Below are 72,089 nucleotides of genomic sequence, written 5' to 3' on the forward strand. Positions count from 1 at the left end.
CAATGATAGTAATGGTATCTGGGGAAATGGTCATCTTGCCTGAGATCCCGCTTGGAAGAAGAACAACTCTGAGAAGTGGGCGAACCCACGTAGTCGAACGGGTCCTCACATTCCGACACGCTTGCGGAACTCTATCGAGACGGAACAAACCGGAAACAAACATCAACACAGATATTCACCCCACGATGCACAACATGATGCACAACCTAATATGATGCATGATCAGTTCAATGATGCAAGGGATGGCATGCCAATTCACCTCACGCAAACTCTACACATTAAGTGAAACTCGATATGCAACGAGTTACATATCGACGAAACTCCACGATTAATTCTTAGTTCACTCCCGTTAATTTAACACGCAATATTAAATGTTGTTAACATGGCAAGGGTGTAGCGAGTGATTCTACCTGACATCCTAGTCGGTCAACACGCGGAGCATAGATCGGAGCTACGGCACAAGAACATGCAACACAAGATTATATGCCATGAATGCGTCATGCATGCTAGTTACAACATCACGGCAAGAAGAGAAAGAAACAGGTGTCGCCACGCGAGCGAGAGGGAACCATGGCGGCAAATCCGAAACGAAGCCACGACACGTTCCTATCCCAATAACTCGTCAATATATCGTGCCAACGAATAGGGAGCGTGTGCGGGAACGCTAAATAAAGAATGGGGGTGATCCCGTATATCGGGTTCCCATGTGTCGGGGCACAACAAAAGTGATACAACGTGCTATGGCAACATACGACGCAAAACATACTTTCATCCCATACAACACAAGCATTCGTTACACGACACGTCTCATCGGTATACCTTCGAAGCGTGCGAATCGAAGGGGTTCGGTCGAAGGGGACGCCGTGGAGGTCGAGGTACTCGGGTCTCGTCGACGGTAGTCGTTCGCTCGGCGTCGTGGTTCACGGTCTTCGGCGACGGTAGTCGAACTCGTACCGGGGGTCGTCGAGGACGTCGTGGAAGTCGTGAACTCGTCGAATCCACAACGGCGGGGATGGTGCATGCGGCGACGACAAGCGGCAGCACAAGCAAGCGACACGGCAAGCAGGGAAAGCAAGCAACTAAATCTATCTGGCGGCTACAGATAGCAAGCGCAACAAAAATCTACCTAGCAACAGCAACCTACAGCAGCGGCTACCATCTAGCTAGCAACAAACAACTACGACAGCTACTAACAACAACTAACAACCTAGCCTAATCAGCTATAGTTAGCAGCAAGCAAACGGCAACAACTCTATGCATCCTAGCAGCAAGCAGCAATAAACAACAACTAGCATTTGCAGGCAACAGGCAAGGCAGCAGCAAAACAACATCTACAACAACTAGCAACATCATGCAGCAACCTACATCTAGCTGGCAGCTACAGTTAGCAAGCTAGCAACAGCAAACGCAAGCAAGCAAGCAAGCAGCAAGCACGCAACGCAAGCAATCGGCAACGGCTAGCGGGCCACAGCAACAGCAAGCACGCAACAACAACAACAAGCAACCTAGCAGCAGCAGCAACACATGCAGGCAAGCATGAGCAGCGAGACAACAACAGCAAGCTAGCATGGCACAACAATAGCTACAGCAAGCATCGACAGCAACTAGCTAGCAGCAAGTAACGCAGGCACAACAGCTAGCAGGACAGCGGCAAGCAACTAGCAGGCCACGCAAGCAGCATGCACCTGCGACATGGCAACAACAGCAACAAACCGCATGGCCGTAGCAGACAGCAGCAACACACAGCAACGGCAGCATGCAACCCGTAGCATCGGCGGCAAGATGGCAGCAAGATGAAGAGGCCCCGGCGGCTGGGCAGCTACTGGTCCCACGGGCGGCGGCCGGCGGAGGCCTCGGGCCGGTCGGGAACGAGACGGCGGCGAGCGAGCATCCGGCGATAGGGGAACGAGGTCGAGGGCCCTGGCACGGGAGCTTGGCAGCAGGCGACCATGGCGGCGGCCGCGCGGGGGCGGTGTGGGAGGCGAGCACGACGGGGCGGTGCGGGAGGCGAGCACGGCGGGCAGGGGAACTGCGGCGGGGCAGCGCGGGCACGGGCTCCGGCAGGGATCGAGGGCGAGGGAGAACAGGGAGAGGGGAGATGGCGCAGTCGGCGAGGGCCTGGCGAGCGGCGACTGGATGCGAGGGATCGAGCCTAGGGAGGTTGCACGCGCGGGCCATTGGGGAGGAGGCGGCGCTGCAGGAGTAGAGGGAGGAGGGATCGAGGCTGGGGATGAGGCAGAGGGATTGGGCTAGGGCTAGCGGGGGTTCTTGGACCGGCTGGAGGCCCAAGTGGCCGGTTGGGCTGCACTCTGCTAACAGGCCTGCAACGACAGCTGGTTTTTTAAAAGAATAAAATTCCACAACCAAAAGAAAAGAAATTTTTTAGCTAAAACAAAATACTTTTGGGCTCCTTAAAACATGCTCCAACTATAAGAAATAGATTGGGCCTTTTTTAACGAATAAAAACTAAAACCTTTTAAAGAATTAAAAATTAAAACCCTTTTGAAGAATAAAACAAAACCTCTTTTACTTAGAGAATAAAATATAAGCCTTTAAAAGAGAAAAGAAAATGAGACGGTTTTAAAATAAACAAAAGGAGAAAATAAAGAAAGCCCAAGGGGTTGCCCCCACATTTAATAAAAGGACCTTTTTAAAAGAAGACGCTTTTTTAAAAGGGGATAAAACAGAAACTTTAGCAAAACCACAAAAATGAAAAGAGAGGGGAGAGAAAGTTTTAGATCCGCGATGCAACAGGGTTTGAAGCGGCTCTGTTGCACCCACTCTCATCACGCCAACGAACAACGCCACACTCACAAAGCACTCACAAGCATTAACATCCAACAGCACGGAGCAACAAGCAACACCGACAAAACAGAGTTGACATGATGCCATGCTGCAATCTACATGATGATGCCACAAAATAAAATAACCACACGACGAAAACAAAAATAAAGGGAAATCTTCTGGGGCGTCAGCATCAGGCTGTCACATTACGGGTGCGTCTTAGGGTTCCTCTATCAGCTGGGAGGAAGAGGAGAGGGAGAAAAGTAGAGCATCTTTTCTCTTTTTGTGTTCAGCCGATCCTATCTCTTATTTGTTCTTTTTTTTATGAGAGGAGAGATAGTTGTCCACAACCCAAAAGAGCCCACAAACTAGGACAAACAACCAGAAAAGCCCACAACCCAAAAAGTCCAACAACCCAGAAGACAAACAAAAGGGAACAAAAAATTAGGCTGCGAAACATTGTCCCAGAAAAGCCCACACAGTTTTTTTTGCTTCTATCTGACAGGGTGATCGGGGTTGGGAAACATTGTCCACGTTAGCTGCCACCTCATCCGACTGAGACCAATTGTTTTCTCAGTCGAATGAGGCCCACGCGCTCCCAAATGTTATTGACATCAAATCCATAACTTTACCCCCCTAAGAAAACAATACTTTTTAAATCTCTTTTTACCTAAATAATTGTAGTTGAAAAGACCAGTCTAGTTCTTTCTAATTACAATTATTTAGATTCAGATGGAGTACATTTTATGACAAAAACAATTAATGCAAGTTTTCAAACAAATATGCACATGTTACCAAAGGCATCCTAAATCATCCAACCTTTTCCCGCGGGGAAAGACATATCCTATCTAAAAAACCAATTAATCGTGCATGCATTAATCGAGAGTTCTCTTATAAAAAAATGCACGTCCTCAAAATTGTATGGTATGCATTAATTGTGCTTCTAGCTAGGAACACAATTGTATAGTACTGTATGCATTAATTGTGCTCCTAACTTGGAGTAACCCACTAGATAGGCACGGCCGCACGGGCGGGCCCTCGGCCGAGTATAAAATCCGCCCTCGTAATCCCGCTGGAGAAGAACAAGTCCCCCGCTCCTGCAACCGAAACCCCATCCCATCCGCAGACGCCGAAAACAAATCACGAGCCTCCACGACGCGCAGCGCAGAGCGCACGCACTCGTCGCTCCCTAGTCACCAAGGCTGCGCGGGCCCTCGGCCCATCAGGGCTCGCGGGCTTTTAAAGGCGTGCTGTACGGGCGGAGCAAAACCGCAGGGGCAGGGGTTTCGAGTCGACTGGAGCAGCCAATTTCCGTTCGCTTTCCGGGGTTTTCCTCTGCTCCGCCGTCTCCGCCACCGCCGGCCGCCGCGACCTTCATCTCCTCCGCCACCGCCGGCCGCGCGCGCCGAGGTCGATCCGACGCCCAGCTCCCCGTCAGGCGGGGGAGGGGCCCACTACTTCCGCGGATCTTTCCCCCCCTACCGGTCCGCCCCCCGATGGTCGTCTCCCCCGGCGCCCGCCGATCCGCGGCCGGGGCGCGCCGCTGAGGCCGTCGGGACCGATCCGCGCGGCCCCTGCAATGCCCTCGTCGACGCCCGGCGCCAGAACCCCCTCCCCTGATCGTCGTCCCTCCCCCTGCCTCCATGGGTGATCACCGCGAGTTCCCCGTCCAGGCGCCGGGCCACTGCCTGCCCAAGACGTCGTCGATGAGCGTGACGGACTCGGTCACGGCCGCCCACGACTTCCGGGTCACGGGCTACTCGCTGCTCGACGGCATGGGCGTCGGCAGGTTCGTCAGCTCCAGCACCTTCACCGTCGGCGGCCTCGACTGGGCCGTCAGGTTCTACCCGGACGGCTCCACCGCCAACTGCATCGGCAACGCCTCCGCCTTCCTCTACTACTGCAGCCGCGACAAGGACGTCCGGGCCAGGTTCACCCTCAACCTCATGGAGAAGGACGGCCGCCTCTCCCAGGTAACCAACTCCTACATGAAGCACACATTCTCTCCGGCCAGCGACAATTGGGGCTTCATCAAATTCATCGAAAAATCCAAGATTCAGGGCTCGCCCTTCCTCGACAACGACTGCCTCACCATCAGGTGCCTCATCACCGTCGCCAAAGAGTCTCGCACCCAGGATGTCGAGACCAATTCGATCCTTGTCCCGCCGTCCAATCTGCACCAGGATTTCGGGAACATGCTGCGTGATGGTGAAGGTGCGGATGTGACATTCACCGTGTGCGGCCAATTGTTCCCTGCTCACAGGTGCGTTTTGGCCTTCCGCTCCCCGGTCTTCAGAGCAGAGCTCTTTGGCCCGCTGAGAGAAGATGCCACGGAGTGCATCAAGATAGACGACATGGAGCCTATGATATTCGAGGCGCTCCTTCACTTCATCTACACAGACACCCTGCCTGACAACTGCAAAGATGGAAAGGCTGCGGCTATGCAGCACATGCTCGTTGCCGCGGATCGGTACGGCGTCGACAGGCTAAGGTTGCTCTGCGAAAGGAAGTTGAGCGAAGCAATTGATGTGGAAACGGTCGCCACCACCCTTGCTTTGGCAGAGCAGCACCACTGCTCGCAGCTGCGAGGAGCCTGCGTCAGATTCATGGCCTCGCCTGACATGCTTGGCCCTGTCATGTTAACCGATGGGTTCAAGCATCTTGTAGCTAGCTGCCCACTGATTTTGAAGGATGTATTGGACGAGGTGTCCCGCATTTGGCGTGACAAGCCTTCTGAGAAGTAGAATAAGATGACACCTTATGGACTGATCGACAGTACTGAGTTTTACTCAGGTTCAGATACCATACATCTGTATGTCACCGTTATATCTCTTTGGTGTAAGCCTTAAATCTTTTTGCATTTTTGTATATACACATTACATGACAGAATGACCCATTGGCAACATGTAGTGCAAAGTGTTAATTACAAGTCTGTAGGTTTGGGCATTCTTCTCCTTTTTTACTTCTCAACGTTTTGGAATTGCAATTTATTTGTATGTATTTTCTGATTCTTGATTACATACATATACTAATCGCTGATATGAAGCTACAAATCAACACCTTATCAGATCTAACAGAACAATGACGAAACTGTAAACCACATTCTTTGGCCTATACTACCCATGCCTCAGCCCTGGACCATCTTTGCCCTTCTCCAGGAGCTGGCGAGTTTTGCCCATTGTCAGGGATTGTGCAGGGCAGCATGACTGTAAATGTTGACCCTTCATTCTCTTTGCTAAGCACAGTGAGAGTACCACCCATCAAGTCCACCTGAATCATTGTGAAAAATCAAATAGCTGTTACACAATTTTACAAAAACACCTTAATATCCTAATGTTGTCTTTCTGATGAACCAAGGATTCAAACTGAACAAATTCATACCAACTGCTTGCAGACAGCAAGGCCAAGCCCTGTCCCACCATATTTTGTTGTATGTTCCTCATTGGCATGCATATACCTCTTGAACAGAAATGGCAATGACTTCTCTGCAGATGATCATAAGCCGAAAGAACCAACAAATACGAATCAGAAGCATATTCCAGAAACTATAAAATGTTTACCCATCAAGAAGTATGCAAATTATGATCATGAAGATGGCATAACCAAAGTTGCAGCGAAAACCTGGTATTCCTATTCCAGTGTCATAAACATTGAAGCGAAGCCAAACAGCTTCCCCCGTAGAATTTTCATTCGATGGAATGCCATTCTGATGAGCATCTTCACGGTTTGAGCAACGCAGGGTATCTTTATCAGAATTTTCTGGCCAGGCAGGGTAATATTCTGTCTCAGTGTTAATTGGGCTTGCAAAATGAGGTCTTATATGTTCTATTTGGCATTCCAGTTGCTGCTTATCTACAACATTAAGGTTTATCCCAACCTTCCCGTCTTGTGTAAACTTCACCGCGTTGCTGAAACTATTTCAAATATTAAATATTATCAAATATACATTTCATACTACCTCCATTTCACTTTACAAGGCCACTTCATATATATATATGTCTAACTTTGAGCACCAATTATTTATATGCCACAAAAAAGTATTGTCTTTGGATGCACATTTCAAAGAACTTTCCGATGATATATTTTTGATGACATATACTAAGATATAACCCATATTTTGTTGACCAAAATTATAAGTCAAAGAATGGAGTGGCATTGTATACAGAGATGGAGGGAGTATTATATTTAACAGACCTCTTAAGAAGGCCAGTATGCCTTAGAAATAAATGAAACCGAAGCTTACCTGATCAAGTTTGTCAGAATTTCCTGAATCTTTCGCGCATCACCGATGACCTATACAGACGTTGAAAAAAAACCAGCTGAACTTGAAGATATCATTTGTAAATTGTAAGTCAGTTGGATACCTGAACCTCGAAAGAGCTCTCCTACTTAACTGTTCATAAATATTATATTTGAAGGCAATTGAAGTCAAGTTGCATATACGTTAACAGACCTGAACAATACAAACAATTTCAAACAAAAAGTATGGAACAAAAGATGGATTATTCTCAGTACCTCCGATGGAACATCATCACCTACGCACCCTTCAAGAGTTAGTTCCTTCTTCATAAATGAAGAAGCAGTTTGGAGTACATGTTCAACTACTTCCCTTGGCCTAAATATCGCAGATTGTAGTTTCATAACTCCTGAAATAATAAAGGTAGGAAAAATCTACTTCAGATCTCAAGCGTGTTCAACACATATAAGTTACATAGATAATTAGAGAAACAAATAATAATGCACATGCCGACTTTTGAGATTATTTCCGAAACAGTACCTAAGACTCATCTCCATTCGGAAACATCGTTCTTGACTTATTTGCTAAACATAACTAATATATATGTGGCCCTATGCCGAATTAAAATAGTCAAAAATATTACTCGCTCCATCCGAAATTACTTGTCACAGAAATAGATGTATATAGATGTATTTTTAGTTTTAGATACATTCATTTCTATCATTTATACGACAAGTAATTCGGGACGAAAGGAGTACTACATACTATATGTATATATGCATGAATCAACCAGTGTTGTCGTGGCTTTGCATTATAAGAACTGAATCAATACTAATTATCAACCAATGGCCAAGTTAGTTATGCGCTCAGCCAGTCGGAGCTATCTAGGAAACACAACAATGTAACTAATCAAAGGATCAACGCATCATTAAGCACCTTCCAAAGTACAAAAATGCTCGGGATCCCTACCCGCAGGCCTGCATAGATAGCCTAATAGTCCATTTCCTAGTAAGGATTTCTCTTAAATACCATATTCTTTGAAATACCTGATTCCACTTTGGAGAAACCAAGGATGCCATCGATCGATTGTAACACAACATTTCCAAAGGATAACATAAGCTCTAGCAACTGATGTTGTTCTTGATCCAGTTTGGTAGTTGCAAGAAGCTCGGCTATCCTAAGGACTTCTGAAAGGGGAGATCCGATCTCATGTGACATTGTGGCTAACGTTTGCTTTGCTTGTGGTGTGTCCTCTGCATTGTTCGACAAGTGGAAGTACACCATGCGGTGTGTAATTCTGAATCAAAATGCAATAAGTCTATGCTAGAGTAAAATGTACACCATGCAAACCTGTAATATTAAGTGATCTGCTATGCTCTGTTTCCTTGGCTTTTTGAACAGCTTCCCTCACCCTTATGTCTGTCATTTTCTCTCTTGTTTTGACCTGAAGTTCAAGGAAGTAGACGCAGTTCAGAAGCGTGGAATAAAATGTAATTCAATGTAGAACAACATGAAATGAGATTCAGTTCCAAGAATTTTATTTTCAAATGAAAATGGTATCTTAGCTCATGCGGAAAATATACCCTCAAACTCAAATAACAGTTTGTGAGATCACTGCACAATGCTTTTCATGCGCACTATCAAAGATGAAATCATGGAGACCAACAAGGATGGGACTATTTTATTCATGGAGACCAACATGGATGGCGATGCTATTTTATTCATGAAGACCAGCAAGGATGACGACGTTATTCTATTAACGGAGACCAACAAGGATGACGATGCTATTTTCACTAAAGAAAAAGGTGTACAATTGTGCACAAGAAACAAGGGAAACAAAAAGCACATAATCAGTCTCAAAGTAATACTGTGACCATAATAATATCTTATTATTCTCTAGATTTTGAAGGAATGGAAATTGAAGAAACATGAATATGATAGAATTGAATATAACAAATCACCTGGTCTGTTATGTCCAGTCCAACATAATTCACACCGATTGTTTCCCCTATTTTGCTGAAAACCGGTTCGATGTATACCACAAAGGTCTTTGCTCCGAACAATGGAGTGTTAAATACAAACTCTCTCTTAGTCGGTATACCCTTGGCCATAACCTCTCTCTTGACCTTATTCATCTCATCTATACCCTCTCCTGACAATATCTCATGGTCTGTTTTACCAATAACATCCTGAAAACAAATTGTGATCCAGACAAAAATACAGCTTAAGTTCATGATCAAAGAGCAGTGCACTATATGGAGCGGACAAATCAATGGCAAAGGCATTCACCTCATCCGCAAGTGTCGGAAAGTGATTAAATATGTAGCGGTACCGTAACTCAACATCCTGAGAAGAAGAAATAAATTGTTATTATTATTACCATATATATCATCAAATTTCAGGGAAAGTTGTAAAAGATGTGGAAAAGCACTAACAGCACACCTGATGAGCAATCACAATGGGGGCACTTTGGAGAATCAGGTGCAAGAAATAATCGGCCCGTTTTAACATGGCAGAGAACTCCCCCGCCAGTGTTTCTGGCTGAAATTTCTTGAGATATTCCCCCAGCTTCTCCTCCAACGAACGCTCCCTTTGCAGGCTTGCCTCATGCGCTTTCTCCGACCGCAGCGCTCGCCGTTTCCAGTAGGGGGTACTGTCATGCTCTGCATCTTCTTCAAGATCCTCGTCATGAGAAAGATCACTACTCTCCTGGCTCGAACACTTGAGGGCATTGTGACGTTGGTCCTCCTCCATGATCTGCTGCTTCTTTTGCTCAATCTCTTCTCGCTGTTGGGAGAGATGACCGAGCTCTTCACTCAGGAGCCGGGCATTGTTGGCCCTCCTGTATTCCGAGTGCTTCACGAAGTATTGCATTTGAGAAGCAGCTTTCTCGGTATCTGCGATTTCCGCTAGCCGGCTGAGATCCACACGAGCGGGCTGCTCTCTGAATTCAACATCCTTGAGCGCATCTTCGTGGTCCTTGCCGTAATTCTCCATTTTGTACCGTCTTCTTTCTCGATAGTTAGCACTGTCGTTACCTGGTCCAAACAGGATAAAATATGTTTAATCAAATGACGTCAGCGATTGTTGCACATGAGGGGTGTTGATTACTGACGAATGCAGCTGATAAACACTAGTACTGCTAATTTAGTTTCAATGTCGCCGGTCTCTACTGAAGGCACCTTCACCTTCACGTTGTCCAAGGCACTACTAGACAGAGCATATTCATTCTATACGCAAAAAGAGAGAGAAAGAGAGAGAGAGAGCGCATATTTATTCAGATGAAGGGAAGACGGCCAGAAAAAACGGATCTAAGCTTGTGTTTGGTTGAACTGCAGATTCTAAAAAAGCTACTGTAGAAAACCTGTTGTGGAGAAGCTGCTGTGGAAAAGTTGGAAGTTGAGAAGTTGAGATACCTAGCTTTGAAATTTACACTAGGAAGAAGCTACAAATTCTTAAAAATTGCTTTTAACATTTACCTTTTTGTTAGCTTTTAACTTTTCAAAGCAAAAGTTAATAAAAAAAAGCTAAAGCAAACACAGCCTAAGATTCTGGTACCTTGTGCGTGCCTACTCCAGAGAAACCAAAATAATCAAACAAACAAACACAAAAGTAATGAGAAAGATGAGATGTGCAAATCTCCAAGACTAACATCCAGGCCATCTGAACTGAACTTGCTGAGGCTTCCTCGGCCGACTAATCTAGCTCACGGCACAGCCAAATGAAGATCGCGCGCACTCATTACTCACTCACATGAAAGCTATACTGAGGACGGGAAAAGTACCTCCGGATCTGCAGGCGCAGGGACAACGAGCGGAGCGAGGGAGAGGGACTGACGGGGAGCGGGGGAGGAGGTGTGGTGGGTCAACCGGTCAATGCGTTGCGCAGCGCTGGGACTGGGAGAGTGGTAGGCTACTAGAGGTGGAGTTTGCGGAGCAAGGAAGATGGATGGTGGTGCGGCCATGTGACGGGAAAACAATATAAAACGCTGAGGCGCCAACGGGCGTGCAACTTGAGAAAGAAACATGCGCGCTTCCGCGAGGGACAGGGAAATGGAACGATATTTCTACATAAGGCTTCATTCGGTTCTCTAATGGTAGAATCCACCTGTGGTTTCTAACCTTTCAAGGAATTGGTGATCCTGGTCTGTCATCCAATCCCCATCATTCCTCATTCATATAAAATCCCTGTGTATATAACCTGTTCGGTTTCTTTCCTGTTAATTAATACACAAAGACCACACAGCCGCTTCCGCGGCGCAGGAGGCAGCGGCGGGGAGCGCGGCCATGCGGCGCGCGCGGGGAAGGAGTGGGAGCGGGGCGGCGGCGGCGAGGAGAGGCCTCTGCGCCGGACCGGGGGACGGGCGGAAGCGGGGCGGCGGCGGAGGGGGAGGAGGCGGGAGGTGGCGCAGGAGGAGCAGTCAGAGAAGATGGAGGACGCCATCGCCCCGGAGCCGCGCGGGGAGCGGGGTTGGCGGCGGCGGCGGGGAGAGGACAGACGCTTTCTGTTTTTTGGGAGGAGAGGCGAGGGTTGATTCCACGGGAGGAGAGGTGGGGGTTGATTCCCCGCTGAAACCCGACGGTTTTGGAAGGGATCGGACGGGATATAATCCGGGTCGGGTTTAATTGAAGACAGTTAACTAGTTCATAGGGATTTAACCCCGGTCGGAGCAAAACCCCGGGGATTGACTAGGTTTCGGCTTCGATCCCGGCGGGGGAAAGCGTAACCGAACGAAGCGTAAGGCTTTGTTCGGTTCCACTGGAACCAAACCTCTAGGGGATTAGACCCACCCAGGGATTTGGTGTTTCCCACCTCGTCATCCAATCCCCTAACCAACAAACCCTGCTAATCCCTGTACAACATAGTATGTTCGGTTAGTCCCCAGCAACCTTCCATTGATGGCCTTACACTGCAGCATCAAATCAACCATACCGAGGGAGTAAACCTTTCCGGCGTGAAACCTTGGGGAGGGACACCGGAGTAGGCCGCCTTGGCCGCTGAGCTCACGCCGGGATGGAAAAATAAGGTCGCAAATCGTCGGCTAACTTGGGGAGAGGCGAGGGGGAGGTAGAAGGATGGTGCATCAGGTGGTCTTCAGTCGCCTAGTTCTTCCACGCCGGTGCCACTCTCGCCCTCCTGTCCTTTTTCTTTCGAGCGAGAAGACGAGATGAGAGGTTTTCTTCCACGTGTGGGGAGGCTTGTGTCAAAATTCGGCAAAATCCCTGCGGTCTGGGGTGGATTTAGATGGGATGTAAACCCGGTCGGGTTTAACCGAATACGCATCTAAGCTACACATGGATCCAACCCCCACGAGGGTAAAAAACACGGGGTTCGAGCCAAAACCCCTCCTATCCCAGCGGGGGTGGGGATTAAACGAATGAAGCCTAAACGATAAGTGCCATACGTGGCACGAAGCAATCCGATCCGAATGTTTTTATCATTAAAATTACCATCTGAAAAGAAAAACGCAACAGAAAAAATGAAACTTACCATTCAAAAAGGACGCTGACATGCTTGATAACTAAAGTTGTGTTCCTGTAACGACTAAGATGCGGTCCTTTCCTATTTATGGGGCGATGCCCCAAAATGGAAAGAAGCGCATCTATGCGTTTCGCAAGCAAGATAAACATAGCACATACATAATTAAAGAATGACAAATAGGGAATCGTTTGCCATCTCACATAGATAATATCAGAGTTTACATCCACACATTTATTCAGACAAGGTAGTTCCGCTACGGACTACATAACATAAGAAAAGGCTATGCTATCCTGCATGCTTGCCCACGATCACGACCACGGCCTCAGTCTTCTCGATAGTTCACGTACAGGCGATCGTTCTCCTCATCGTACTGCCACACCAGCTGCGTGCCATCTGGATCACCTGTGTCGGGCATACCTGTACCTGTTGGGTGTTGAAGTAATCTGTGAGCCACGGGGACTCACCAATCTATGACCTCGGTACCGAAACTAGTCAAGTTATTAGGTGAGGAAGGTTCAGTGTTTAGGTTGCAGCATCCTAAGCATTATGGTGGCTAACTTACGTAGAACAGAGTTATAAATGTGGTGGTCTATGCGAGCGGTCGAAGACTAGATGATCACTAAGTGATCCTGAACACCTACTTCCGTCAAACATAACCCCACCGTGTTCCCGATCGAAGAGAGGTCTTCGAAGGGGACCGTCACGGTTACGCACACGGTTGGCAGTTTTATTAGAATTAGTTCAAGTTATCTATTACCAGATGTTAACAAATAATCCATGTTGCCACATAACCGCGGACACGGCTTTCTGAAAGATTAAACCCTTCAGGGGTACTCCAACTAGTCCATCACAAACGGTCACGGGCCGCAAAGTAATCCTCTATCACGAATCTCGTGATCTCGTCGGATTCCTTAGAGGAAAACCTCGACTATGGGGAGAACCAAAGCTTCACCGGGATTCCTATACCCAAGATATATCGCTAAGGTAAGATAAGACTAGCAGGACCTCCCGTCGTGTCGACGACCCCGATAAGAGCCGCGTATCTCAGTCTCAGGACACGACGGATGAGCGATGGTTACCACGCCAAAACACCGAGTTTCCCCAGGGAGCGTAATAAGCTGCTCTGGGTTGGACCAACACTCATGAGGAGCACTGGCCCGGGTTGTTGATTAATTCCTCGGGGTAGCTATTCCCTATGAAAATTATTATTAAGTGATTAGCAAATTAAAACCAATGTTAGGTCCTGCCGGACAAGTCTTAACACTACACGATTTATCAAGGGGGTCCCCATAACAACCCCGAACGTGTTAGGAGCGATCAGTTATGGAATCAAACACCGGTAGCCGGAAACTAATGCGGCAATAACAGAACAAATCACTCGGCAAAAGGCTAGGCCTTCCGTCATTTACCAAGTATATAGGTGCATTAATTATATAGCAGATTAAAACATAATGATATCAAATTTTCATGTTAACACATGAGGCAGCTGGCACCTGCAACTAGCAATGCTAACATTAGAAGCTGAGCAAGCCTACTTAGCCATTCAATATTAGCTAGGAGGGGAAAGTGTTTGGGTTTCATGGCATTATTAGGAGGCAATTATATCAGTGGTAGGTAGCGAGCATATGATGAAGGAAACGTGAATCTAAGCATAACAAAGCTAGACACGATATCAAGGTCATGTCATCTTGCCTGTGATGTCTTCAGCTTGGAACTGCTCTTGTTCGTCCTGCACGTACTCTCCCGAATCCACGTACTCGCTCTCCGATCCCGGTGCTACCCAAGATAAAAATAACATCCAATGAACAACACCACAACATGATGCAACATACACATGATGCATGAGATGAGAATGAACATGCATCTCTATTCTAGTCACTTGCATATGCATGAGAAGAAAAGACAAACTTCTGGACAGAACTTTACTATAATCTATCTTGACATGCATGAAGATGACATGAACAGGTGCATCACGAGAAAACGATGCAAAAACATATAAAGAACGTTGAGAACGGAGCTACGGATCAACCGGAAACTACGAAACAAAATATGGAGTGCTACGGATCAAATCCACCACAAGCACACTCCAATGGCACACTTCTGGTAAGGTTGCCACATGACCAAAAAAACAAGTATAGGTGGGGTGGTGCAAAGAAACTCACCACACCACCAACTATGCACTCACAGCATCAAAACAACAAAACTATGCAAGCTGTCCTAAACATCATCATAGCAGTTTGAGAGCAACATGCAAAGCACCTACAGCCACCCAAATGTGCCAAACAAGATATGTGGCAAAAGCTATTCAAAAGCTCTACAAGCATGAGCAAGAATATAATTCAAAGTAGTTACACACAGAAATATCTACAGATGCTAACTTGGACAAAAATAACAGATTTCAGGGACTTAGTGAAAATTTCAGTTTCTCACCAGCTATTTATGCTCTGAAGCATTTTGACAGCCCCCAAAACAATATCTACAGGAAGTGAAAGTGCATGAAAATTGACAAAGAGCTAGACAAACACAAAAGCTCCAACTCTCTAGTTGATTGCAAGGGATGATTACCAACACATGAACTTTTGCAACCACAACTACAAGTGAAGAAAATAACAACAGTTTCTCACACTTAGTGAAAATCACAGATTTTCACTAAGCTGATAATTTCAGCCACATGCCTACTTTGACAAGGCACAACTTGCACATACAAACTCCTAAGCATAAAACAAAACCACCATGCTGTAGAGGGGTTCACCCACTACTGCCACATCAAGGAATCATCCTCTTAGGCTCATTACACCACATGACACCAAGCTCTAAACAAAGCATCAAAACAGAAAAAATGACATTTCCAGAATGTGTTCCAAAGGGAAATCTGATTCCACCAATGGATTCCTGGGATGATTCTACCCCAAAAACATGTATAATACCTAGGTACTTGCATACAACATGTAGGCACAAAGTTGAAAGGAAAAACAACATGGAATCACAAAGTCTCAAATAGTACCATATCATATGGGGTACTCACTAGATCATCACCTACACATGCACTTGCACACACTCACAACTCCAATGGTGACATGAGGGTTTAGACCTCATGTATGTGTGCCATAACACATCACCATACACACACAAATACCTCAAGCATACACACACTAGGACCTACACATGCTTATGAGCTCACACTCACACACATCAAGCATACACACACTCACACATGGGTGTGCTTGAAACCACAACAACACTCTACTCCTACACATGCACTAGTGCACATATGCACAAGCACACACATACACACACACATGGTTACATACACCTACACAAGCACTTGGGTGCTTGCACCACACAAGCATACCCCTACACATGGAAGCTTGCACACACATTGCACATACACTAAATCCCCACACATGCACACTAACTAAACAAGGGGAAAACCTACTGGTTTAGATACCCTAGGCAACAAATATTCCTGCCCAAGCAAATAACAAGCAAACTAACTATAAACAACAAATAAGAATAAAACAAAAATAAAAAGGGGAGGCTTGGGGGGTCGAACCCAAGACCTACCGCCTCAACACACAACACCAAACCACTGCACTACCTTCTCTGGCTCGACAGAACAAAGGAAGGGAACATGGTATGCTCTCCCTCTGATGTTACTGTGCCACAAAAAGAAATAAGCAAAAGGGGTGTGCTGCGGGGGCTCGAACCCACTACTACTACCACTGTGCTGCTTGGTCGACACTTAACAGAGAGGGGGGCCTTGCTCTTTTGAGCAACCCCCTCTGGATCTACTACAACCCGATAGTGGCCGGAACAAGGGAGGTCACCGCCGGTGATCCACTACAAATTGAGCAACGGCTCGTTGCTGGGAGGAAGATGGATCACCCACTACTCCATTCCACACCTAAACGCGTCGAGAGATCCCCTACAGCTACTGCTTCATGAGCACGTGGCGGCACCAGCGACAGAGAGAAACACGACGGCGCTGCTACGGCTCTACGCGCGATCTGCCGACAGGGGAAGGGGGAGGAGTGCTTCTGCTCACCCACTGGCCGAGGAGGTCACGCCTGTCGGAGAGGAAGCATGGGATGTCGAGATAGAAGTTGTTGCGGTGGTGGCCGTCGGAGCGGAAGGGGTGGACGAGGAAGTAGTGGAAGCAGGGGCGTTCGTCTTCGATCAGCTACGGAAACGGACTCCCTTGAGGTCCCGCATGCTCCTGGACTGCTTGGAGAGGACGAAGGAGCACGACAACGAGCTCATCACGGATCGGCCGTGTCGGAGGTGGAGCTCGCCTACCTACTGTCGACGAGGGAGAGGGACGAGGAAGATGGGAAATGAGGTGGCGGCGGCTTGGAGGAAACCTAGCCAGGGAACGCACACCAAGGATTAAATAGAGGGCGAGGGAGGCCGCCTCGACGTGCATGAGCCACGGCGTCGGCTCTCTGTCTCGCTCTCTCTCTAAAGAACTGACGGAAAGGAGGGGGAAGAAGAAGACGACGTCAAGAGGAGAGGGCTGCCGCGCGAGGGGGTTACTGGGCCAGCGAGGAGGAGGAGGCCCACTCGGAGGCACCAGGTAAGAAAGAAAAACCCACTTGGGTTTTTCTATTTAAGAACAAAATAGAGACAAATAAAAACACACAACCAACACTATTGACCCTAAAATAAAACAAAAATGCCCCTGGTCATAAGGGAATTATGACCCAATAAAATAAAATGAAAAGAGGATTTTTGGAGCACTCAAATATTTACAAAACAGAATTAAATAACCTGTTTTGTGAATATTTACCCCTCTCAAACATAGTTTCAAAACACATTAGACCTAGCACCACACCCACCACAAATCACTCTAAATGATCTACATTTTTGAACCAGGGTTAGAGCAAGTAAAACTTGAGCTTGAGAAATAGAGAAGGGGGGTTTGAAACCTAGTTGAAAAACTACCATAGATGAAACCCCACTTTCAAATACACCACTTCATCATCACATAACACATCACAACACATACCACATCCATGGATCCACAACAACAACAAACACAAAGAAGGCAAGAATGATATGGATGCATGAATGCAAAGGGAGACAAGGTAAGATCACATGAAATAACACATGGCATAAATCTCACAAGGCAATGACATCATGGACCCACACATGAAGGTTCCAAATATGGCAAGTTACACTCTGGGGCATTACAAACTCTCCCACACTACAAAAAGATCTCGCCCTGAGATCTAGGACTGAAAGAACTTTGGGAATTCGGAACGGAGGTGATCCTCGCGTTCCCAAGTGGCCTCTTTATCGGAATGGTGTGACCACTGCATCTTGAGAAACTCGATAGACTTGTTGCGTGTCTTGCGCTCAGTCGCCTCGAGAACCGCAACCGGATGCTCACGGTAGGATAGGTCGGGTTGAAGGTCGATATCTTGAAGATGAACTGTGCGCTCGGGAGTCTTGAAGCATCTCCGGAGCTGAGAGACATGGAACACGTCATGCACATTTGCAAAGTTGGAAGGGAGCTCAAGTTGATACGCAAGGTCGCCTCTCTTGCCAACAACTCTGAAAGGACCAACGAAACAAGGAGCAAGATTGCCTTTGATACCAAAACGTTGTGTGCCCTTCATAGGAGACACTTTGAGATAGACGAAGTGATCGAGCTCATAAGACATGTCACGATGCTTGCTATCATAGTAGCTCTTCTGACGGGACTGCGCTGCTATGAGATTATCCCGAATGACCCGACACATCTCTTCAACTTCCTCTATAAAGTCATTCCCAAGAATCTGACGCTCGCTGGTCTCGGACCACTTGAGCGGGGTACGACACTTCCTGCCATAGAGAATCTCAAACGGAGCTTTGCCTGAACTAGCTTGATAACTGTTGTTATACGAGAACTCAGCGAAAGGCAGGCAGTCTTCCCACTTTATGCCAAAAGAAATGACACAGGCTCTCAGCATATCCTCAAGGACCTGATTGACTCTCTCCACTTGCCCACTAGTCTAAGGATGAAAAGTTGTGCTGAATCGTATCTTCGTACCCATCGCACACTGAAAAGAGTCCCAGAACTTGGAAGTGAAGATACTTCCGTGATCCGAAGAAATCAACATAGGCACGTCGTGCAAAGACACTATCCTCGAAGTGTACAGCTCTGCAAGCTGAGCTACCGAGATGGATTCCTTGACTGGAAGAAAATGAGCCACTTTACTCAACTTGTCGATGACGACGAAGATGGCATCGTTACCCTTCTTGGACTTCGGAAACCCGGTGACGAAATCCATCTCAATATGGTCGAACTTCCACTCGGGAATGGGCAATGGATGCAAAAGACCTGCTGGACGTTGATGCTCTGCTTTCACCCTTTGACATACATCACATTCATTTACGATCTGAGCAATCTCACGCTTCATGCGAGTCCACCAGAAGGTATGTTTCAAGTCCTGATACATCTTGGAGCTTCCTGGATGTATTGAGAGCAGAGAGTTATGAGCTTCTTCCATGATAACCTTTCTGAGATCACCTTTAGGAACGACAAGTCGATCCTCAAAGAATAATGTGTCCCTGGCATCAACACTGAAGCACTTATATTTGGGCACTCCCTTTGCCAAGCCAATCTTAACTTTATTCACCATTGCATCAAGAAGTTGCGCTGCTCGGACCTGATCTTCCATGGTAGGAGAGATCTGAAGATTTGCAAGAAATCCCTGAGGTACTAACTGAAGGTTGAGCTTTCTGAAAGATTGACAAAGGTCAGGCTGGAGAGGCTCCAGAATGAGATTGTTGCAGTAAGCCTTCCTCCTCAAAGCATCTGCCACGACATTAGCTTTGCCTGGAGTATACTCAACGCTCGGATTAAAAACTTGGAGAATTTCCACCCAACGAGTTTGCCGAAGATTGAGGTTAGGCTGAGTGAAGATGTACTTGAGACTGTTGTGATCGGTGAACACTTCAACCTTTCGTTCCAACAAGAGGTGCCTCCAAGTCATCAAAGCATGTACCACTGCCGCCAACTCAAGATCATGCACAGGATAATTCTTCTCACTTGGCTTCAACTGCCTCGAGGTATAAGCTACCACTTTCTTCTCTTGCATCAACACAACACCAAGACCTTGAAGAGAGGCGTCGCAGAACACTTGGTAAGGTTTGGAGTCATCAGGAGGAACCAAGACTGGAGTAGAGGTGAGCTTCTCTTTGAGTGTGTCGAAGGCCAACTGACACTCTGGAGACCAGACATACTTCACACCTTTCTGAAGAAGACTTGAGAGAGGTTTAGCAATCTTGGAGAAGTTCTCAACGAATCTTCTACAATAGCTTGCAAGCCCGAGAAAGCTTCGAAGTTGCTTCACATTTTGCGGAGGCTCCCACTCAACAATGGCCTGCACCTTCGACGGATCAACTTTGATGCCCTCGGCACAGATGATGTGCCCAAGGTAGACAACTTCTTTCAACCAGAACTCACATTTGGAAAACTTGGCATTGAACTTATGCTCTCTCAGCTTATCAAGCACCAGCCCGAGATGTTCTTCATGCTCTTCCCCAGTTTTCGAAAAGACCAGAATATCATCGAGATACAGCAAGACGAATTCATTCTTGAACGGGGAGAAGATATAGTTCATCATTCGACAAAATGTCGGTGGAGCATTTGCTAGATCAAAAGACATGACCGTATACTCATACGAGCCAAAACTTGTCCTGAAAGCAGTCTTTGGAATATCCTCTTCACGAATGCGAATTTGATGATAGCACATCCTGAGATCGAGCTTGGAGAAGACTTTAGCCCCTTTCAATTGCTCGAACAACTCATTAATGTTAGGAAGTGGATACTTGTTTCTGATTGTCTTCTTGTTCAATGGACGGTAATCGACACACAATCGGTCTGTGCCATCCTTCTTCTTGACAAACAACACTCCACAGGCCCAAGGAGAAGAGCTTGGTCTAATCAGACCCAGACGCTCCTGTTCCTTCAGCTCTTCTGGACCCAATTTGTACGGCCATTTGCACATAGACGCAGTACCCGGTTCAAGCTCAATAACGAATTCAACTTCTCGGTGCGGGGGCATTCCTGACAGTTCTTCTGGAAACACATCTTCATATTCGCAGACCACTCGGACTTGCGAAATTGGATTAATCTCACCCTTCTCATTTAAGGAAAATAGACGAATTGTGTCATCGCGTGTCACGAAGATAATCACATCCTCCGAAGAGTGAGTTAGCTTCACTTCTTTAGCTTCACAATCAATAGATGCCTTGTTCATGGCCAACCAGTCCATACCAAGGATCAAATCAATGTCAGAATTGCCCAAGACAATAGGAGACGCCAGAAAAGCATAATTACCCATCTTGACAGAAACATCCGGAACCAACATGTGAGAACTCATATGTATTCCCGGAGAAACCACGCGGAAAGGACTATCCAAGTGAATTGCGGGAATGTCATTCTTAGCAATGAAAGGCTTGGAGATGAAGCAATGCGATGCACCAGAATCAAATAAAACCTTAGCAGGAATATCATTAACGAGGAGGTTACCCATAATCACATCTGACAAGTTTTCTGCTTCAGCCACATTCACCATATTGACTCTAGCAGACCCGGGGTTGAACTTCATGATAGCATTTCTTGGAGGTTTGCCTGGAGGAGGAGGCGGAAGACGTAGCTGAGAAGTGCACTTGTTGGCATAGTGACCCTTCTACCCACACTTGTGACAAGTAACATCTGCCGGCTGACGGTACTATGTCTGAGCAGGCCCTTGCTTCTGCTGCTGAAACCTCTGCTGGAAAGCTGGGTTGGGTGGGTGGGAAGAACCACGGCCACCTGAATGCTTGAACTACTGCAAGTGCCGAGGAGGAGGAGGAGACACCCAATACTTCTGTTGCTTCTGAGCCACCTGAGTTGAGGAAGACGAGCTGGAATCTCTGAAGCGCTTCTTTGAATTCTCCACCCTGAGCAAAGCTGCCTCAGCCCTGAGAGCCAAGTTGTAGAACTTATCAAACTCCTCAGGATCGTGCAAAGCGAGGGCTAACTGCAAATCCTCTTTCAAACCACCTCTGAACTGATAAATCTTGCTCTTATGATCTGGAATGTTGTACACGGCATATTGGGCTAGCTCGTGGTACTCGACGTTGTACTTGTAGACGGAGTTACCACCTTGCTTCAAGCGCCTGAACTTATCACACATCTCCTCCACAAAGCTAGACGGGATGTAGTGGGACCTGAAGTCTATGCAGAACTCATCCCAAGTGATCACTTTGGCACCCTTGGAATCCTTCATCTCCTGCCACCAGATTTATGCTTGCCCCTTCAGCTGGAATGTTGCAAACTTGACGAAATCCTCTGGACGAACATTGCTACACTCAAAGTGCTTGTTCATGTCGCGAATCCAATCCTCAACATCAAATGGTTGGTCACACGACGTGAAGGTCTTCGGCTGATTTGACAAGAACTGACTCAGATTAGCAAACCGATTGCCACCATGGTTGAAGTTGCCTTGCTGCTGATTAGTCCTCTCTTGCAACAACTGTATCAGCATCTGAGCATTTGCATTTGTACGAGCCATCACCGCTTGCCAAGCCTCTGCAGGAGGAGGCGGCGGCGGAGGATTTTCTGGTGGAGGGGGTGGTGGCGGCATCTCAGCACCCTCACGACGTAGATTCTGACGAGTTGGTGGAGCCATCCTGAAGACGGACAACACATTAGCCCACAGAATAAATTGAAGGTATAGTTGAATCAAAAAGGCAGGAATATCTGAACAGGAATATTAGCAATTGCACTCGAACAAAATAGTAAGAATGCTTCCTCAAAGTGACTATCGACAAAATTCTGATTAAGACCACTTGCAAACAAGTATGAGCTAGAACTGCTCGGAACAAACATATGATCGAGATTTCATCCGATATCTTCGTGGATAAGATCGCACGGGCTCGAATTTACAGTAGCCATCCTGTGCAAGGTAGTGCACACGACTTACGAAGTATCCCTGAGTCGTAGCAAGCTACAGGGATTCTTTAAGACACAACGAGAACCGCTGTAAGACGACCGTGAACAAACGTACCCACTGAATGTCGAATCCCGACCTCACATCATGCATCTGTAGGAAGATTTTCCTATAAGTCACTACTTGATATCCCTCCTATGAATTCCCAAAATATCTGATCATGCAATCTGGTACACGGATACAAGGAGTAATATTCACATAACTCCTATACTAACCCGTCCAATGTATCACATCCGTCAACACATAACCAGAATCTCAGACCTTCATCTAACATAGACCCTCGTGATCACAACGATACAAAGTATGGCAGTACTCCCGAACAATCTGCACCAGTACTGGGGACATCGGGGTTATCTCGCCAGTACTAGTATTGAAGCAATTACGAACATCCTTCGTTCTGAGATACTCAGAAATCTGAATGATGGCGATGTGCGCAAGAATCCCTTGGAGCTCAACTCCCCAGAAGAAATCAAGGCAGACACGAGGCACCAAGACAGAACTCCGTCACATCGATATCATATAGATTTCAAGATACCCGCGTGATCCTAAATTTTTTTTGAGCGAGAAGAGGAGTAGAATTAAGATTTCCTAAGACGAGAACCTCACCAGAGCATGGAAGAGGAGAAAAAAGAAACCTACTCTCCGATATAACTAAGACTCCAAACATTTTACTAGACTTGACTCGGCCAAGTACGATCACACAAAGGCTCCTATGGTCGTAAGGCTCTGATTACCAACTTGTAACGACTAACATGCGGTCATTTCCTATTTATGGGGCGATGCCCCAAAATGGAAAGAAGCGCATCTATGCTTTTCACAAGCAAGATAAACATAGCACATACATAATTAAAGAATGACAAATAGGGAATCATTTGCCATCTCACATAGATAATATCAGAGTTTACATCCATGCATTTATTCAGACAAGGTAGTTGCGCTAGAGACTACATAACATAAGAAAAGGCTATGCTATCCCGCATGCTGTTGGGTAACGTAGCATAAATTCAAAATTTTCCTACGCATATTCAGATCTTCCTATGGAGAGACCAGCAACGAGAGAGGGGTGAGTGCATCTTCATACCGTTGAAGATCGCTAAGCGGAAGCGTTGCTAGAACGCGGTTGATGGAGTCGTACTCACGGCGATTCAGATCGCGGTGTGATTCCGATCTAGTGCCGAACTACGACACCTCCGCGTTCAACACACGTGCAGCCCGGTGACGTCTCCCGCACCTTGATCCAGCAAGGAGGAGGGAGAGGTTGGGGAAGATCTCCGGCAGCATGACGGCGTGGTGTCGATGGAGAGACAAGGTCTCCCGGCAGGGCTGCACCAAGCACCGTGGGAGAGGAGGAAGAAGGGCGGCAGGGCTGCGCCGAGGGAGATGGAAAACTGTGTGTCAAGCAGCCCCAAAAAACCCACTATATATAGGAGGAGGGGAGGGGGTGTCACCCCTAGGGTTCCCACCCTAGGTGGTGCGGCAGTCCCCACAGATGGGAGGTGCGGCGGCCAGGGCAGGGGGAGGGGGTGGCGCACCCCTAGGTGGGCCTTAGGCCCACCAGCGCCTAGAGTTCCCCCCCTCTCCACCTCCTGCGCCTTGGGCCTCCTTCTGGGAGGCGCACCAGCCCACTTTGGGCTGGTTGTCCTCCCTCTTTTGTCCCATGCTACCTCTTGGGGCTGATGGCCCCTCCCGGTGGACCCCCGGGACCATTACCGGTGGTCCCGGTGGTCCCGGTACGTTATCGATGACGCCCGAAACATTTCCGGTGTCCAAAACCATCCATCCTATATATCAATCTTTACCTCCGGACCATTCCGGAGCTCCTCGTGACGTCCGGGATCTCATCCGGGACTCCGAACAACTTTCGTTAACCTCGTATAGCAATTCCCTATAACCCTAGTGTCATCGAACCTTAAGTGTGTAGACCCTACGGGTTCGGGAGACAGGCAGACATGACCGAGACACCTCTCCGGCCAATAACCATCAGCGGGGTCTGGATACCCATGGTGGCTCCCACTTGCTCCACGATGATCTCATCGGATGAACCACGATGTCAAGGATTCAATCAATCCCGTATACAATTCCCTTTTGTCTGTCGGTATAGAACTTGCCCGAGATTCGATCGTCGGTATACCTATACCTTGTTCAATCTCGTTACCGGTAAGTCTCTTTACTCGTTTCGTAGCACGTCATCGTGTGACTAACTCCTTAGTCACATTGAGCTCATGATGATGTTCTACCGAGTGGGCCCAGAGATACATCTCCGTCACGCGGAGTGACAAATCCCGATCTCGATTCGTACCAACCCAACAGACACTTTCAGAGGTACCCATAGTGCACCTTTATAGTCACCCAGTTACGTTGTGACGTTTGATACACCCAAAGCACTCCTACGATATCCGGGAGTTGCACAATCTCACGGTCGAAGGAAAAGACACTTGACATTGGAAAAGCTTTAGCATACGAACAATACGATCTAGTGCTATGCTTAGGATTGGGTCTTGTCCATCACATCATTCTCCCAATGATGTGATCCCATTATCAATGACATCTAATGCCCATGACCAGGAAACCATGATCATCTATTAACTAACGAGCTAGCCAACAAGAGGCTTGTTAGGGACACATTGTGATCTATTTATTCACAAATGCATTATTGTTCCCTGTTAATACAAATATAGCATGAACAATAGACGATTATCATGAACAAGGAAATATGACAATAACCATTTTATTATTGCCTCTAGGGCATATTTCGAACAGTCTCCTACTTGCACTAGAGTCAATAATCTAGTTACATTGTGATGTATCGAACACGCATAGCATTATGGTGTTGGTCATGTTTTGCTCGTGGAAGAGGTTTAGTCAACGGTTCTGCAACATTCAGATCCGTATGTACTTTACAAATCTCTATTACTCCACTTCGGACATGGTCCTAGATGGAGTTGTACCGGCATTTGATGTGCTTCGTCTTTCGGTGAAGCCTGGGCTCCTTGGCAATGGCAATGGCCCCAGTGTTATCATAGAAGAGTGTCATTGGACCCGACGCGCTTGGAACCACTCCAAGGTCGGTGATGAGCTCCTTCATCCAAATTCCTTCATGAGCTGCTTCTGAAGCAGCTATGTACTCCGCTTCACATGTAGATGCTGCCACGACTTCTTGTTTGCTGCTGCACCAGCTCACTGCCCCACCATTCAAAACATATACGTATCCGGTCTGTGACTTAGAGTCATCCGGATCTGTGTTGAAGCTAGCGTCGACGTAACCCTTTACAACGAGCTCTTCATCACCTCCATAAACGAGAAACGTTTCCTTAGTCCTCTTCAGGTACTTAAGGATATTCTTGACTGCTGTCCAGTGTTCCATACCGGGATCACCTTGGTACCTCCCTACCAAACTTATGGCAAGGATTATATCAGGTGTGGTACACAGCATGGCATACATAAGAGAGCCTACGGCTGAAGCGTAGGGGACAATACTCATCTTCTCTCTATCTACTGCCGTGGCCGGTGACTGAGTCTTACTCAATCTCATACCTTGCAAAACTGGTAAGAACCCTTTCTTTGAGTTTTCCATATTGAACTTCTTCAATATCTTGTCAAGGTATGTACTTTGCGAAAGACCTATGAGGCGTCTCGATCTATCTCTATAGATCTTGATGCCTAATATGTATGCAGCTTCTCCAAGGTCCTTCATTGAAAAACTCTTGTTCAAATAGGCCTTTATGCTCTCCAACATCTCTATATTATTCCCCATCAATAATATGTCATCCACATACAGTATGAGGAAAGCTACAGAGCTACCACTCACTTTCTTGTACAGACATGCTTCTCCGTAAACCTGTATGAACCCAAACGCTTTAATCACCTCATTAAAGCGAATGTTCCAACTCCGAGATGCTTGCACCAGCCCATAGATGGAGCGCTGGAGCTTGCACACTTTGTTAGCACCCTTAGGGTCGACAAAACCTTCTGGTTGCATCATATACAACTCTTCCTTAAGGTTCCCGTTAAGGAACGCTGTTTTGACGTCCATTTGCCAAATTTCATAATCATAAAAGGCGGCAATTGCTAACATGATTCGGACTGATTTCAGCTTCGCTACGGGAGAGAAAGTCTCTTCGTAGTCAATTCCTCGAATTTGTCGAAAACCCTTTGCGACAAGTCATGCTTTATAAACGGTTACATTACCGTTTGCATCAGTCTTCTTTTTGAAGATCCATTTATTTTCTATGGCTCGTCGGTCATCGGACAAGTCCACCAAAGTCCATACTTTGTTCTCATACATGGATCCTATCTCGGATTTCATAGCTTCAAGCCATTTGTTGGAATCCGGGCCCGCCATCGCTTCTTCATAGTTCGAAGGTTCACCGTTGTCTAACAACATGATTTCCATCACACGGTTGCCGTACAACTCTGGTGCGGAGCGTGCCCTTGTGGACCTTCGCGGTTTAGTAGTAACTTGATCCCAAGCTTCATGATCATTATCATTAACTTCCTCTTCAGTTGGTGCAGGCGCCACAGGAACAATTTCACGCGATGCACTACTATCCTGTTCGAGAGGGGGTGTAATTACCTCATCAAGTTCTACCTTCGTCCCACTTACTTCTATCGAGAGAAACTCTTTCTCTAGAAAGGATCCGTTCTTGGCAACAAAGGTTTTACCTTCAGATCTAAGATAGAAGGTATACCCAATAGTTTCCTTAGGGTATCCTATTGTAATGCCCCAAGTGTAGGACTTTCCCTTTTTGTAACCTTCCATGTGGGACCACCTTGACTTTGTCATGAGAGTTTCTATGCATGTATGATTTCATGTGTCACCTTCTATTTTGCTTTTGCATGTACCTTATGATTCTATGTCATGTTATGATTGCATGTGATCTTGCTAGGTGTGATGTTGTGGTATTGTATTATCTTGTGTGATGCATGTGATGTTGGTGTGTGATGGGTAGAAGTGAGAGCTAGGTAATTTCAAAGCTCTTTGCTATTTCAATCCCTTTTCCTTTCCTTTTATCTCATGTTCAAAATTCCATCTTCCCAAAAGTGGTTCAAAAATGTCTTGTGTTTAGGGATTAAGGTGAGTGTGTAGTTATGCTAGTTTGGTGATTTTTGAGAGTGATTTATACAGGTGGCAATGACACAAAATAGCAAACTTAATGCTGTTTTGTAAAATATTTGCCTACTCTAAAAATCTTGTTCTTATTTTTTTAATTTAGGCCATATTTTTCTATGACCAGGGGATTTTTCCTTTTAAGTTTATTCCCACCAGATTATCTGTTTTATTTCTTTTCCTTCTTGGTGTTTCTTTTATTTGGGAAAGGCCACTGGGACCTTTCTTATAGTGGTCGCCTGTGGGCTCCCTCCTACTTGCTGGCCCATTTATCTTCCTCCCGGCGCTAGGAGCCCATGCGAGCGAGCCCTCTCCTCCTTCCTGACGCCGTCACTTCTCCCCCCGCGTGTCTCCTTTCCGTCAGTACGAGAGAGAGAGAGAGAGAGGGGAGTTGACGGTGCCGTGGCACAAACGTCGAGGGCCCCTATTTAGCTGGGCGTCCGAGCCCTCCCCTCGCCTAGGGTTCCCTCCTGCCGCCGCCATCTCCTTCCTCCCCCTCCATCTCTTCCTTTCTTCCCAAGGTAAGCTTTCTGTAGGGATAGCAGAGAGAACAGAGCAGTGCCTCGTCGCGTCTACCCCTCACTACTGAAATTCAGAAATTTGCCGTCTGCCAAGGCGGACGACAAAGGGGGCAACCACGGACGGCAAAGGCTTTGCCGTCTGCCCCCTCATGGCAAAGTAGACGGTAAAAAAAAAATCCGGTGAAGAGGCTCTTTGCCGTCTGCTTTCACAAAGCGGACGGCAAAGTATCTTTGCCATGAGGGGGCAGACGGCAAAATAAATGGGACGGCATTTATTGCAACGTCCCCGTTAAGTGTTAACGGCAGGCCTCCTCTCTTTGCCGTCTGCCTTCCCCCCTTTGCCATGTGGGGGCTGACGGCAAAGAGGGGAGAGAGAGGGGGCAGATTCCCCCTTTGCCGTCTGCCTTCCCCACTTTGCCATGTGGGGGCAGACGACAAAGAGGGGAGACAGAGGGGGCAGATTCCCCCTTTGCCATGTGCCTCCCCCCTTTGCCATGTGGGGGCAGACGGCAAAGAGGGGAGAGAGAGGGGGCAGATTCCCCCTTTGCCATGTGCCTTCCCCCCTTTGCCATGCGGGGGCTGACGGCAAACAGGGGAGAGAGAGGGGGCAGATTCCCCCTTTGCCATGTGCCTTCCCCCCTTTGCCATGTGTTGGCAGACGGCAAAGAGGGGAGAGAGAGGGGGCAGATTCCCCCTTTGCCATGTGTTGGCAGACGGCAAAGAGGGGAACCATCCCCTTTTTTATTTATTTTTTGTTATATCCAACATTTTTAATAATAATCAGGATATATATATATATATTTGACATAAATAAATTTCTTTCCGTACTCATAACCATATTAAAATAACTCTCATCCATAGTGCATACATATTATGGAAGTTACATCCGTACCAAACCATATATTACACCAGTTTCATCCACGTGCATACAAAGTTTCATATATTCATATACTACAATAGTTTCAATACAACCCATGGTACAAGAAATCATCTTCAAGCATTCCATCAACCAAGCTTCCCGTGAAGTGAAGGTAATCTGCAAAATGACAAATAAGAAAGTTAGAAAAATAATACTAGATGAAGTAGTGTATATATAGGTTATTTTGGAGAGAAATTAGCTAAGTATAGACCATTTAGGAGCTAACTAAGCTAATTATGTCATTTAGGTGGAACCCTAGCTAACTATAGGAGAAGAGAAAGAGAAGAAGAAGTAAAAGAAGGAGGAGGAGGAGGAGAAGGAGAAGGAAGAGGAGAAGAAGAAGAAAAAGGAGGAGGAGGAGGAGGAGGAGAAGGAGAAGGAAGAGGAGAAGAAGAAGAAGGAGAAGAAGGAGAAGAAGAAGGAGAAGAAGGAGAAGGAGCGGGAGCTCCTTCTCCTTCTTCTTCTCCTTCTTCTCCTTCTTCTCCTTCTTCTTATCCTTTTATCCCCTTCTTCTCATTTTTCCTCTTTCTTCTCCTTTTTCCTCTTCCTTCCTTTCATTTTCCTCTTTTTCTCTTCTTGTCCCCTTCTTCGGGCTAAATTGGCTAAGAATGCCTTTTTGGAGCTAATTATGTCATTTCGAGGATAATTAGCTAAGTATAGGTCATTTTTTTATTAAATAGGCCATTTTGGAGCTAACTAAGCTAATTATGTCATTACGTAGGATAATTAGCCAATTTAGCCTTTCTTGGATGAGTCTAAGCTACGTAGAAGAAGAGATAGAGAAGAAGAATTAAAATAAGGAGGAGGAGGAGGAGGAGGAGGAGAAGAAGGAAGAGGAGTTGAAGAAGAAAAGAAGAAGGAGAAGGAGAAGAAGAAGGAGAAGGAGAAGGAGGAAGAAGGAGGAAGAAGAAGGAGAAGAAGCTCCTCCTTCTCCTTCTTCTTCCTCCTGCTTCCTCCTTCTCCTTCTCCTCCTCCCTCTCCTCCTTCTTCTTCTCCTCATTTTTCCTATTCCTTCCTTTCATTTTCCTCTTTTTCTCCTCTTGTCCCCTTCTTCGGGCTAAATTGGCTAAGAATGCCTTTTTGGAGCTAATTATGTCATTTCGAGGATAATTAGCTAAGTATAGGTCATTTTTTATTAAATAGGCCATTTTGGAGCTAACTAAGCTAATTATGTCATTTCGTAGGATAATTAGCCAATTTAGCCTTTCTTGGATGAGTCTAAGCTACGTAGAAGAAGAGATAGAGAAGAAGAAGTAAAATAAGGAGGAGGAGGAGGAGGAGGAGAAGAAGAAGGAAGAGGAGAAGAAGAAGAAAAGAAGAAGGAGAAGAAGAAGGAGAAGGAGGAAGAAGGAGGAAGAAGAAGGAGAAGGAGGAGCTCCTTCTCCTTCTCCTCCTTCTTCTCCTTCTTCTCCTTCTTCTTCTCCTCCTCCCTCTCCTCCTTCTTCTTCTCCTCATTTTTCCTCTTCCTTCCTTTCATTTTTCCTCTTTTTCTCTTCTTGTCCCCTTCTTCGGGCTAAATTGGCTAAGAATGCCTTTTTGGAGCTAATTATGTCATTTCGAGGATGATTAGCTAAGTATAGGTCATTTTTCATTAAATAGGCCATTTTGGAGCTAACTAAGCTAATTATGTCATTTCGTAGGATAATTAGCCAATTTAGCCTTTCTTGGATGAGTCTAAGCTACGTAGAAGAAGAGATAGAGAAGAAGAAGTAAAATAAGGAGGAGGAGGAGGAGAAGGAAGAGGAGAAGAAGAAGAAAAGAAGAAGGAGAAGAAGAAGGAGAAGGAGGAAGAAGGAGGAAGAAGAAGGAGAAGGAGGAGCTCCTTCTCCTTCTCCTCCTTCTTCTCCTTCTTCTCCTTCTTCTTCTCCTTCTTCTCCTTCTTCTTCTCCTCCTCCCTCTCCTCCTTCTTCTTCTCCTCATTTTTCCTCTTCCTTCCTTTCATTTTCCTCTTTTTCTCTTCTTGTCCCCTTCTTCGGGCTAAATTGGATAAGAATGCCTTTTTGGAGCTAATTATGTTATTTCGAGGATAATTAGCTAAGTATAGGTCATTTTTTATTAAATAGGCCATTTTGGAGCTAACTAAGCTAATTATGTCATTTCGTAGGATAATTAGCCAATTTAGCCTTTCTTGGATGAGTCTAAGCTACGTAGAAGAAGAGATAGAGAAGAAGAAGTAAAATAAGGAGGAGGAGGAGGAGGAGAAGATGGAAGAGGAGAAGAAGAAGAAAAGAAGAAGGAGAAGAAGAAGGAGAAGGAGGAAGAAGGAGGAAGAAGAAGGAGAAGGAGGAGCTCCTTCTCCTTCTCCTCCTTCTTCTCCTTCTTCTCCTTCTTCTTCTCCTCCTCCCTCTCCTCCTTCTTCTTCTCCTCATTTTTCCTCTTCCTTCCTTTCATTTTCCTCTTTTTCTCTTCTTGTCCCCTTCTTCGGGCTAAGTTGGCTAAGAATGCCTTTTTGGAGCTAATTATGTTATTTCGAGGATAATTAGCTAAGTATAGGTCATTTTTTATGAAATAGGCCATTTTGGAGCTAACTAAGCTAATTATGTCATTTCGTAGGATAATTAGCCAATTTAGCCTTTCTTGGATGAGTCTAAGCTACGTAGAAGAATAGATAGAGAAGAAGAAGTAAAATAAGGAGGAGGAGGAGGAGGAGGAGAAGAAGAAGGAAGAGGAGAAGAAGAAGAAAAGAAGAAGGAGAAGGAGAAGAAGAAGGAGAAGGAGAAGGAGGAAGAAGGAGGAAGAAGAAGGAGAAGGAGGAGCTCCTTCTCCTTCTCCTCCTTCTTCTCCTTCTTCTCCTTCTTCTTCTCCTCCTCCCTCTCCTCCTTCTTCTTCTCCTCATTTTTCCTCTTCCTTCCTTTCATTTTCCTCTTTTTCTCTTCTTGTCCCCTTCTTCGGGCTGAATTGGCTAAGAATGCCTTTTTGGAGCTAATTATGTCATTTCGAGGATAATTAGCTAAGTATAGGTCATTTTTTATTAAATAGGCCATTTTGGAGCTAACTAAGCTAATTATGTCATTTCGTAGGATAATTAGCCAATTTAGCCTTTCTTGGATGAGTCTAAGCTACGTAGAAGAAGAGATAGAGAAGAAGAAGTAAAATAAGGAGGAGGAGGAAGAGGAGGAGGAGAAGAAGAAGGAAGAGGAGAAGAAGAAGAAAAGAAGAAGGAGAAGAAGAAGGAGAAGGAGGAAGAAGGAGGAACAAGAAGGAGAAGGAGGAGCTCCTTCTCCTTCTTCTCCTTCTTCTCCTTCTTCTTCTCCTCCTCCCTCTCCTCCTTCTTCTTCTCCTCATTTTTCCTCTTCATTCCTTTCATTTTTCCTCCTTTTCTCTTCTTGTCCCCTTCTTCGGTCTAAATTGGCTAAGAACGCCTTTTTGGAGCTAATTATGTCATTTCGAGGATAATTAGCTAAGTATAGGTCATTTTTTATTAAATAGGCCATTTTGGAGCTAACTAAGCTAATTATGTCATTAGATGGAAGTCTAGCTATTTTGGAGCTAACTAAGCTAATTATGTCATTAGATGGAAGTCTAGCTATTTTTTATTAAAACACTAGAAATAACATACCTAAGTTAGGGTGAAGCACGGTGGCTCTGGCTTGTTTCACCTGGAGAAGGCTGCCCTGGAGAAGGCTCGACTGTAGAAGGGTCGTGCGATGCGTTTCGGGACATATTCTGCACCAAACATCGTTTGCAGTGTGTAGTTAGCATGAGGACACTCTTAAGATCACTCCACTGAAATGAAACTCACCGTCCCCGCCACGTTAATGACTTGCATCGGCGGAGGGACTTGGCCATTCTTCTCGCACATAGACTGTACATTTGGTTTCGACAGGTCAAACTTTTTATTTATTAATGAAACGGACATTCAAATGCAAGATTTGAAATAACATGAAGAAGAAACTTACCACGAAGAGCTTGTATATGGCCCTGGTAGACGCTTCATTCCGTGCCCTCTCCGCCTCCACCAATGCAGTCGTCCTCTCCTCCAGCTCCCTAATTTCCTTATCCTTCTCCGCCATAGCCGCCTGCATTGCCGCTCTCTCTTTCTGAATAGCATCCTGCAACACAACTCATTGTTAGCAATGTAATCATATTGGTTCCAACGCACAACATAATGCGGAAAGATAGTTGAGTCCATTAAACTAACCTCGATGGCGAGCTCGAATGGCCGTGGACGACGTGTTATCTCCGGACAAGAGCTCGTTTGGCGTGCCTTTATCTGCTAGAGAGTGCTAGGACAACGCATAAGGCCGTCTCCAATGGCGATCGAGCCATGGGGCCTCCCGTTGCCAGCTATCATCACCAGCTCTGGATCAATAGGCCCCTCGCTCGGGTTAAAGTCCTCCCCTTTCCTCGCCTTCCCGTGATCTCTGTACTTCACGAGCTTGTCGTGGGAGGAGATGTTGGTGAAGTTTTCTGGATGCTCGAGGTCAGACTCAGAGAATGCCTTGACCTTCTTGTACGAGGCAGTATGGGCCATCGCATACAGGTCGTACATCTGTGGCGCCTCCGTCTTATTGTGACGCGCCTAAAAGAGAGAGAGCAGAAAATTGTATTGGTAAAGGGCTCAAGATAGCATTAAGAATGAATTGCATGAGGCATGAAGCAAACCACATACCCAGTTCTCGCCAAATTGGATTAAGTTGACACTCCCTTGATGGTGTGGCACGCCAACCATTTTGCCACGCCTCTCCTTGGCGTTGTTGTGGCTGGTCTCCCACGTTTCGGAGCACCACTGATCCACCAAGGCCTCCCAACAATCCATCTTATCCACACACCATCTCGGGGGCACCTAAGTTAATAAAGAGAAATTTGAGTGCGTAAGAACCAAATCAAGGAAACTAACTACAAAGCCTTAATAATATGTAATTACCTTCATGTAATGCTCCTTCTCCATCTTAGCATCACGACACTTCGCCTTATCAATCCTAATACGCCGCGTGGCATAGTAGTCTCGAACAGCCTGCACCCGAGCCTCGTGCCGAAAGTTTTGAAGTAGGCAGCGACATTCGGTTTCGATAACCTTTGCCGCGTCGTCCTCGTATCCCTCCTCACACCTGTAGAAGGTCTGCAAACGAGACAACACCGATTAGTAGAATAAATAGCTATGGTTAATTTATAATTGTGTGAAAGAGAAATTACCCAGAACTTTCGGATCACCATGTCCGCCCTCGTGTCACACAAAACACCGTCGATCTCCACCTTCGGCGGGGCCGGGGCACCCAAGTAGTGCTCCCAGGTCATCCCTACCTCTCGCTCCCGACCGGGCAACGTAACAAACCCTAGGAAGTTTTGACGGCAAAGAACACCAAGGACACTGTTGGGCTTGCGGACACCCTTGGCAACAATCCAACCCCTACAGTATGACAAATTGAAGCCAAAACATTAGATATTTGAGAAAACGCGAAGGCAAAAGGTTAAATAAGAGTAAATTAACTTACTTGTCCCCATTTGGCCTAATCGACCACCTCTGCTCGGGGGTCGCTGGCACGAGCGGGAGCCCCGAACTACCACGCTGGTAGACGGTATCCCCCTCACCTAGCTCCTCGTCGCTACGAGCATGGCCAGTTGGCTCTGGCCAGGTATCCCACTGGGTCTCTTGGGACGTACCCTCATCCCTGCTGTGCTCTGCAGTCGTCTGGAAGGAAGCCTCTGGGACACGAGTCTCGTGGGTCGAAGGCTCCTCGACCCGAGGCTCGTGAACCGGAGACCGTGTAGCCTCCACCTCAGACGAATCCACCCTAGAAGTCCTCCTGTGCTCAGGTGAATCAGCTTGGGGTGGTGGCGGAGACCGTGTAGCCCTACCTCTCCCGCGGCCACGTGTACCTTTAGTACAACATAAATACCAACATGAGTAATAAAATGTATATAAATACCAATATGCATACAACATGAGTACAACATAAATACCAACATGAATACAACGTGTACCTTTAGTGCCTCTCGGCTTCGCGGGTGGTCGACCTCCTCTCACGGGGGGCGCTCCTTGCATAGTAGAGAGCAACACTCTCCGAAGAGGCGAGGCAGGAATGGAAGTACCCATCCCATCACCCGCCGACGAAGAAGCAGCCGCGGCGTGCTTTCGACCCTTTCCCACCATCTTTCAACACCTGTCATGACAAAGAGTAAATGAAATTAGTACAACATAAATACCAACATGACTAATAAAAATTGAATACCTAACATGAACTCAAAATTTATATATAGTATAATAGTTGAATACCTGACATGAACTAATAACAATCGTCCTCGTCTATATATGCTTCGGGGTCAATAAATGCATCATGATCATCACTATCATCAATAAATGCATCATCATCATCACTATCTAGAAGAACATGTGGAAGGCCACCATTATGTAATCGGTCAAGAAGTGACAGGTCATCCGCAGCAGTAACCTCTTCTTCTTCCAGCTCTTCCTGTTCGGGCTCAGGGGTTAAGACGGATTCACTGTCGCTGTCTACTTCAATGTTCTGGGGTGAAGTAGAGCGGTTCTTGAAATGTTTCTTGGACATACGTGTTTCTTGGAAGAATTCTCCTTCATATGTGTCTGGGTTAATGTGAGGTTCGTAATCCTCTTCATTGAGGGTAGGTGGTCTAAAATGTGGTGGTACTTCATAAACGACATCCCAACCTTTGAGATTTGGATCAGTTTGGCAGGCCCACGGTAGATAGAAAACTTGTGTCGCATGTTGAGCCGTAATATAGACATCGGGAACATCTAAGTGGGTGTTTTGGTTGATTTCGACTAGTCCTATATGTTCATGAGTCCTTCTAGTCTCCCTCGGCTCAAACCAATAACATTTGAAGACTACGACGGTCGGTGGGTTTTCACCATAGAATAGAAGTTCATAAATTGCTTCAACCCTTCCATAATACTCGGTGTCTCCTTCGCCGATAGCAGAGACAGAACAATTTGTAGTCTTTAGGTCGGGCATAGATAGCTCTTTGCCAAAGGTACGGAAGTGATACCCGTTGATGTTGTATTTGTCAAATGAACGGACCTTATAGTCAAAACCATTAGCGACTTGTCTCAACTCGGCGTCCATAGACTCTGCATCAGCCTACAAGTTTAATACGAAAGAATGGATGCATTAGCCGCAAATTAGAACAATAAATCAAATGGGCCCTTAATGGTAATTAATTACCCTTTGTTTGAACCAAGAGATGAAACCAGGATAGTCGCCTCCATGCTTTGCGAGAAGCTCATACTCTTCGACGGAATCCTTTTCGATGACCGCTCCATCCAAGAATTCGGCGACGTATCGACTATATCAAATATCCGGGAATAAGAGTAGTTCAAAGCAATTAGAAGTTGCGGAACAATAAATTACCGAGAACTTACTCGATGTAGGGCCGCACTTCTGTTAGGTTGGTGAAGATATACAATGAAATGGTCCGCCATTCTTCGACATCCAACGATTTCCCTTTCGAAGCACCGGATGGTGCGAGCTTACCTTTGAATAGGCTGAGGTTGGATCGAACTTTTTCTCGATCGCCATCATTGTACCGAGGCTTCGGGTTATGCAAATGATGATTTTTGGCTTCGTAGTGTGCTGTCACGAAGTTTGCCGCCTCCTCAGTAATGAATGCCTCGGCCATCGATGCTTCAATTCTACGTTTATTTTTACACTTAGCTCGAAGCGTCTTCTGCATCCTCTCAGTTGAGTAGCACCATCGATTTTGAACGGGCCCCCCCATTCTTGGCTCGGTCGGGAGATGCAAAATCAAATGTTGCATTGGATTAAAGAAGCCCGGTGGAAAGATCTTTTCTAATTTGCAGACCAACTCCGGCGCCAACTCTTCCATTTCATTTAGCACGTCAGGCGATAGTTCTTTCGCACAAAGAGAACGGAAGAAATAGCTCAGCTCTGCCAGTACTAGCCATTCATCCTCAGGGATAAAGCCACGCAACATCACCGGCATTACCCGCTCAATCCATATGTGCCAATCATGACTCTTGAGCCCAAATATTTTCAATTTCTCAAGACTCGCTCCCCTCTTTAGATTCGCAGCATACCCATCGGGGAACATCAACCGCATTTTCACCCACAATAGCATTTCCCTCATAGCTGGCCTTTCAAGATTGAACCATGCCTTTGGCTTCGCTATGCTTTGCTTTCCTTTCCGTTGTCGCAAGTTTTGCAACGGTCTATCACATAGAGCCTCCAGGTCGATTCTAGCCTTAGGATTATCTTTTGACTTCCCCTCTATGCCGAACAATGTACCAAAAATGGCCTCCGCAATATTCTTTTCAGTGTGCATCACGTCAATGTTGTGTGGGCAAAGGAGGTCTTTGAAGTAAGGGAGATCCCATAAGCATGACTTGTGAGTCCAGGCGTGTTCCGTATTATACCCTTTGAAGTATCCTGGACGCAAAGGATCAGGCTCAAGAGCGTTTAACTGATCAAGGGTCTGTTGGCCTGTCAACGCAGCTGGTGCAGTGTTTTTGACAACTCTACCTTTGATGAAATTCTTCTTGTCTTTTCTGAACTTATGGTCAGGATCCAGGAATTGTCTATGCATGTCGAAGCAAGAATACTTGCGACCAGCCTGCAGCCAACGGAACTGAAGAGTTGCCTTGCATGTGGTGCACGGGAACCTTCCATGCACACACCAGCCAGCGAATAGCGCAAACACCGGATAATGATGCGTCGAGTACATGTACCACACATGCATTTTGAAATTTGTTTTGGTAGCCGCGTCGTAGGTCTTGATCCCATTATCCCAGGCTTCTTGCAACTCATCCTTAAGCGGCTGCATGTACACATTCATATTCTTCCCCGGATAGTTGGGCCCTGGAATTATCAACGCTAAGAAAATGTTCTTTCTTTTCATAATCTCTCCGGGTGGCAAATTTAGTGGAATGACAAATACAGGCCAACAACTGTATTGTGCTGCCGTCATACCATACACATTGAACCCATCCGTGCTGATGGCAACTCTAGGTTGCCTTGGATCTTCCGATTTATCCTTATGTAATGCATCGAAGTGCCTCCACGCAAAACCATCTGAAGTGTGTACCAGCATCTTGTTCCCATCCGCATCTAGTTCGGTTCTTTTGCCCAATTTGTGCCATGTCATCTGTCTGGCCGTCTCTTCGACCATGAAAAGACGTTGAAGTCTTGGTACGATTGGCAGATATCGAAGAACACTAATGGGGATTTTGGTCTGATTCTTCTCACCCATGCCGTTGTCTACCACAATATACCTGGAAGAATTGCAAATGTGGCAATAGTTCAAGGCCGCATACTCAAGCCTAAATAAGGCACATCCATTCTCACAGGCATGTATCTTCTCATAGGGCATCTTAAGTACACGGAGGATTTTCTCTGACTGGTACAGGTTTGCAGGCAGTACATGGCCTTTGGGTAGAAAGCGTCCAAATATCGTCATCATCGCATCGTAGCATTCTCTGCCTAGGTTGAATTGAGCCTTCAGAGCCATTACTTGCGCGATGGCATCCAGCTGACAAAGCTCAGTCTGCTCGTGGAGAGGACGTTTTGAAGACTCCAGCATTTCATAGAAGGCCTTTGCAGATTCCTCCATCTCATCGTCCGAATCACGAGCATCATCAAAGTCTTGCACCATGTCTTCAATCCCGGTACCATGCTCGTCGGTGCGACGACGAATCACCTCAGCTCTGGCACGTTGGTCAGACTCACCATGAAAAGTCCACACCGTATAATTAGGCGTAAAACCCCACTTCTGCAGGTGTTTACCCATTTCAAACTCTGTCTGCTTTTTCTAGTTGTCGTAGTTGGGACAGGGGCACCATGTTTTATGCTGGCCATTTGCAAATGCGGCTCTCACAAACCCCCTGGTTTTTGTTAACCATTCATGGGTCATGTCTTTCTGACTAGGGTGACCAGTGTACATCCAAGCACGATCACTCATGTTGCCTAGCTACCTATGGGGGCACAAGAAATAAATATATAATTCATCATCTATATTCATACGCTAATTAAGTTTGTCAGTTTTATTACGTCCATGCAACCTACACGCTAATAGGTAAAGATAGGTCCTAATCCCACCCGAGTATGTGTAGACTGGGTTCGTTTTCCCATGCTCTGCTCCAGATGCGACACAGAATTTAGACAGCACCTCCCCGCTGTTCTCCTGATACACGTCTCGGCAATAAGCAGAGAGGATGTGTATCCGGAGAACAACAGGGGAGGCACTGACGAAATTCCGCATCGGATCCGGAGCACAGCATACGGGAAAACAAACCCAATCTACACATACTCGGGCTGTCCATGGATAATGTTGGACAATTCGAAAGGATGGCGGTTATAAATATGCAAAGAAATGCATATTTATAGATGTCGCCCTTTCGAATGGGAGACGCATACTGGTCACGCATACTCTTGATTGAAGAAACCTATAGCTAGCAAGTTTCATCGGCACGAAGACCGGGACAGAGCAAATTAAGGGGGTAGGAGGAGAAGTCATTTGTGCTCACCAACAACGCAAGGGCGGAGCTCGTCCAACGCACGTGGAGGTCGTCGAACAACTGCACATTGAAATTCACCCGATCAACACAAATATGATGTTTTTATAATTAACATAACTATATGACCTAACTCATAACTATGTGGGTCAGTGTCATCGGGGGTCGAAGGTCACTGGCGTCGGGAATTGGGGTCTTTTCGGTCAACAAGAGGCCGAAGAGGTGTCGGGGCTCGGGGGTTGGGGGTCAGTGGCGTCGGGGGTCGGGGTAGGGGGTCGGGGGTCGAGGGTGAGTGTTGTCGGGGGTCGGGGGTCGGGGGTCGAGGGTCAGTGGCGTCGGGGGTCGGGGGTCGAGGGTGAGTGTTGTCGGGGGTCGGGGGTCGGGGGTCGAGGGTCAGTGGCGTCAGGCGTCGGGGATCGGGGGTCAGTGGCGTCGGGGGTCGGGGTCGGGGGTCGGGGGTCGAGGGTGAGTGTTGTCGGAGGTCGTCGAACAACTGCACATTGAAATTCACACGATCAACACAAATTTGATGTTTTTATAATTAACATAACTATCTGACCTAACTCATAACTATGTGGCTCAGTGTCGTCGGGGGTTGAGGGTCACTAGCGTCGGGGGTTGGGGTCTTTTCGGTCAACAAGAGGCCAAAGAGGTGTCCGGGCTCGGGAGTTGGGGGTCAGTGGCGTCACGGTCGGGGTCGGGGGTCGGGGGTCGAGGGTGAGTGGCGTCGGGGGTCGGGGGGTCGGGGGTTCGCGTACTACGGCATCTCCTCCAACTTCATCAGCTACCTGACCGGCCCGCTCGGGGAGAGCACGGCCGCCGCCTCCGTCGTCAACGCCTGGTCCGGCGCCGCGTCCATGTTTCAAAATTTCATTGTTTTGTCCGGTGGAAGCACACACACCACAACATAGTGCTTCCCACGTCGCTGTGCTCATGAATCAGCTGGACCGGGTCGATCTTTTTTTTTGGGAGGGTACCGGGTCGATCTTCGAAGATAGAATAATGTGCTCAACCCTAAACCTTTTTCTTTTCTAATGACACCACTTTTTTCTTGAAACACATCATCAGTACTCCCGAGTCAAAAAAATATATTGTTTTTTAGCCATTCCGATGAAGAGGTACTATGAGAAAAAAATATTTTTTGTACATAATAAGTGTCACATGTGTGACACAGAACACATCGGCGTTTTCAAACTACAAATACCATTAAATAGAAACAAAACCAAAAAAACACATCATGCTTGACAACTAATGTTATCATCCTCGTGTCATTAATTTTACCATAAACAATTAGCATATATAGTATAACCTAACAAACTAATTACCACAAACTAATTACCATGAACCTAAAAATGACAAAAGAGAAAAAAACAAAAAAAACAGAAATAAATTTACCTAGGGAGGAAGGGCGGTGCAGGGAGGAGGGGCGGCGCAGGGAGGAGGCGCAGGGAGGAGGGGTGCCGTACGGAGGAGGGGCGGCGCAGGAGGGGCGGTGTAGGAGGGGCGGTGCACGGTGGGGGAGGCGCCGGGAGGGGCAGGCGCCAGGGGAGTGGGCGGCGCAGGGAGGAGGGGCGACGCGGGGCAGCAGCGCAGGGCAGGTGGCGGCGCGGGGCAGGGAGGAGGGGCGACGCGGGGCAGCGGGGCAGGGCAGGCTGCGGCGCGGGGCAGGGAGGAGGGGCGACGCGGGGCAGCGGCGGAGGGCAGGCGGCGGCGCGTGGCAGGGAGGAGGGGCGACGCGGGGCAGTGGCGCAGGGCAGGCGGCGGCGCGGGACGTCGGCAGGCGGCGGCGCGGTGAGGGATTCGAGCAACGGGTGGGCTACGTGGGAAGGGTTGGAGGGGGGCGGGCGTGCAGTGTACGTGGCAAGGCTGCCGCGCCTTTGCCGTCCGCCGCGCTCCTAGGCGGACGGCAAAGGCCCCCAAGGCCGACGGCAAAGGTCCCGGGGGGGGGAGGCACCGGGTGGGGGGTTGGGTTGGTGGGCCGCCGTCCCCTTTGCCGTCCGCCACGCTCCCAGGCGGACGGCAAAGGCCCCCAAGCAGACGGCGAAGGGGAGGGGTGGGTGGGGTGGTTTTTCGGCCGTTGGGGGGGGGGCTTTGCCGTCCGCATAGGGCTTCTTTGCCATCGGCCAGCGGACGGCAAAGAGGTGGCCGACGGCAAAATAAACTTTTTCCATCTACCACCTCTTTGTCGTCAGCACTGTGACAGCTGACGGCAAAGAGTACCTTTGCCATGTGTCAGCTGATGGCAAAGGCCAAGCAGACGGCAAATTTCTGAATTCCAGTAGTGCCTGTGTGCCCCGTCGAGCGGCAAGGCCGCCATGTCCGAGGGCTCGGGGTGGTTCCCCGTGACCCATTCCTGACGCTAGAAGCCCCGGGGAGCGACCCCTCCGTCGAGCTCGTCCTCGTCAACGGCGCGAACCTGGTGTACTGCTACCTCTACTTCGGTCTACGACAGAACTACCTCGGCTCGCCTTCTTCCCTCCGGTCCGGCTTCCTCTCCGTCAGATCGGAACCCCCCTTCCTTCCCAAGGTGAGGCTGCACCTCCCCCTTCCTTCCTCCTCCGTAGCTCGGCTCGGATCCGCCCGTGGTGCGTCCTTACCTCTGTTCGAGTAGCAGCTGTAGTAGGGTGCAGTAGTAGAGGTAGGATCCGCAGGAGGCAGTGCGTGGGGGCGTGTTTACGCAGAGGGGCTTCCTCCCCCTCGTGGTAGCCGCGCCGTGGCTAGGCTGGCCCCCTCGTTGATGTTGAGCCGTAGTAGGCTACCCCGACAGCTTCTCTGTCTCAGGCGTGCATGGTTGATCAGGGCAGCAGGTTAGCGAGGAGATTCCACTTCTGTTTCGCTGCGCGTTAACGTACATATGCCGTGCTGTAGACAAAGTGGTAGGGGTGTTGTGTGTCTGTTGGTTAGGACGTGGTTTCGATTCCCACCTCGGGCTGTTTGTTTTACTGTTTTCCTGCGCAAGAGCATCAGGGAGATGATACCCTGTTCTCTTCACTTAACCTGTCGACTTGGTGAGAGTGGTGTAGTGGCTAGGTGGTGCTCCTGGGTACCAGGAGGTACTAGGTTCGATTCCCAGGACCCTGATGCATGTTTTTTTTGCTATTTTTGCTGTCTTTTATTTTGCTCTTCCTCTTCCTTATGCTTGGGCAGCAAGGTGGCATTTTAATCCTTTTTCCTGCTAGTGTAGTTAGGCGCAGAATTCTTTGTGTGGTGTGTGTTGCACACTAGAGAGTGATAGATGATGTTTGCTAGCCTTGTGAACCTATGATGATTGTACCTTTGTGGTGTGAAATTAACCTTGATAGGAGATGGTGCTAGTTGTTTTGCTACTTGGAAGTGGGTGTGCATTAAGGTGTGTGGATTGCACTAGTTGAGCATGTGTAGCCTTATCTTATGAGTTTAGATGGGCTATGATGTGTTTGTAGATTATTTGCATGTTCATATTAGTGGAGTGTTATTTTGGGTGTGGATGCCTCCCCCTCACCTCATGTATTTGGTGTGTATGTGATGCACTAGGTGGCTAGCTAGGATAAGCATGTGAAGGTGGAGCTTACTAGTTAAGCATGGGTAGATTCTTGTGGGGGTTGCACCTTGAGGGTGACATGATTCCTAGGGTGTTCCTTGTGGTGCATGTGAGAGTGTGTACCATCACATTCCCATATGTGAGGGTGTGCAAACTCTCTTGTAGTATAGGAGTTATATTTTGTTGTGCTTGATGCTAGTGATAGTGTGGTATATGTGTTGGTGTTGTTGATGTGCATGACACAAACATGGGGTTCAAACCCCCATGTCACTTTGTCATTGTGCACATGAAACTCAACCTATGTAATTGTCATCTTAGAAGAATACCTTATGGAGTTGCATTTGCAGTTTTGTTGAGAGTTTGGTCCTTGATTCCGTGGTATAGATGGAGCCCAAGGGCATGGGATTTTGTGTGTTAATAGTAGGGGTTTGTGCTCAACACCATAGTGGTGTCAACTACCTCTTGGTGACATGTGTGTGCAAACTGTGCCTAGACAAAGTGGGCATGTGGCTGGAAAATTCCAGATTTTTGAACTCTGAAAATTCCACTAAGTCTGGGATGCTGGAAACATTTTCTTCCCCTGTAGATGAGGATCTGCTGGTCATTCTGTTGACAACTGGCCTTAGTTCAGTGCTAGTATTTTGAACCTGATATGTTTGTAAAGCTGCCTGTCAATTTTCATATCATTTGGAGTCCAGTAGCTTGTTTTTTCAATGCTGTCAAAAAGCTTCAGAACAGAAACAGAAACTCAGGTGCAGGAATTTTCACCAAGTCCCTGAGATCTGATGGTTTCTGGAAAGTTTGTGGCCTTGTATCTTCTAGAGTTTAATTCCTTTTGCTGTGATTCTTGCTGGTGCTTGTAGTGTTCTTGGTTGGAAACAGCCACATATATTATTTGTCATGTTTGGAGACCTGCAGCTATGTTGCATGTTGCTCCCAAACAGCTAAGATGCAGATTCTGGCAGATTATGTACTTTTGCCATTTTGTTCAAAGTTTGTGCTTAATTGTTGTTGTGGTGTTCTAACTTGCTCCATTTAATTCATGTTGGGTTATTACATGTCTTGGCAACCTGGGAATACCAGATTTGTGCCAATTGTGTGTGTGGTGTTGAATCTTTCACGTAGAGCTTCATATCTTGTTTCGTTGATTCCCGTTGATCCGTAGCTCCGTTTGCAATATTCTTTATATGGTTTTGCACCGTTTTTACGAGCTGAATCTGTTAAAATCATTCTCAGGCATGTCAAAATAGTTTAGTGCAAAGTTCTGTCCAGAAACTTGCTGTAGTTGATTTTGCTTGTGCTAGCGATAGAAATAGTGATGCATGATCAACTTTCATCCCATGCATCATGCGTTTGTTGCATCATGTGGTGCTTCTGTTCATTGGCTGTTATTATTATGTTGGGTAGCACCGGGAGCGGAGAACGAATACGTGGAGTCAGGAGAGTACGTGCAGAACAATCCAGAAGCATTCCAAGCTGAGGATATCACAGGCAAGATGATATGACCTTGATTCCATCTCTAGACATGTTATGTTAGTTTCGATTCCATGTCATATTGCTCGCTGCCTACCACTGAAATTAAATTGCCTCTTCATATGCCATGAGCCTAATCACCGTTCTCCTTCCTAGCAAACTTGTATGGCTAGGTAGGCTTGCTCAGCTACTAATGTTAGCATTGTTAGTTGCAGGTGTTTTAAACTCATGTGATGACATGAGATTGATATCATTATATTAAATTCTGTTATTTTTTTAATGCACCTATATACTTGGTAAATGACGGGAGGCCTAGCCTTTTGCCGGGTGTCTTGTTCCGCTATTGCCGCCTTAGTTACCGGTTACCGGTGTTTGATTCCATAATGATCGCTCCTAACACGTTCGGGGTTGTTATGGGGACCCCCTTGATAAATCGCGTAGTGTTAAGGCTTGTCCGGCAGGACCCAACTTTGGTGTTAATTTGTTAATCACTTAATAATAATCTGCATAGGGAGTAGCTACCCCGAGGTTTCTTAATCAACAACCCGGGCCAGTGCTCCTCATGAGTGTTGGTCCAAACTGGTCTGCCTGCGGGGCCACCACAAGGAAACTTGAGGTTTGGTACCTGTAGCTAGTTCCATCCGGCGTGTCCTGAGACTGAGATACGCGGCTCTTATCGGGGTCGTCGACACGTCGGGAGGTCCTGCTAGTCTTGTCTTACCTTGGCGGTATATCTTGCGTATAGGAATCCCGGTGAAGCTTTGGTTTTCCCCAGAGTTGAGGTTTTCCTCTAAGGAATCCGACGAGATCACGAGATTCATGATAGAGGATGCCTTTGCGGCCTGTGTTCGTTTGTGATGGACTAGTTGGAGCACCCGTGCAGGGTTTAATCTTTCGGAAAGCCGTGCCCGCGGTTATGTGGCAACTTGGAATATTTTGTTAACATCCGGTATTAGAGAACTTAAATATAAACTAATAAAAACTGCCAACTGTGTGCGTAACCGTGACTGTCCCTTCGAAGATCTCTCTTCGATCGGGAACACGGTGGGGTTATGAATGCCGTAGGTAGGTGTTCAGGATCACTTTCTGATCAAGTAATCCCGACCGTTAGCGTAGACCACCTTCCCTTCTCTTTTGCGTAAGTTAGCCACTTATTCTATCATAGGATGCAGCAGCGTGAAACACTTCATCCCTTCCTTACCCAATAACATGACTAGTTCTGGCACCAAGGTCTTAGATTGCTGAGTCCCCGTGTGTTGGGGATATTGCTTATTAAGTGACCCGCCCAATATGGGCCGGGTTACTAGTAAGGCGGTTCATCCTTTGACTTATTTGGGCCTCATCCTGGGCGGTTTAAGGCCGCAAGATGGTTGTAATTTGGGGAAGGTCTCTGGGTTTTGCAAGACGGCGACTCAGAGGCCACGGTGGTCACGATTTGTAAAGAGGAAGGGACTCTTGTAAACCCTAAAGCCTCGACCTCTATATAAAGGCGAGTTTGAAGGGGGATAGGCAGGTTAGAAATCATCGAGTGCTAGGTAAGGTGAGTTACGCCTTTCTTGTAATCGAATCCACATCAATACACGCCAAGCAGGACGTAGGCTATTACCTCCACGCGAGGGGCCGAACCTGGGTAACCCGCCGCGTTCCTCCTGTTCAACCCCTTTGAGTCGCCACCAAAGTGCGATGGTTCCCATACTAAGTCCTTTCACGAGGACATCTGCCGTGACAAAACCACGACAGTTGGCGCCCACCGTGGGGCCTGCACACGGTGGAGTTGAGTTCTCAAAGGGAGCCCTACCAGGGTTTGGGAGTTATGCGACGGCGCTCATGACTTGGAGCCGACGCGGCATAGCCTACATCGACAACCAGCGATGGGGACCTGAAGCGAATTCTCTCGAATAAGGCTACAGGGTCCCCTTCGGCAAGATCAACGTCTTCATCGGCATGATCGGGTCATCTGTTCCTGAGACGGACATCTCCTCCGACATCGTCGAGCCGGCCAGGTACGTTCATCTAGTCATAACACGGAATCTGACCCACCCGGTCTTTGTGGGTTTCACGCAGGGGTCGGAGGAGCCAGAGCACGCGGCGGCTCAGGAGGTTACCCCCATCAACTCTGACGACGAATCATCCATGGGCGATTCAGATTCCATCTAGTCCCTCCATGGAGACGGTCTCGGAGGCTTCTCATTGGCCATGGATCCGGAAATCCTCGATCGAACCCGCCGCCAGATCGCCATCTACATGGCCGGGGCGACTCAACCCGCACATAACCCCGCTGGAGGCGATAGGACCGGCGGGACATCCAGAAGTGCGTCAGCAGTCCTGGTGGATTTAGCGGCGGAAATCACAAGACTAATGTCAACCCCCCTCACGCCAGAGAACCAAGAAGAGATAAACGCGGAGTTAGCAAAGCTGAGGGAGTCGGTGGCAAAGGCCCATCAGGATGCTGAGACGGAGTCCGCCAGGATGGAAACTCGACAAGTCCAGATTGCGGCCGAAAGGATGCGATTGAACACCGACAACTGGCGGCTTGAAAGACAGCAGCGCGCGTCCGACGCCGTCCATCAGCGGAGACACCAGGGTCGCCTGCCCCATGATCTCAATCCGACTCGCCTGTTCGACACTCCCCAAACACCCGGGATGGGAGCCGCCCCAGCAGGAGGACTGGGCCGCCCTCCTAACCCGCCGATTCAGCCGACTGAGGGTCAAATTCCTCGTTTCCGTACCCCTCGAGGCCACTTCTCTAACCCGGTGGATAACGTGCTTGCCGCAACTCGCCATCTGGAGTCTCTTCCGATCCACGGCAACACCCCAGCTGAGATCGAAGCAAGGAACGCCATCGAGATGTTGAAAACGGCGGTGGTCCAAAACGCGCAGTTCTCACACAGCCCCGAGCGATTGCACTCCACCCCCCAGGCGAGCTATACCAGGAGTAGGCCGGAGGATCAGCCAGCCTTAAACAGTGCCCCGCGACACTTCCCGCAGGACAACCCGCCCGAGCGGAACCCGCCGGGCAGAGGTCCACCCAACATTCAAGAGGCTCAGACTCCTCCCGCGGGGACCGGAGGGCAAGTTGGGGTGCCCTGCTTGTCCCTGGCCCTTCAAAACGAAAGAATGCCCAAGGATTTCAAAGGACCAAGAAAGGTGCCTAATTACACACCAGATCTCGAACCAACATCTTGGATCGAGGGCTATGAGATCGCCATGGACATGCTCGACGTAAACGAGGCGGTTTGCGCCAGATATTTCACCATGATGCTCGAGGGATCGGCGCGCACTTGGTTGAAAAACTTACCCCCAATTCTATCCAGTCCTGGGCCGAGCTGAAGGAGCGCTTCATCAAAAACTTCCGGGGAACCTGTAAACGGCCGATGACGATCGTCGACTTGCAACACTGTGTACAACGCCCGGATGAGTCGGCACACCATTGGTCGCGGCGAGTCGCGGAAATTATCCATTCATCGGATGGCATCACGGCAGCGCAAGCTGTGCTTATCCTCGAGCACAACTGCCACTATGAACCGCTGGTCCAGAAATTGGGGCGACTCAAACGGAAAGTTCAGGATATGGGCGAGCTGATGGATACCCTCACTAGGTACGCCGAGGCCGATGATACCAAGGATCCCGGCGAGGATGGTAAGGGTAACTCGCCCAAGAAGGGCGATTCGACCAAAAAGCACACCCGCCTCCAAGGCCGCAATCGTCACAGCCAGGGGACCAACGGCAAGCGTAGGCCACAGGAGGAGCCCTCGGATCTGGTTGCCAACACCAACGCCAATGACGGCAAAAAGAAGAATCGAGGCTTAAGTGGGAAAAGGCCACGTAATTACGAAGAGCTACTCAAAGGCCCTTGCCCGCACCACGCCACGGCCGACGGCCCGGCGGGCCACTCTTGGGAGAACTGTTTCGTGATGCGAGAATTTCGGGCCGAGGCAATCAAGAAGAGCCAAAGCGAAGATCCGAACCGTCGCCAGGACCAACTCGCCGCGCCCAATCAAAGGCACAACCCCTTCGGCGGTTTTCTCGAACAAGAGGCACAGGGGGGCCCGCAGCCAGGCGGCGGCCAGTACCCGGTGCACCACCAACGGCGGTACAACCCGCCGGGAGTTTTCCAGCAGCCGCCTCCACAGGGGGCTCCGCAGGACCAGGATGGCCATGGGGGCTTCCGCAACAATCCTAAACAGCTAAGTAATGGGCAGTACCATGTTTTCACCACTAATGCTTGCAAGCGTGATAAAAAGGTAAATCACCGGGCGTACAGCGTAATTGAGCCGGCAGTTCCCAGATATCTCCACTGGTCCGAACAGACCATAACATGGCGCAGAGAGGATCACCCGCCGAGAATAGATAACCCGGGCGACCTGGCATTAGTCGTGGCTCCCCAAGTGGGGGGCTACACTCTATCGAAAGTACTAATGGATGGCGGCAGCAGCATTAATATCCTATACTTCGACACCTTCCGGAGGATGAATCTATTAGAGAAAGACTTGATGCCTTCAACCACGGTCTTCCACGACATCGTCCCGGGCAAATCGGCTTATCCCATAGGCCGGGTCAGGCTCTCAGTAGCGTTTGGAACTGCGCAGAATTACAGGTCGGAGTCTCTGGTCTTCGAGGTGGTCAAACTAAAAAGCCCGTACCATGCGCTGTTTGGGCGACCGGCTTACGCTCGCTTCATGGCCCGCCCGTGCTACGTCTACCTCAAGCTCAAAATGCCTGGTCCTAAAGGGCCCATCACGATTGACGGAGATAGAAGAATTGCAAAGGAGTGTGAGGAAGGAGACGCGGCCTATGCGGAAGTCGCCTGCGCGGCGGAAGAGCTCAAAAACCATCGGGCCAATGTTGACCCGGCAGACATGTCACCGCTCAAGAAGCCGACTACAGATTCCGAGTCGCCCCTCAAGTTCAAACCAATGGATGACACGAAGACAGTCGACTTCGTCCCTGGCGATTCATCCAAGCAGTTTACCATTGGAACGGGTCTGGACCCCAAATAGGAAAGCGCGCTCATCGAATTCATCTGTGAGAATCGGGACATCTTCGCATGGAAGCCCTCTGACATGCCGGGTGTACCGAGAGAATTCGCTGAGCACCATCTTAATATTGACCCAAAATGCAAACCTGTCCAACAATACCTTCGCAGGTTTAACGAGGAGCGACGGAAGGCGATTGGAGAGGAAGTCGCCCGTCTTTTAGCCGCCGGGTTCATCGTGGAAGTCTTTCACCCCAAATGGCTAGCTAACCCGGTGTTAGTACTCAAGAAGAATGGCACGTTCCGTATGTGTATTGACTATACGGACCTCAACAGAGCTTGTCCCAAGGATCCTTTCGCTCTTCCCCGCATCGACCAAATCATTGACTCGGTGGCGGGGTGCGAACGATTGTGCTTTTTGGACGCCTATTCAGGTTATCATCAGATCAAAATGGCTGTGGAAGATCAAGAGAAGACCGCCTTCATAACCCCCTTCGGGGCCTTTTGCTATGTGTCCATGCCGTTCGGGCTCAAGAGCGCAGGGGCGACTTACCAATGCTGCATCCAGAATTGTCTTCATAACCAAATTGGCCGCAACGTCCATGCTTATGTTGACGACATTGTGATCAAGACCCGCCGGGAGGAGACACTTCTGGAAGACCTTAAGGAAACCTTTGATAATTTACGGGTATATCAGATGAAGCTAAATCCTACCAAGTGCGTTTTCGGCGTACCTGCGGGAAAACTACTAGGTTTCTTGGTATCGGAGCGCGGCATCGAGGCTAACCCGGACAAAATTGAAGCGGTTACTTCCCTCGGCAAGCCGACGAATGTTAATCAAGTTCAGCGATTGGCGGGTCGTATTGCGGCTCTCAGTCGTTTCGTGAGCCGCCTCGGAGAAAAGGCGATTCCTCTTTATCAATTGTTGAGAAAGTCCGACCGATTCGTATGGACAGAGGAGGCTGACGAGGCATTTCAGGCCTTGAAACATCAATTGGTTAACCCGCCGGTCCTGGCGGCCCCGACTGAAAAAGAGCCTATGCTCCTGTATATCGCCGCGAATTCCAAAGCGGTCAGCGTGGCTGTGGTCGTCGAAAGAAAGGAGGAAGGAAAGGAATACCCGGTGCAACGCCCGGTGTACTTTATCAGTGACGTGTTAACTCTTTCCAAACAGCGATACCCACATTGGCAGAAACTGGTCTATGGGGTGTTCATGGCGAGTCGAAAGCTTAAACATTATTTCCAGGAACACCCGATCACCGTGGTCAGTTCTGCGCCCCTCGGTGATGTCATCCAAAACCGCGAGGCAACAGGGCGAATCGCCAAATGGGCAATAGAACTTGGGTCGCATCACATACAATATACCCCCCGCACGGCCATCAAGTCCCAGGCACTAGTTGATTTCGTCAACGATTGGACGGAGCTTCAGGCTCCGGAAGATCGGCCTGACCTTACCTATTGGACTATTTATTTTGATGGATCCAGGCAGTTGGAGGGCTCGGGGGCGGGTGTGGTGTTGATATCCCCTCAAGGAGATAAGTTCTGCTACGTTCTCCGGCTCATGTTCCCTTGCACAAATAATGCGGCAGAATATGAAGATCTGCTTCACGGTTTGCGACTGGCAAAAGAGATGAACCTAACCCGAGTCAGATGCTTTGGGGATTCAGATTTGGTGGCGCAACAGGTTTCGGGCACCTGGGACTCTCGAGATCCTATGATGGCGGCTTACAGGCGAGCTGTATTTGACGTGGCGGGCTATTTTCATGGGTACCAGGTTGATCATGTTGATCGGCGACTCAACGAAGCAGCTGATGCCCTCTCGCGACTCGGCTCACAGAGAAAACCGGTCCCCCCTAATGTTTTCTTGGATGTCTTGCATAAACCGTCTGTGACTGTACCCACGGAGGAGGAATTGGCGATACCAGATCCCGAGTCTCAGCTTGTGGCGGCTCTCCATGTCACTCCGGATTGGGCTCTTCCTTATCTGGCTTATCTCGCTCGAGGCGAGTTACCCACTAATGAAGTTTTGGCTCGCCAGATTGTTCGGCGTAGCAAGTCCATGGTCATCATTAATGGCGAGCTATATAAACGAAGTGCTTCAGGGGTCTTTCAGCGGTGCGTCTCTTCCGAGGAAGGATGCATAATCCTAAATGACATCCATTCTGGAGATTGCGGGCATCACGCCGGGTCACGTTCTTTGGTATCAAAAGCCTTTCGACATGGTTTCTTCTGGTTGACGGCTCACGCAGATGCAGAAGATATAGTACGGCGGTGTGAGGGGTGCCAACAATATGGGAGACAGGCTCATGTGCCGGCTCAAGAATTGAGGATGATTCCCATTACTTGGCCTTTCGCGGTCTGGGGGCTGGACATGGTCGGTCCCTTTAAGATGTCCTCCAACAAGAAAACTCACTTATTGGTGGCGGTTGATAAGTTCACTAAATGGATTGAGGCGGAACCTGTTGGGGCTTGCGATGCGGAGACTGCGGTCAAATTTCTGAAAAAGCTGATTTTCCGTTTTGGATATCCACACAGTATTATCACGGACAATGGTACTAACTTGTCCCAAGGAGCGATGCTGCATTTTTGTCGCCGTGAACATATCCGGCTTGATATTTCTGCAGTTGCTCACCCGCAGTCAAACAGGCAAGCAGAGCGGGCGAATCAGGAAGTCCTACGAGGGATTAAACCTCGCCTCATGGTTCCCCTGGAAAGAACTCTAGGGTGTTGGGTTGAGGAACTACCTTCGGTATTATGGAGCATCCGGACCACCCCGAATCGATCCACGGGGTTCACGCCTTTCTTTTTGGTCTATGGAGCAGAAGTTGTCCTTCCTACCGACATAAGACATGATTCTCTTAGATTCGCCGCATATGTGGAGCAAGATAATGAGTTGGCACGTCAGGATTCCTTGGATGCCTTGGAAGAGGCGTGTGACTTAGCGGCGGCTCGTTCAGCTATCTATCAGCAAGATCTGCGGCGTTATCATAGTCGCCGGGTTAAGAGTCGGGCTTTCCAGGAGGGCGACTTGGTACTTCGTCTGATACAAGATCGGGCAGGCATGCACAAGCTCTCGCCCCCTTGGGAAGGGCCTTTCATCGTCAGCAAGAACCTCCGCAATGGCTCTTACTACTTGATGGATCTTCGGCCTGATCGACCGACTACGGAGGCTGAGTCAACTCGCCCTTGGAATATTGCCCATTTGCGGCCTTACTACACTTGAGTTCTTAAAAACTCCATGCTTTGTAAGTTTTTCAGTTTCATTACGAAGTAATAAAATGTTCCCCGACTTGGGGGCTTCTTCCTTAAAAAAGAGCAATTTGTGTCATTCTGTTGCGACCTTATGAGCCGACAGAACATGCATTTAGGGTGGGTGCACGAGCTTTTTGACTCGCCTCCCCCTGTCGCGACCGTATGAGCCGACGAAACCTGCATTTAGGGTGGGTGCACGAGCTTTTTGACTCGCCTCCCCCTGTCGCGACCGTATGAGCCGACGAAACCTGCATTTAGGGTGGGTGCACGAGCTTTCTGACTCGCCTCCCCCTATCGCGACCGTATGAGCCGACGAAACCTGCATTAAGGGTGGGTGCACGAGCTTTCTGACTCGCCTCCCCCTGTCGCGACCGTATGAGCCGACGAAACCTGCATTTAGGGTGGGTGCACGAGCTTTTTGACTCGCCTCCCCCTGTAGCGACCGTATGAGCCGACGAAACCTGCATTAAGGGTGGGTGCACGAGCTTTCTGACTCGCCTCCCCCTGTCGCGACCGTATGAGCCGACGAAACCTGCATTAAGGGTGGGTGCACGAGCTTTCTGACTCGCCTCCCCCTGTCGCGACCGTATGAGCCGACGAAACCTGCATTAAGGGTGGGTGCACGAGCTTTCTGACTCGCCTCCCCCTGTCGCGACCGTATGAGCCGACGAAACCTGCATTTAGGGTGGGTGCACGAGCTTTTTGACTCGCCTCCCCCTGTCGCGGCCGTATGAGCCGACGAAACCTGCATTAAGGGTGGGTGCACGAGCTTTCTGACTCGCCTCCCCCTGTCGCGACCGTATGAGCCGACGAAACCTGCATTAAGGGTGGGTGCACGAGCTTTCTGACTCGCCTCCCCCTGTCGCGACCGTATGAGCCGACGAAACCTGCATTAAGGGTGGGTGCACGAGCTTTCTAACTCGCCTCCCCCTGTCGCGACCGTATGAGCCGACGAAACCTGCATTAAGGGTGGGTGCACGAGCTTTCTGACTCGCCTCCCCCTGTCGCGACCGTATGAGCCGACGAAACCTGCATTAAGGGTGGGTGCACGAGCTTTCTGACTCGCCTCCCCCTGTTGCGACCGTATGAGCCGACGAAACCTGCATTAGGGGTGGGTGCACGAGCTTTCTGACTCGCCTCCCCCTGTCACGACCGTATGAGCCGACGAAACCTGCATTACTGGTGTTAAGGTTTGAACTTGGAGGTTTTTTCTATCCTCTGCATGTTTTTTGAAACTACTTGCAGTGTCTTTTATGTTCCCAGATGATATGTTCAGAGGTCTGTCCTTGGCGGATTAAGCATTGCAGAAGATTTTTATAAAGGCGGATCAAATATTTCTAACCGCTTCAAAAGCAGTATGAGGTTGTCTTTTTTGGCAGAAGGGGTCAACAAAAGATAGTATTAACTATTACATGGTTCATGGGCCAAATTCGAGAAAGGTCTACTTCCCTAAATCCTGGCGCGAGCTTTGACCGGCTTCGATTTGTAAATCGCCCAAGACCCAATTGCACTTGGACAAAGAAGCAAAATCATCTTCATCGGTCAAGATGGATGCCAGGTCCGCTTCCCAGTCGAAGGGGTTCTTGGGTCGCCGAGGGATTAGGTTGGTCACCACGAAGGTTGGCGGGCTGATTTTCTTATTCTTACCATCGTAAGCCGCCTGATATTTTGTTAAGTCAAGGCTGGCGGCGAGTTGAGTTGCGGCCAGCCGAGAATCTTTGACAACCTTCTGGTAGTCTTCTTCCACGAACTCCGAGCCGTCATCTTTAAGCTGAGGGAAGCCGGCAGCTACTTCTTCCAAATTAATTTCCGGAGCGTACGCCAAGCAGCGACTCAGAGCCGTCAGGACACCCTTCCGGGCGGCTGACCGGGTTAACTCGCCGATCTGGGGAGGAAGTGTGGATAGATATCCAAGCACCTTCTTGATGGAAGTGATGGGCTCTTTTGCACCTATTACGGCTTTGACGGTCAGCACACTGCCTGTGTACAGCTGTTCCATCAGCGTATAGATCGCCTTCAGCATCAACACGCAGTCGTCTTGCAGATTGGCGACTCTCGAGCCTGGGATTTGATAACCGGTAAGTTAACATTAAGGAATTTGCCCAAGGAAGAGGATAAGGTTGGAGAGTTAGGTAAAGCTTACCAAAGATGGCTTGTGTCATGTTGGAGATATGGCGCTTTAAGCCGGATAGCTCCTGTTGGACAGTCGCCAGCTTTGCTTCTGCTTTTTCGGCTCTCTTCAAAGCCGCGCTTTGGTCAGCCTGAGTTCTTTCTAACTCGGCTTTGAGCTTTTCCAGTTCAACCAGAGCCAACTTATATTTGTCTTCCGACTGAGTTCGGGCATCTTGTTGATCAGACAACTTTCTCCTTAAGTCGCCCAGGGCCAGTTCGGTCTGGGCAAGGCTTTCCTGTTCAAAATTTAAAACAAAGACAAGTCTCATCAATATTGCAAGGCAATACCCTTGACACTTGGGGGCTAATGTATAATTCTCAAGAAAGATTATACAGAAATCAAGACCCGGCTCATCCTTTTACTGATGAGCCGGCCCATTGGGGGTTAATGGAGATAGTATAGAGTATAAAAGTTTACCTCATGCTTGTTATTTAACATCTTTAGCAGATTCTTTTCCATCTCATAACTCGCTTCCAGGCGACTTGCGAAGCCAGAATAGAGTTCTTTAAACTCTAGACCTGCATAGTCAGAAAGTTTCGCCTTGGAAGGCCCAGACTCGGGAATTGATGGAGAAGGGGATGCTATATGTTTGGAGAAGATTGTCGCTGCCGGCTTGGAGAAACCAGAACCAGTAATGACTACAGCATCTGGGTCATCAGCTGTCGCCATTACGATCGGTGATCTAGGGACATCCGTTGATCCTTTGGGCGACTCAGGAAGGTCCGCTTGAATTGTCGGCTCGTCTTGACTCGGATCTTCTTGAGTTGGAGTAGCTTTCCTTGGAAGCTCAGAAGTGGCGTCAGGGATTGATCCACTGGTCTTCCTCTTTTTGGCTTGTGCCCTAACGAAAGAGATAGGTGCGTTAAAAAATTAAAAAGAATGCTATTCTCAAGGATCAGGGCAAGAAACTTACCCCGGGACTCGGATCATTGGTGGAAGGGTCGACATCACTGAGTCGCCAGAAGTAGGGGGCGAATCCTACAGAATTTATACATCGATAATACAGGCGGGTTATGACTGTGACCCAAAAGCAGCACGAACAATGATTGCTCAAATAAAAAAAAGGAGGTACCTCGCTTGGTTTTCTTTTGTTCGTTGTTGGCAAGCCAGGTATTAGATCGCCGGAGTGACTTCGCATTTTCCGGTTCGAGGCGTGCTGTGTTCTCTTCAATAAGAAATTTGGGTCCAAATGGGCATCTGGATGTGAGAAGGGGACTTTCCCACATATTCGCCGGGCCGGCTTAGGCGAGGAAGGAGATGAATCGGAGGAGACGGAAATTACCTCGACGGAGTCCTCTTGGCTTCCGTTATCTTCATTCTGTTACAAGAGGAGTGAGAGATATAAATAAAAGTTAAAAGGTGATAGGTGGTGAGTGAAAAAGAGGATGGATTGGTACCTCTGAGAGTGCATCGCCAGCTTGAGATTCGTCGACTTCAGATGGCTCGGCCGTAGTAGATTTACCTTTGCCCTTGTTTTTCTTGGAAGGCGGCTTAGCACTCTTCATGGCTTGTTTCTTAGGTCTCCTAGACCAGAACTTGTCGCCTTTCTGGAAAGGAATATGGCATGAAGTCATGATGGCAGTAAAACAGATGGAATAAAAAGTTGAGGGCGAGTTAGCTTTGGTTACCTTGGGTGCCGGGTTAATCTTGCAGAAGGGCTTAAGGCCGATTTGGCCGCATTTTGCTGCAAGTTCGCCGGTCAGCTTCCTGATGATGGCAACGATGTCTTTTTCTGTTAATGCTGTGTGGAAGTAGCATTGGGGATGATCCAGAGTGCCGTCAAATTCGCACATCAGACCATCTCGGCGGCTCAGAGGAAGGATCCGCCATTCGACCTAGCAGCGGATCAGGTCAACCCCGGTGAGACCGTTGTTCGTCAAGGATCTCAGTTCGGATAGAATTGGGATGAAGTCCGACTCTTCTTCCTCGGTGAGCTTGTCAGGGAGCTTAAAATTGACCGGAAGGCGGGTTGGCCTGTAGCCCAGAAGTTTGTTCTCGCCAGGGGATGTTTCTTTGCAATAAAACCAAGATTCACCCCAGCCTTTGGGGTGGCTAGGCATAGTGAGTGAAGGAAACGGACTGTCCCTGCGACGCTGGACGTTGACCCCGCCAAGTTCCAAACTGGGGCCATTGTGGAATTCCGTCTGGCGATTCAAGTGGAAAAAGTACCAAAACAGAGGGACGGAAGGCTCGATCCGCAAATAAGCTTCGCAAAGGACTTGGAATTGACTTAGGTTGCTTATGGAATTGGGTCCCAAATCCTGGAGTCGTACATTCATGAAGTTCAGAGCGTCCCTAAGGAATTTAGATCCGGGCGGCTTAAAACCCCGTTCCAAGTGTTCCACAAAAACTACTATCTCCCCTTCCTTGGGGTTGAGGAGGTCTTCTCCTAACCCGGTGCGCCATCCAATGACGTCTTGAGGATCCAAGCAGCCCGCTTTCACGTAATTCGCCAAAACAGCATCATCGACTTTGGTAGGAAGCCAATCGCTCTTGAAAACGGCACCCATGCTACAAATAGGTAAGAATATGGTATTACATGTCTCGAACATTTACTATGTGAATCGGGATCAGCTCTTGCTTAACCCGCCGGACTAGGAGGCCGGGTTGGGCTGATGTGGCGACTTATCGGAGCAGGGCTATTCTCAGAAGCGATGTTACTATGGGTGGTGAAATTTATTCTTTCCGAAACACTAAGGGAAGGACGAAGTTTCCAAACAGCTTTTTACAAACAGTGAATGAGGAATGGATCTGTTGAACAGGTATAGAAACTTGCGGACATGGCTAAAACATGAACGATGTGTGATCAGGGTGGTGCCTCATGTTTGAAGAAACTAGTGTATTTAGAAAGTTCGCAAGAGCACAGATGGATAAGACTATTCAAGGCACTTGGTGCCCTAATGGCGCTCGGACTAATCAGTTCGAGGGTAATAGATGGTTGCGAGCGGAGGGCTTCGGAACTATGGCAATGGCGGAAGCATGAACAAGAAATAAATCTACCCTTAAAGAAGGGGAAACAGTGGCCTAACCTGAAGATCTTGGTCGAAGAAGATCGACGGTGATGGAGGCTGTTGGAGAAGCGCAGGGGTCCCGGAGAATGAAGGGACCCTCGGCGGCGGCGGAGCCTGGCAACGGCGACGGCTTGCGGGCGGCGCCGGGGCTCCTCGAAGGGCGACGGCTTGCGGGCAGCACTGGAGTTCTTCGGACGGGGGAGGAGTTTGCGGCCGGCGGTGAAACCCTCGGGAAGTGGTGTGGTTTTCTGTTGCGATAATGGGGGGGGGGGGACTGACGAGACTGGTAGGTGGCCAGTGTCAGCCCTGTCCCTTCCGCCTATTTATCAGAACGGGCGCTGGAATCGAGGCGCCGTGAGCGGGAACCGCTTGGGAATAAAAGATTCGCCATGATGACGTCCGAAAATTTTGGGATAATGATGCACTAAAAGATCCGTTGGGATTGTGTTAAATTTCCCGAAAATCGAGGGCTAAGGAAAGTACTGACGGGAAATGCATTGGCGGCTCAAAGACTTTTTCCGGTACCAGTTGGCGAGTTAAAATTTCTGGCGTATGGAGGAACACAAAGGAGTGAATCACCTTCAACTAAAACAGAAGCATTGGCATGAAGATTCAAGTCAATTTGGGGCCTAATGTTGGGAATATTGCTTATTAAGTGACCCGCCCAATATGGGCCGGGTTACTAGTAAGGCGGTTCATCCTTTGACTCATTTGGGCCTCAGCCTGGGCGGTTTAAGGGCGCAAGATGGTTGTGATTTGGGGAAGGTCTCTCGGTTTTGCAAGACGGCGACTCAGAGGCCGCTGTGGTCACGAGTTGTAAAGAGGAAGGGACTCTTGTAAACCCTAAAGCCTCGACCTCTATATAAAGGCGAGTTTGAAGGGGGATAGGCAGGTTAGAAATCATCGAGTGCTAGGTAAGGCGAGTTACGCCTTTCTTGTAATCGAATCCACATCAATACACGCCAAGCAGGACGTAGGCTATTACCTCCACGCGAGGGGCCGAACCTGGGTAACCCGCCGCGTTCCTCCTGTTCAACCCCTTTGAGTCGCCGCCAAAGTGCGATGGTTCCCATACTAAGTCCTTCCACGAGGACATCTGCCGTGACAAAACCACGACACCGTGGCTCACGGATTCCTCCGAAACTCCCAGCAGGTACAGGTACCCCAGAGACAGATGATCCCGACGGCACCCAGCTGGCGTGGCAGTACGACGAGGAGACAGACCGCCTTTACGTGAACTATCCCGAGGACTGAGGCGTGGTCGTGATCGTGGGCCTGCAGCGGGTAGCATAGCATTTTCCTTGTTTTGTAGTCCGTATCGGAACTATCTTGTTTGTAACTGCGTTGTACTCTGTTTTATTAATAAGAAGACAGTTGAATCCCAAATTTTCTACTTGTAATTATTATTATGTGCTATGTTTACTTGCTTGCGAAACGCTTAGATGCGCTTCTTTCCTATTCGGGGCCTCGAACCCCAGATCGGAAAGGACCGCATCATGGTCGTTACACCTATGAATACGCATTTCTCCGCTTTGGGTTTGAGCTTTTCTGGTTGAAGTTTCTTCACATAAGCATCGCAGCCCCAAACTTTAAGAAACGACAACTTAGGTTTCTTGCCAAACCATAGTTCATACGGTGTCGTCTCAACGGATTTAGACGGTGCCCTATTTAAAATGAATGCTACAGTTTCTAATGCGTATCCCCAAAATGATAGCGGTAAGTCGGTAAGAGACAACATAGATCGTATCATATCTAATAAAGTGCGATTATGACGTTCAGACACTCCGTTGCGTTGCGGTGTGCTAGGCGGCGTCAGTTGTGAAACGATTCCACACTTCCTTAGGTGTGTGCCAAACTTGTGACTCAAATATTCTCCTCCACGATCAGATCGTAGACACTTAATTTTTCTGTCACGTTGATTCTCGACCTCACTCTGAAATTCCTTGAACCTTTCAAATGTCTCAGATTTGTGCTTCATCAAGTAGATATACCCATACCTACTCAAATCATCGGTGAGAGTGAGAACATAACGATAGCCACCGCGAGCTTCAACGTTCATTGGACCACACACATCAGTATGTATTATTTCCAATAAGTCAGTTGTTCTCTCCATTATTCCTGAGAATGGAGTCTTAGTCATCTTGCCCATGAGGCATGGTTCGCATGTGTCAAATGATTCAAAGTCAAGAGACTCTAATAGTCCATCAGTATGGAGCTTCTTCATGCGCTTAATGTTGGAATTATGCCCTAGAGGCAATAATAAATGTATAGTTATTATTATAATTCCTGTATCAAGATAATAGTTTATTATCCATGCTATAATTGTATTGAATGAAGACTCATTTACATGTGTGGATACATAGACAAAACACCGTCTCTAGCATGCCTCTAGTTGGCTAGCCAGTTGATCGATGATAGTTAGTGTCTTCTGATTATGAACAAGGTGTTGTTGCTTGATAACTGGATCACGTCATTGGGAGAATCACGTGATGGACTAGACCCAAACTAATAGACGTAGCATGTTGATCGTGTCATTTTGTTGCTACTGTTTTCTGCGTGTCAAGTATTTATTCCTATGACCATGAGATCATATAACTCACTGACACCGGAGGAATGCTTTGTGTGTATCAAACGTCGCAACGTAACTGGGTGACTATAAAGATGCTCTACAGGTATCTCCGAAGGTGTTAGTTGAGTTAGTATGGATCAAGACTGGGATTTGTCACTCCGTGTGACGGAGAGGTATCTCGGGGCCCACTCGGTAATACAACATCACACATAAGCCTTGCAAGCAATGTAACTTAGTGTAAGTTGCGGGATCTTGTATTACGGAACGAGTAAAGAGACTTGCCGGTAAACGAGATTGAAATAGGTATGCGGATACCGACGATCGAATCTCGGGCAAGTAACATACCGAAGGACAAAGGGAATGACATACGGGATTATACGAATCCTTGGCACTGAGGTTCAAACGATAAGATCTTCGTAGAATATGTAGGATCCAATATGGGCATCCAGGTCCCTCTATTGGATATTGACCGAGGAGTCTCTCGGGTCATGTCTACATAGTTCTCGAACCCGCAGGGTCTGCACACTTAAGGTTCGACGTTGTTTTATGCGTATTTGAGTTATATGGTTGGTTACCGAATGTTGTTCGGAGTCCCGGATGAGATCACGGACGTCACGAGGGTTTCCGGAATGGTCCGGAAACGAAGATTGATATATAGGATGACCTCATTTGATTACCGGAAGGTTTTTGGAGTTACCGGGAATGTACCGGGAATGACGAATGGGTTCCGGGAGTTCACCGGGGGGGGGGGGGGGCAACCCACCCCGGGGAAGCCCATAGGCTTTGGGGAGACACACAAGCCCTTAGTGGGCTGGTGGGACAGCCCCAAGGGGGCCTATGCGCCAAGAAAAGGAAATCAAAGGAAAAGAAAAAAAAAAGAGGGAGGAAGTGGGAAGGGAGGGGGACTCCTCCCACCAAACCAAGTCCAACTCGGTTTGAGGGGGGGAGTCCTCCCCCCCTTGGCTCGACCGACCCCTTGAAGGTACCTTGGACCCCAAGGCAAGGTCCCCCTCCCTCCTCCTATATATATGGAGCTTTTAGGGCAGATTTGAGACGACTTTCTCACGGCTGCCCGACCACATACCTCCAAAGTTTTTCCTCTAGATCGCGTTTCTGCGGAGCTCGGGCGGAGCCCTGCTGAGACAAGATCATCACCAACCTCCGGAGCGCCGTCACGCTGCTGGAGAACTCTTCTACCTCTCCGTCTCTCTTGCTGGATCAAGAAGGCCGAGATCATCGTCGAGCTGTACGTGTGCTGAACGCGGAGGTGCCGTCCGTTCGGTACTAGATCGTGGGACTGATCGCGGGATTGTTCGCGGGGCGGATCGAGGGACGTGAGGACGTTCCACTACATCAACCGCGTTCTCTAACGCTTCTGCTGTACGATCTACAAGGGTACGTAGATCACTCATCCCCTCTCGTAGATGGACATCACAATGATAGGTCTTCGTGCGTGTAGGAAAATTTTTGTTTCCCATGCGACGTTTCCCAACAGTGGCATCATGAGCTAGGTTCATGTGTAGATGTCTTCTCGAGTAGAACACAAAAGTTTTTGTGGGCGGTGATGTGCGTTTTGCTGCCCTCCTTAGTCTTTTCTTGATTCCGCGGTATTGTTGGATTGAAGCGGCTTGGACCGACATTACTCGTACGCTTACGAGAGACTGGTTTCATCGTTACGAGTAACCCCCTTTGCTCAAAGATGACTGGCAAGTGACGGTTTCTCCAACTTTAGTTGAATCGGATTTGACCGAGGAGGTCCTTGGATGAGGTTAAATAGCAACTCATATATCTCCGTTGTGGTGTTTGCGTAAGTAAGATGCGATCCTACTAGATACCCTTGGTCACCACGTAAAACATGCAACAACAAAATTAGAGGACGTCTAACTTGTTTTTGCAGGGTATGATTGTGATGTGATATGGCCAACGATGTGATGTGATATATTGGATGTATGAGATGATCATGTTGTAATAGAAATATCGACTTGCACGTCGATGGTACGGCAACCGGCATGATTCATGGGGTTGTCTTTATACTAACATATGTGCTTGCAGATGCGTTTACTATTTTGCTAGGATGTAGCTTTAGTAGTAATAGCATAAGTAGCACGACAACCCTGATGGCAACACGTTGATGGATGATCATGGTGTGGCGCCGGTGACAAGAAGATCGTGCCGGTGCTTTGGTGATGGAGATCAAGAAGCACGTGATGATGGCCATATCATGTCACTTATGAATTGCATGTGATATTAATCCTTTTATGCACCTTATTTTGCTTAGAACGACGGTAGTATTATGAGGTGATCTCTCACTAAAATTTCAAGACGAAATTGTGTTCTCCCCGACTGTGCACCGTTGCTACAGTTCGTCGTTTCGAGACACCACGTGATGATCGGGTGTGATAGACTCAACGTTCACATACAACGGGTGCAAAACAGTTGCGCACGCAGAACACTCGGGTTAAGCTTGACGAGCCTAGCATGTGCAGACATGGCCTCGGAACACATGAGACCGAAAGGTCGATCATGACTCATATAGTTGATATGATTAGCATAGGGATGCTTACCACTGAAACTACTCTCGACTCACGTGATGATCGGACTTGGGATAGTGTAAGTGGATCATGAACCACTCAAATGACTAGAGAGATGTACTTTTTGAGTGGGAGTTTAGCATATAATTTGATTAAGTTGAACTCTAATTATCTTGAACATAGTCTAAGTCCACTTTGAATATATTTGTGTTGTAGATCATGGCTCACGCGACAGTCATCCTGAATTTTAATACGTTCCTAGAGAAAGCTAAGTTGAAAGATGATGGAAGCAACTTTGTAGACCGGGCTCGTAATATTAAGCTAATCTTACAAGCTGGGAAGAAGGATTATGTCCTTAATGCTGCGCTAGGAGATGAACCACCCGCTACGGCTGATCAGGATGTTAAGAACGCTTGGTTAGCGCGTAAGGAGGACTACTCAATAGTTCAATGTGCAGTCTTGTATGGCTTAGAACCGGGACTTCAACGTCGCTTTTAGCGTCATGGAGCATTTGAGATGTTCCAGGAGTTGGAGTTTATCTTTCAGAAGAACGCCCGGATCGAGAGGTATGAGACCTCCGATAAATTCTATGCTTGCAAGATGGAGGAAAACTCGTCTGTCAGTGAACATGTGCTCAAAATGTCTGGGTACTCAAACCGTCTAGCTGAACTGGGGATTGAACTCCCGCAAGAAGCTATCACTGACAGAATCCTTCAATCACTGCCGCCAAGCTATAAAGGCTTTGTGTTGAACTACAACATGCAAGGGATGAACAAGTCTCCCGGCGAGTTGTTTGCGATGCTGAAAGTCGCAGAGTCTGAACTCCGTAAAGAGCATCAAGTGTTGATGGTGAGCAAGACCACTAGTTTCAAGAGAAACGACAAATGCAAGAAGGGCAATTCGAAGAAGAGCGGCAAGCCTGTTGCCAATCCGCCGAAGAAACCCAAGGCTGGACCTAAGCCTGAAACAGAGTGCTTCTATTGCAAGGGTATGGGTCACTGGAAGCGCAATTGCCCCAAGTATCTGGCAGATAAGAAGGCGGGCAAAGAAAAATCAGGTATATTTGATATACATGTTATTGATGTGTACTTAACCGGCTCTCGTAGTAGTGCCTGGGTATTCGATACCGGTTCTGTTGCTCACATTTGCAACTCGAAGCAGGAACTGCAGAATAGACGAAGGCTGGCAAAAGACGAAGTGACGATGCGCGTAGGAAACGGTTCCAAGGTTGATGCAATCGCCGTCGGCACAGTGTCACTTCAGCTACCATCGGGATTAGTGATGAACTTAAATCATTGTTATTTAGTGCCTGCGTTGAGCATGAACATTATATCTGGATCTTGTTTATTGCGAGACGGTTACTCTTTTAAGTCTGAGAATAATGGTTGTTCTATTTCTATGAGTAACATCTTTTATGGTCATGCACCGAATGTGAGAGGATTGTTCATATTGAATCTTGATAGCGATACGCATATACATAACATTGAGACCAAAAGAGTTAGAGTGAACAATGATAGCGCCATATTTTTGTGGCACTGCCGCTTGGGTCATATTGGTGTAAAGCGCATGAAGAAACTCCATGCTGATGGACTTTTGGAGTCACTTGACTTTGATTCACTTGACACGTGCGAACCATGCCTCATGGGCAAGATGACTAAGACTCCGTTCTCCGGAACAATGGAGCGTGCAAGTGACTTGTTGGAAATCATACATACCGATGTGTGTGGTCCAATGAGCGTGGAGGCACGCGGCGGATATCGTTATTTCCTCACCTTCACTGACGATTTAAGTAGATATGGTTATGTCTACTTGATGAAGCACAAGTCTGAGACATTTGAAAAGTTCAAGCAATTTCAGAGTGAAGTGGAAAATCATCGTAACAAGAAGATCAAGTTCCTACGGTCTGATCGTGGGTTTGAATATCTGAGTTTCGAGTTTGGTACTCACTTAAGACAATGTGGAATTGTTTCGCAGTTAACACCGCCTGGAACACCACAGCGTAATGGTGTGTTCGAACGTCGAAATCGTACTTTGTTAGAGATGGTGCGATCTATGATGTCTCTTACTGATTTGCCGTTATCATTTTGGGGTTATGCATTAGAAACAGCTGCATTCACTTTAAATAGGGCACCATCGAAATCCGTTGAGACGACACCATACGAACTGTGGTATGGCAAAAGGCCAAAGTTGTCGTTTCTTAAAGTTTGGGGATGTGATGCTTATGTCAAAAAGCTTCAGCCTGAAAAGCTGGAACCCAAAGCGGAAAAGTGCGTCTTCATAGGTTACCCAAAAGAGACAGTTGGGTACACCTTCTATCTCAAATCCGAGGGCAAAGTGTTTGTTGCTAAGAACGGAACTTTTCTCGAGAAGGAGTTTCTCTCGAGAGAATTGAGTGGGAGGAAGATAGAACTTGACGAGGTTGTCGAACCTCTCATCCCTCTGGATGGTGGCGCAGGGCAAGGGGAAACCTCTGTCATTGCGACGCCGGTTGAGGAGGAAGTTAATGATGATGATCATGAAACTCCGGTTCAAGTTTCTGTTGAACCACGCAGGTCGACGAGATCACGCGCTGCTCCAGAGTGGTACGGTAATCCCGTCTTATCAATCATGTTGTTAGACAACAATGAACCTACAAATTATGAAGAAGCAATGGTGGGCCCAGATTCCAACAAATGGCTAGAAGCCATGAAATCCGAGATAGGATCCATGTATGAGAACAAAGTGTGGACTTTGGAGATACTGCCTGAGGGCCGCAAGGCTATTCAGAACAAATGGATCTTTAAGAAGAAGACGGACGCTGACGGTAATGTGACCGTTTATAAAGCTCGACTTGTGGCAAAGGGTTTTTCACAAGTTCCAGGAGTTGACTACGATGAGACCTTCTCACCCGTAGCGATGCTTAAGTCCGTCAAAATCATGTTGGCAATAGCTGCATTTTTCGATTATGAAATCTGGTAGATGGATGTCAAAACGGCGTTCCTTAACGGTTTTCTTAAGGAAGAGTTGTATATGATGCAACCCGAAGGTTTTGTCGATCCTAAAAATGCTGACAAGGTGTGCAAGCTCCAGCGATCCATTTATGGACTGGTGCAAGCATCTCGGAGTTGGAACAAACGCTTTGATGAGGTGATCAAGGCATTTGGGTTTATACAAGTGGTTGGAGAATCTTGTATTTACAAGAAAGTGAGTGGGAGCTATGTGGCGTTTCTAATATTATATGTGGATGACATATTACTGATTGGAAACAACGTAGAGGTTTTGGAGAGCATAAAAGGTTACTTGAATAAAAGTTTCTCTATGAAGGACCTAGGAGAAGCTGCTTACATTCTAGGCATTAAGATCTATAGGGATAGATCAAAACGCCTGATAGGACTTTCACAAAGCACATACCTTGATAAAGTTTTGAAGAGGTTCAAAATGGAACAGTCCAAGAAAGGGTTCTTGCCAGTGTTACAAGGTACGAGATTGAGTAAGACTCAGTGCCCAGCAACTGATGAAGATAGAGAGCATATGCGCTCCGTCCCCTATGCTTCAGCCATAGGTTCTATCATGTATGCAATGCTGTGCACTATACCGGATGTTAGCCTGGCCATAAGCATGGCAGGTAGGTTCCAGAGTAATCCAGGAGTGGATCACTGGACAGCGGTCAAGAATATCCTGAAGTACCTGAAAAGGACTAAGGAGATGTTTCTCGTGTATGGAGGTGACGAAGAGCTCGCCGTAAAAGGTTACGTCGATGCAAGCTTTGACACAGATCCGGACGACTCTAAGTCGCAAACCGGATACGTATTTATTCTTAATGGGGGTGCAGTAAGCTGGTGCAGTTCCAAGCAAGGCGTCGTAGCAGATTCTACATGTGAAGCAGAGTACATGGCTGCCTCGGAGGCGGCTAAGGAGGGTGTCTGGATGAAGCAGTTCATGACGGATCTTGGAGTGGTGCCAAGTGCACTGGATCCAATAACCTTGTTCTGTGACAACACTGGTGCAATTGCCTTAGCAAAGGAACCACGGTTTCACAAGAAGACCAGACACATCAAACGACGCTTCAACCTCATCCGCGACTACGTCGAGGAAGAGGACGTAAATATATGCAAGGTGCACACGGATCTGAATGTAGCAGACCCGCTGACTAAACCTCTTCCACGGCCAAAACATGATCGACACCAGAACTGTATGGGTGTTAGATTTATTACAATGTAATTCACATGGTGATGTGAGGGCTAGATTATTGACTCTAGTGCAAGTGGGAGACTGTTGGAATTATGCCCTAGAGGCAATAATAAATGTATAGTTATTATTATAATTCCTGTATCAAGATAATAGTTTATTATCCATGCTATAATTGTATTGAATGAAGACTCATTTACATGTGTGGATACATAGACAAAACACCGTCCCTAGCATGCCTCTAGTTGGCTAGCCAGTTGATCGATGATAGTTAGTGTCTTCTGATTATGAACAAGGTGTTGTTGCTTGATAACTGGATCACGTCATTGGGAGAATCACGTGATGGACTAGACCCAGACTAATAGACGTAGCATGTTGATCGTGTCATTTTGTTGCTACTGTTTTCTGCGTGTCAAGTATTTATTCCTATGACCATGAGATCATATAACTCACTGACACCGGAGGAATGCTTTATGTGTATCAAACGTCGCAACGTAACTGGGTGACTATAAAGATGCTCTACAGGTATCTCCGAAGGTGTTAGTTGAGTTAGTATGGATCAAGACTGGGATATGTCACTCCGTGTGACGGAGAGGTATCTCGGGGCCCACTCGGTAATACAACATCACACATAAGCCTTGCAAGCAATGTAACTTAGTGTAAGTTGCGGGATCTTGTATTACGGAACGAGTAAAGAGACTTGGCGGTAAACGAGATTGAAATAGGTATGCGGATACCGACGATCGAATCTCGAGCAAGTAACATACCGAAGGACAAAGGGAATGACATACGGGATTATAGGAATCCTTGGCACTGAGGTTCAAATGATAAGATCTTCGTAGAATATGTAGGATCCAATATGGGCATCCAGGTCCCGCTATTGGATATTGACCGAGGAGTCTCTCGGGTCATGTCTACATTGTTCTCGAACCCGCAGGGTCTGCACACTTAAGGTTCGACGTTATTTTATGCGTATTTGAGTTATATGGTTGGTTACCGAATGTTGTTCAGAGTCCCGGATGAGATCACGGACGTCACGAGGGTTTCCGGAATGGTACGGAAACGAAGATTGATATATAGGATGACCTCATTTGATTACCGAAAGGTTTTCGGAGTTACCGGGAATGTACCGGGAATGACGAATGGGTTCCGGGAGTTCACCGGGGGGGCAACCCACCCCGGGGAAGCCCATAGGCTTTGGGGAGACACACCAGCCCTTAGTGGGCTGGTGGGACAGCCCCAAGGGGTCCTATGCGCCAAGAAAAGGAAATCAAAGGAAAAGAAAAAAAAAGAGGGAGGAAGTGGGAAGGGAGGGGGACTCCTCCCACCAAACCAAGTCCAACTCGGTTTGGGGGGGGGGAGTCCTCCCCCCTTGGCTCGGCCGACCCCTTGAGGGTCCCTTGGACCCCAAGGCAAGGTCCCCCTCCCTCCTCCTATATATATGGAGCTTTTAGGGCAGATTTGAGACGACTTTCTCACGGCTGCCCGACCACATACCTCCATAGTTTTTCCTCTAGATCGCGTTTCTGCGGAGCTCGGGCGGAGCCCTGCTGAGACAAGATCATCACCAACCTCCGGAGCGCCTTCACGCTGCCGAAGAACTCTTCTACCTCTCCGTCTCTCTTGCTGGATCAAGAAGGCCGAGATCATCGTCGAGCTGTACGTGTGCTGAACGCGGAGGTGCCGTCCGTTCGGTACTAGATCGTGGGACTGATCGCGGGATTGTTCGCGGGGCGGATCGAGGGACGTGAGGACGTTCCACTACATCAACCGCGTTCTCTAACGCTTCTGCTGTACGATCTACAAGGGTACGTAGATCACTCATCCCCTCTCGTAGATGGACATCACCATGATAGGTCTTCGTGCGCGTAGGAAATTTTTTGTTTCCCATGCGACGTTTCCCAACAGTGGCATCATGAGCTAGGTTCATGCGTAGATGTCTTCTCGAGTAGAACACAAAATAACAATTATTAAGGTTTAAAACTAATCCCGACGGTAGATGTAGAGGTAGCGTGCCGACGGCGATCACATCGACCTTGGAGCCAATCCCGACGCGCATCGTCACCTCGTCCTTGGCCAGTCTCCGCTTATTCCGCAGTTCCTGCTTTGAGTTGCAAATGTGAGCAACAACACCGGTATCAAATACACAGGAGCTACTACGAGCGCTGGTAAGGTACACATCAATAACATGTATATCACATATACCTTTAACGTTGTCGGCCTTCTTGTCCGCTAAGTATTTGGGGCAGTTCCGCTTCGAGTGACCCTTTCCCTTGCAATAGAAGCACTCAGTCTCAGGCTTGGGTCCATTCTTTTTCTTCTTCCCGGCATCTGGCTTGCCGGGCGCGGCAACGGCTTTGCCGTCTTTCTTGAAGTTCTTCTTACCCTTGCCCTTCTTGAAACTAGTGCTCTTGTTGACCATCAACACTTGATGCTCTTTCTTGATTTCTACTTCTGCAGACTTGAGCATCGAGTACAACTCGGGAATGGTCTTCTCCATCCCTTGCATGTTGTAGTTCAGCACAAAACCTTTGTAGCTTGGTGGGAGAGACTGGAGGATTCTGTCAATTATAGCATCATCCGGAAGTTCGATTCCAAGTGAAGTCAGACGACCGTGTAACCCAGACATTTTGAGTATGTGCTCACTGACAGAACTGTTCTCCTCCATCTTACAGCTAAAGAACTTGTCGGCGACCTCATATCTCTCGACACAGGCATGAGCTTGAAAAACCAGTTTTAGCTCTTGGAACATCTCATATGCACCGTGTTGCTCAAAACGCCTTTGGAGCCCCGTTTCCAAACTGTATCACATGCCACACCTAACCAGAGAGTAGTCATCACTCCGCGTTTGCCAGATGTTCAGAATGTCCTGAGCTGCTGCGGGAGCGGGAGGGTCACCTAGCGGCACATCAAGGACATAAGCCTTTTTAGCTGCTTCAAGGATGAGCTTCAAGTTGCGAACCCAGTCCGCATAGTTGCTACCATCATCTTTCAGCTTGTTTTTCTCTAGGAATGCGTTGAAATTGAGGTTGACGTTGGCCATCTAAAATATTTATAAAGACAACTTTTAGACTAAGTTCATGACAATTAAGTTCATTTAATCAAATTAAGTATGAACTCCCACTTAAATCGACATCCCACCAGTCATCTAAGTGTTACATGATCCATGTTGACTAACCCGTGTCCGATCATCACGTGAGACGAACTAGTCATCATGGTGAGCAAGTTCATGCTGATCGTATTCAACCATAGGACTCATGTTCGACCTTTCGGTCTCTTGTATTCGAGGTCATGTCTGTACATGCTAAGCTCGTCGAGTCAACCTAGGTGTTTCGCGTGTGTAAATCTGGCTTAAACCCGTTGTATGCGAACGTTAGAATCTATCACACCCGATCATCATGTGGTGCTTCGAGATAACGATCCTTCGCAACGGTGCACACTTAGGGGAATACGTTCTCGAAAATTTTAAGAGGGATCATCTTATTATGCTACCGTCGTTCTAAGCAATAAGATGAAAAACATGATAAACATCACAATGCAATCATATAGTGACATGATATGGCCATTATCATCTTTGCTCTTTCGATCTCCATCTTCAGGCATCGCATGATCATCATTGTCACCGGCATGACACCACGATCTCCAGCATCATGATCTCCATCATCGTGTCTCCGTGAAGTCGTCACGCCAACTACTACTATCCCTACTACTATAGCTAACCGTTAGCAATGAAGTAAAAGTAGTAAGCACATGGTGTTGCATCTCATACAATAAATTAAGACAACTCCTATGGCTCCTGCTGGTTGTCATACTCATCGACATGCAAGTCGTGAAACCTATTACAATAACATGATCATCTCATACATCATACATGCAACATCACAACTTTGGCCATATCACATCACATGTCAAACCCTGCAAAAACAAGTTAGACGTCCTCTAATTGTTGTTGCAAGTTTTACGTGGCTGATTTGGGTTTCTAGCAAGAACGCTTTCTTACCTACGTGACAGCCACAACAATGATATGACAAAGCTATTTACCCTTCAAAAGGACCCTTTTCATCAAATCCAATCCGACCAGAGTAGGAGAGACAGACACCCGCTAGCCACCTTTCTGCACGGTGTGCATGTTTGTCAGTGGAACCAGTCTCACATAAGCGTACGTGTAATGTCGGTCCGGGCCGCTTCATCCCACAATACCGCCGGAAAAGAATAAGACTAGTAGCGGCAAGCAATTGACAAATCATCGTCCACAACCTTTTGTGTTCTACTCGTGCATAGAATCTACGCATAGAAAACCTAGCTCTGATACCACTGTTGGGTAACGTAGCATAAATTCAAAAAATTTCCATGAACGTTCCACCTGAGACGGAGTCCAAGATATTGCGAGAAGCGAAATTCAAGCCAGCGTAAAAGATTTGTATAATCATCCACAAACTCAAGCCATGAGCGGGACAATTTCTAATCATAAGCTTCATCCTCTCCCAAGATTGTGCAACGTGTTCATGATCAAGTTGCTTGAAATTCATGATATCGTTACGTAAGGAGATGATCTTAGCCGGCGGAAAATACTTGGATATGTAAGCATCTTTGCACCTATCCCAAGAATCGATACTATTTTTAGGCAAAGAAGAAAACCAAGTTTTTGCGCGATCTCGCAACGAGAAAGGAAAAAAGTTTCAACTTAATCACGTCATTATCCACATCTCTTTTCTTTTGCATATCGCAAAGCTCAATGAAGGTATTGAGATGGGATGCGCCATCTACACTAGGAAGGCCAGAGAATTGCTCTTTCATAACAAGATTTAGCAAAGCTGCGTTGATTTCATACGATTCCGCACTAGTGGCGGGAGCAATCGGAGTACTAATAAAATCATTATTATTAGTGCTCAAGAAGTCGGAAAGTATGGTGTTTTCAGACATGATGTCTTCAACAAACAAA

General features: G+C 47.8%; 2 protein-coding genes across 3 annotated transcripts; one reads left to right on the top strand and one right to left on the bottom strand.

The window, feature by feature from the left end:
- Positions 1-3,889: 3,889 nt before the first annotated feature.
- Positions 3,890-5,713, top strand: LOC123427908 (BTB/POZ and MATH domain-containing protein 2-like). Of its 2 annotated transcripts, none has more exons than XM_045112048.1 (2): positions 3,890-4,757; positions 4,839-5,713. In XM_045112048.1, the coding sequence occupies exons 1-2, from the start codon at positions 4,428-4,430 to the stop codon at positions 5,526-5,528; spliced, it is 1,020 nt and encodes a 339-aa protein (XP_044967983.1). In that variant the 5' UTR covers positions 3,890-4,427; the 3' UTR covers positions 5,529-5,713. The 2 variants fall into 2 exon arrangements, with proteins under 2 accessions (XP_044967983.1, XP_044967984.1); XM_045112049.1 differs by having other exon boundaries at positions 4,322-4,757; positions 4,845-5,713.
- A 182-nt stretch (positions 5,714-5,895) lies between these two features.
- Positions 5,896-10,956, bottom strand: LOC123428785 (probable histidine kinase 1). The gene is made up of 10 exons (XM_045112931.1): positions 10,806-10,956; positions 9,464-10,059; positions 8,983-9,210; positions 8,372-8,465; positions 8,068-8,274; positions 7,300-7,430; positions 7,028-7,077; positions 6,406-6,698; positions 6,166-6,269; positions 5,896-6,054 (listed from the first exon to the last, which is right to left on the bottom strand). Exons 2-10 carry the CDS (start codon positions 10,016-10,018, stop codon positions 5,896-5,898), a joined length of 1,821 nt encoding a protein of 606 aa, XP_044968866.1. The 5' UTR covers positions 10,019-10,059; positions 10,806-10,956.
- Between the last annotated feature and the right edge of the window lie 61,133 nt (positions 10,957-72,089).

Source organism: Hordeum vulgare, chromosome 2H (genome assembly GCF_904849725.1).
Source record: "Hordeum vulgare subsp. vulgare chromosome 2H, MorexV3_pseudomolecules_assembly, whole genome shotgun sequence".
Classification (NCBI taxonomy): domain Eukaryota; kingdom Viridiplantae; phylum Streptophyta; class Magnoliopsida; order Poales; family Poaceae; genus Hordeum; species Hordeum vulgare.

Excerpts from the sequence above, each read along its gene's own strand:
- LOC123427908 (XM_045112048.1), top strand. The coding sequence starts at position 4,428 with ATGGGTGATCACCGCGAGTTCCCCGTCCAGGCGCCGGGCCACTGCCTG. Across the intron at positions 4,758-4,838 it reads AGGACGGCCGCCTCTCCCAG|ATTCAGGGCTCGCCCTTCCT; the intron begins GTAACCAACTCC and ends GAAAAATCCAAG.
- LOC123428785 (XM_045112931.1), bottom strand. The coding sequence starts at position 10,018 with ATGGAGAATTACGGCAAGGACCACGAAGATGCGCTCAAGGATGTTGAA. Across the intron at positions 9,211-9,463 it reads CCATTGTGATTGCTCATCAG|GATGTTATTGGTAAAACAGA; the intron begins GTGTGCTGTTAG and ends ATTTGTTTTCAG. Across the intron at positions 7,431-8,067 it reads TTTCTCCAAAGTGGAATCAG|GAGTTATGAAACTACAATCT; the intron begins GTATTTCAAAGA and ends TTATTATTTCAG.